The 72,089-nt window shown below is 38.9% G+C and overlaps 5 protein-coding genes across 5 annotated transcripts; 3 read left to right on the forward strand and 2 right to left on the reverse strand.

Annotated features, from left to right (window-relative positions):
• On the reverse strand, window positions 13,040-15,531 carry LOC109230585 (peroxidase 9-like). The gene is made up of 4 exons (XM_019396055.1): window positions 15,226-15,531; window positions 14,435-14,626; window positions 13,814-13,979; window positions 13,040-13,650 (listed from the first exon to the last, which is right to left on the reverse strand). Exons 1-4 carry the CDS (start codon window positions 15,466-15,468, stop codon window positions 13,238-13,240), a joined length of 1,014 nt encoding a protein of 337 aa, XP_019251600.1. The 5' UTR covers window positions 15,469-15,531; the 3' UTR covers window positions 13,040-13,237.
• LOC109229497 (GTPase HflX-like) lies at window positions 16,653-23,876 on the reverse strand. Its single transcript, XM_019394957.1, has 13 exons — window positions 23,402-23,876; window positions 22,362-22,504; window positions 21,853-21,969; window positions 21,482-21,596; window positions 21,268-21,405; window positions 20,330-20,425; window positions 20,133-20,246; window positions 19,858-19,926; window positions 19,656-19,726; window positions 19,483-19,576; window positions 18,814-18,942; window positions 18,602-18,691; window positions 16,653-17,230 (listed from the first exon to the last, which is right to left on the reverse strand). Exons 1-13 carry the CDS (start codon window positions 23,771-23,773, stop codon window positions 17,138-17,140), a joined length of 1,641 nt encoding a protein of 546 aa, XP_019250502.1. The 5' UTR covers window positions 23,774-23,876; the 3' UTR covers window positions 16,653-17,137.
• LOC109230276 (glucose-induced degradation protein 8 homolog) lies at window positions 35,706-36,630 on the forward strand (the record flags this gene model as incomplete). The annotated part of the gene is made up of 4 exons (XM_019395792.1): window positions 35,706-35,855; window positions 35,938-36,049; window positions 36,138-36,229; window positions 36,514-36,630. Coding segments are annotated over 4 exons (399 nt in total), but the record flags the coding sequence as incomplete, so codon positions are not given.
• LOC109230277 (probable GTP-binding protein OBGC2) lies at window positions 38,605-46,295 on the forward strand. Its single transcript, XM_019395793.1, has 9 exons — window positions 38,605-38,792; window positions 39,360-39,824; window positions 40,171-40,261; window positions 41,064-41,141; window positions 42,667-42,867; window positions 42,994-43,101; window positions 43,682-43,756; window positions 43,901-44,121; window positions 45,671-46,295. The coding sequence occupies exons 1-9, from the start codon at window positions 38,674-38,676 to the stop codon at window positions 45,732-45,734; spliced, it is 1,422 nt and encodes a 473-aa protein (XP_019251338.1). The 5' UTR covers window positions 38,605-38,673; the 3' UTR covers window positions 45,735-46,295.
• Window positions 48,242-49,310, forward strand: LOC109230586 (dehydration-responsive element-binding protein 2D-like). Its single transcript, XM_019396056.1, has one exon. It carries the CDS (start codon window positions 48,429-48,431, stop codon window positions 49,164-49,166), a length of 738 nt encoding a protein of 245 aa, XP_019251601.1. The 5' UTR covers window positions 48,242-48,428; the 3' UTR covers window positions 49,167-49,310.

Raw genomic sequence — 72,089 nt, forward strand, 5'->3', positions numbered from 1 at the left:
AGAAAATCTAGAAATTGGTATTTTTAGATTTTGACCACGAATTTGGGCATAGAATTGAAAATAAATTATATATTTAAGTTCGTGATGTTATGGGTAATGTTTATCTTCAAAAAATTTCGAATTCCGGGCATGTGGGCACGAGGGTTGATTTTATTGACTTTTCGAGCGGAGTTGGAAATTATTGTAAATTGGATTATAATAGGTATTGGAGTATATATTTATGGATTTGCACATTTATTGACTAATTTTGGAGCGTTGGGCATTGGTTTGAGTTATTGGAAAGGCTTGGGAGCCGGCTATGAAACTTCGGAGCGAGGTAAGTCTCTTTTCTAATCTTGTAAGAGGGAATTAACACCATAGGTGAATTGAGTTAATATGTGCTTCTATTCGTGAGGGCTATGTACATACGAGATGACGAGAATCCGACGTAGCTACTAATTATGCCAATGTCTAGGTAGTTTTAGGTTTACGCCATGCCTTGTTGATACCGTTATTTGATTATGCTTATTATTTGCCTTGAAAAGAATTGAGATTGAGTATGTGTGAGGCCCCGTAAAATTTTTGGCTCAAAACCTAGTATCTTGTGGTGTCGACTCCGAATATGTGTTAGGAACGCGGTTCGGACCCTTGGTATTGATCGAAGCTTGCAAAAATCAAAAGAATCAATTTTTCCAGAAAATGCCATTCTGCGGCCCAGAATGCGGTCGCAGATCCAGTATGCGGACCGCATTCCTACCGCAGAGTGAAACAGAAGAGTTGTCAAAACTAATGTTAAAAATGCGGTCTATTATGCGATCGCATAACCAATATGCGGACCGCATAATCGTCGCATAAGTTCCTCAAGGATTTGTGAAGGTCAGTTCTGCGGTGCACAATGCGACCGCATAACAGGAATGCGGACCACATTCCTGTCGCAGACCCAAACAGAATCATCAGAGTTTTGGGGGCGATTCTGCGGACCGCATTTCAGAATTTTATACCCGACCCCTTTTAATAAAACACCCCCAGCCCCTCATTTTTAACGATCTTCTGCACAAAATAAGAGGGAGGAAGAGAGGGTCTTGAGAGAGAAAGTCATCTTCTCCAAAATTTGATTATTCAAAACCATCCGGGCCGGGAAATTTCAAGCTTATCTTCATCCCCCTTTTCTTACAGGTAGCATCCCTAACCCTTTTCACTGAATTTCTGGTTTAAACTAAGGGGGGGAGTCTCATGCATTGGTTTTTGAAAATAGTGGTTGAACTCATACATGCATGTCATTCTATAACCTAAAACCTAGTGAGAGTAATTGGATAGGAGTAAAAGATGGGTTGGTAACCTAAATAAGTTTGAGTAGAAATTGTGAACTTCTTTTCTAAGTCATACGCGTTAACTTGTGCACTAGATTGACGTTGCTAGACCATTTGGTAAATTGGAAATAGAAGTTAAAAGGGAATTCGGCTCCAGTTATGTAAGGCTAACTTTGAACTTGTAAAATCGCCTTGTTTGGGTGTTTGAGTGCTTGGTATGTGATTTCTACGTGAATTGTTGGTGAAATTCCTGTGATTGGTATGGTTGAGTGATTGTGGTTGTGCCTTCGCTATATTGATGCAAGTAATTAGAAATAAACCAAGTTTGCGATTGTGAATGTGCTATGTGGTAAGAACTGTGAAACAAGTAATGGAAGCAAATGGGAATTGATGTGATCGAAATAACCGTGGTAGTAACATATGTGGTTTGTCGTGGAAAATTATCGTTGTGACCTATCAATGCATATGTGTAGTGGAATACATGGAAATGGTATTGATGGCTATGGAAGTTCATGTAAATTGTTGTTGTTGTTTCTTGAGGATTGTTGTTGTTATTCTTTGTGAATTGTTGTTGTTGTTGTGTTGTTTGTGAATTGTGATTGTTCAGTGGGATTGGGTTGCGCGCCGCAACACGAAGAAATAAGGTGTGGGTTGTGGTGATAAGGGTGGCCGAGGTAATAAGGGTGGCCGAGGTAATAAGGTTGGAAAGCGATCGAAATCGCTATTGAAATGAACTATGAACAAATTGTGAAATTATTAATGTGGAAACGTGGAAGGGGAAACAGGAGAGATTGTAAACTTGTTGGTTTGATTGCTCTTTTTTTGTGGATTTGATTGTTATTTCCATTTCAATTACATGCTTGTTTATGGAGGAGAGATTGTATACCTGTTGGCTTAATTGTTCCTTGCTTGTGGATTTGATTGTCGCTTTTATTACTGCTACTTACTTGCTTATGGTTCGAGTTTACTTGGAGCAAAGTTTGTTCATACGTACCAGTACAATTCAAATGTACTGACGTCCCTTTTGCCGGGGGCGCTACATTCGTGTTATGATTGTAGGTGGATCCGTAGCAGGTACTCCAGTCCACCGATCGTAGCTCCCCTTCGTCATCCATCAGCTTTTTGGTGAGCCCCTTTCCTCTCGGGGCCCTGCGTGGTTCAGGCCACATCGTTTCCGGAGTTTTAGTTGATTTTGTGTAAGGTATAGCCGGATCCTTGTTACCGGCAAATACTGTATTATCCTGTTGTACTATTAGAGGCTCCGTAGACAGTAGATGTGGGTTAGAAACTTGTGTAGATCCGTGTTTTCATACATTGGTAACGAGTTGGTGATTTCATTACTATTATGTAAGTTTGTATGTGTTTTGTAAATTAAAAAGTGTTCTTAATTAATTATTTGGCAAATTCTTGGAATAATTGAGTAAGGAAACAGGGGGTAACATGTGGGTTAGGAAAGGCATCTAGGTTCGCTTGGCTGGGGCTACCCGGTCGGGCGCCGGTCATGTCCCTCGAATTTGGGGCGTGACAGTATGCTTATTAAATGCCTTGAAAAGAGTTGAAATTGAGAATTTCGAGACTTGAAAGTTTTCATTTGAATTTCGTATTTTTGAAAAATAATTGAAGAATATTATAATAACTTAAGAAATCTATGTGCAAATGCGTCACAAATATATTCCGCGAGCGGGGTAAATTTTCACTACTCTCATGGGAGCGGGCCGTTCGCCTCGGCAGGTTAATAGATGCATCTGTGGTTCGTGTCGTTCGACCCTCGGCAGTGCACAGTTTATATTTATATGTTGGATCGGACCGTACGACCTCGGCATGACTTGCGCAAGATAACTCTTTGGAACTAATAATAATTGACATTGCTTTATTGGCTTGGAATATGAATTGTTAAATGATGAAAAATAAATTTGGGAATTTCTATTAGTAAAGAGAATTGTTGATTATTTTTGATTATTAGATTTTCAGCTATGTTATGTATTCCATGCTTAAATATAATATCGGCATTTTACTGTTAGCCCATAGTAAGTGTCGAAGTCGATCCCTCGTCACTACTTCTTCGAGGTTAGACTGGATACTTACTGGGTATGCGTTGATTTACGTACTCATACTACACTTGCTGCATATTTTTGTGCAGGTGCATATATATCTAGTGGCCTTCTAGGTGCAGAGGTGTGGTTGATGTGGGGACTTAGGTGAGTTGCATCTTATGTTACGATCTGCAGCCAGCAGAGTCTCCTTTAGATTCATATATACATTTCCTGTCTAATTTGTAATCTGGACAGATACTGTATTTTATTTCACTCCCTAGTTGATGCTCATGTACTTGTGACACCGGATTTTGGGGGAATTCATGGGTTATTCAGTATTATATTTATAAAAATATTATCATTTACTCTGTGAATTTTATCACTTATCATTTAATTGAGGGAAATTATGATTTTAAAAATACTAAAATGAGAACCAAGTTAATTATTTATTTTTGGCTTGCCTGACAGCAGTATTAGGCGCCATCACGACCTTTGATGGATTTTAAAACGTGACAATATAAATTCGGGAGTATGAACTTCTGTGTATGCCTCGTTATCAAACACATGTACTTACGAGATTATGCCAATATGAAGGAAGGGCTTAGCCTTAACATGCCTTATCACAATCCTTCCAATCACCAAGTTGAACTCTCCTCTTTGCACCTTAATCTTATTTGTTGGATAACTCAGCTCCTATCTTGGTTCTTCAAACTCTAGGTTTTACCTTTAATTAGAACTTGAAAGGGAGAGAAAATCACTTAGGGTTTGTGGGTAATTTTTGGGAGGATTTTTGCAGGGATTATGTCTGGTTATTATGCCCTATTATCAGTCTAATATATGAAGAAAATAGGCCTTTAAAGGACTCTATAGACGACCTTAACTGGCCTATTTTTGTGCTCTCATTTAAGCAAGTATGTGACACATCTACTTGTCACTTAGTTGTCTGCGCAGTCTGGCAAAAAGGCTCATATATCTCTACTCCGATGTCATATTGACAAACGGTTTGATGCATTAGAGAATAGACTCATAGATCTTAAATTTGATTACTCTAAGTATATCAGAAGAAACTCGCAGTTACATTTGATCCAAATTTTTAGTAAAATTTATGAACGTAACTTGTGATGACTTTCATTGACTTTTGTTCCACAACTCGCTTGACTTCAAAACATAACACACGACTATCATACAACTAATATAAATCATAACATAATCTCCTTATCATGTTAGGCACCCTAGTCTCACCCCAAAATTACATGTTATAACATTCCCAACTTGTCGACTTTCGACAAAACATTATTTTCTTCAATTCCTTTAGCTTCTGAACGTTCCAACCCTCTTTGTACTTGTTGTTCATGATCTTCAATATTTGTAACCTCCGAGGTAACATGATTAACTTACTTTATATACTTTCAAATATTATCTCATATTTGGTCCTACATTAGTTTGCTTACGACGCACTTTTACGTACGAAAATATAAGGTGTAATAATTATTAGTAACTTTAAACATTTTATATGGTTTTTATAGAGGGATAATTTTACAAAGAACGTTCTGCTACAAATATTGTTGTTGTTGTTATAGGTAAAAAGCTCTTATACAAAGGCAAAATATAGCTTAAAAAATCCGAGAAAAACTTAATTTTTATAGTGAATGACTATTATACAAGGATGCTATTATAGAGAGGTCTGACTTTAACTCAACTTGGAAAAGTTGCAATAGCAATAATTTCCAAACATAATTAATTTGTACTAATAAGATACAAAATCACGTTAATTCTTAATTTTAAATTTTATTTATCTAACATTCTATAATTATATAACAATATATTGAGACGAAATATTTTAAGTAATAAATCTAGTTATGACATAAAAGAATATCACACCCACACAATGTCAAGAAACTACTTTATATATATTTAACATTTTGTTTTGTTTTTCTTTTATGAAAAAAAAAACTTTTTAATATCATCAATATAACAAGACGAATCCATTAGAAAAAGTATAGAAAATAAAATATATTTAGAAAAGCCTCTTATTTGAGTCCAAAATATGAGTATTTCTTCTTTATATCTCACATATTGAATTGCATTGTTGATCTGTTTGTGGTTAAATCAAAGATACACATATCAAAAATTGAGTTGCTAAAAATCTACAATTAAGAAACCAATTGATTAAAAGTTATATCTAGATCCACCTATTTAACATAAAAACACATACCTAACGACATAGAATCCACAACTCTCACCACATCTCCTATAATCGTATAAAAACAATGCTATAACTAGAATTGATAATGTTCACTCGAGCAAGCGAACCTTGGGGTCAAGTCCAAGATGTAGAAGAGGAATTGTCGTAGAGAAGCTATAAACTTGATGCGTTCTTCTACCGAAATTTGCTTGATCAATTGCCATAATGTCTCAAAAACCTTATCCATCCACATCCTAAAACTAGTCCCACGCCTTTGGATTCCGAAATGCGGAATAGGAATTGTAATAGAGAGGCTATGAATTTGATCAGGTCCTCAAGTGAAACTAACTTGATCAATCGCCAATATGGACCAAATACCTTGTCTATCCATGCCCTTAAACCAATTCCACGCTTTCGGATTCTTTGCAATTTCGGGCGTCTCTTTGATACATTCATATAAATATCATAAATGACACAACACAGAGCTTAGCAGTAAATATAGCACTCAATTGCTTCTTCGTTTTGTCCTTTTGATTGTAGTGGGAGCTATACATAACTCCTCCTTCTACCACAACATTGAATAGATGTATTACTTCAATAACAATGTTTACCTCTGCGCTCAAGCCACGAGAGAGAAATTGCTAATAAAAATGTAAAATTGATAATCAAAAGTGTTATAACAAAAACTGTCATTTTTTGTAGAGAATAAAATTTGAAATTGTTTGTAGAGAATGAAAGAGGATGAAGGTTGAAGAAGGTTCAGTAGGAGTAGAGTATGGAGTTTGAAATCAATGAAATGTGAAGAGGTGAAGTGGGGAAGAAGGCCCAACAAAAAAATTCAAGGGAAAAATTTGTTACGGGAGATTATGAGTTATAGTAATTGCACTTAACTCCCTTTACTTGTTAGTAATTGGCATGTTAGAATACTTGGTGCTTGTTTTTGGAACCTACTAGAATAAATATCACTACTCGAAATAGAGCACATGCCTCCCAATTATAAATGACTTCTATAGCATATACACATACGAATTTCACAAATAAACAATCAATGTATATTTTTAGTAATAATAATTCAAGTTATTTCGATGAAATGAGATATACTTCTTTAACGGCCATTTGTTGCTTTAACGCCTAAATTGCCGAATTGTTTAAATTTGTTGTCTAAAAACTAAGGTCATATGTGCACCAAAAATGTCACGTGAACTTAGTTATGGAGTATATCAAACCTAAACAATCTGAATTCAACGAGTGGATAAATTGAACTTGTCATGAACATGCATAGTAAAATAATTAATTTGAGCTTAAAATATGAGCTTATTGTCGTGACATGCATAATATGAAATACCATTAACATTCAACATATATTTGGACTGGTGCCAAATATTTAAGCTTAAGCAAAGGCGGGGCCAGGATTTGAAGGAGAATTTTATTGATTATTGGGTTTGTAATTAATTATTTTAACATATTTAATAAATTTTCTAATACAAATACAAAGTTTAAGTAAAAATTATTGAATTCTTCCAAACCTGACTATATTACCTCAGCTCCTGAGCTTAAGATGTTGCTCTAGTGCCATGTAATCTTAGTTTTTCTATTTTATTGATGCCAAATGAGCATGGTAGGGTCAGACATACACATGCATGACAAATTAATTTGGTCGTAAGGACCTAACTTACCAAAAGCTTGTTTAATTATGAGGGTCACAACACAATCCCTCCAACTCAAGTTTGGAGAGGTGAGTGGCGTGTTATATGGTCAAAACTGGTAAACTTATAGTATCAAATACTACTGTACTTAGATAGATAATGGTGGTCAAGTTTGAAAAGTTAACATGGTTTCTTCATGTAACGAGTACTCATGATTTAACCCCTTTAAAGTTATTGAATTAAGATTAGTTAAAGTAACGGGTTAAATCATCTATTAAGGTATGCTTATCACCTTATAGACTCCCTATCTTGGACTAATGAGTCTGATACTCAAAGGAATTTCAATTTGATTAGCTTCAAGTACCCAAGAAGATAAAATTATTTTTCTTAACTTTGTATTGATCATGGTAGAATTCCTACAAATCACTACCTAAGCTCTATCAGTTGATTTGCAAGAATGGCCCTCGAAGTAGGGGATCTTAAACTTTTGACCTGGTTGCCCAATGGACAGAAATTCAAGTTTAACAAGTGTTGCATTTCGTTTTTTCCATGGGCAACACTTATAAATTTTCACCTTAGCTTATAGGTTTGCCCATGGGACAAGCGGGGGTCAATAAATCAAGATCATCTATTTTCAAGGTTATTAGGTGTAATCCAAGCTTTCTCTATGTTATATCTGATAATATACATGTATCTTTTACCATGTTAGCCTAGGAATTGTTGTATATTATCCTTCTAAATAAGGATATTCTTGTCTCTTATACTTATGTACTGCTTTATAAATACAATGACAATCCTAAAAATTACTATGGGGCATTATTATATCATGATATCAGAAGCCTAAAGATCCTACCCTAACCTTACCTAGCACCGACTGTCGATGAAATTCATGGCTGAAGCATCTCTTGCATTCTCCACGTTTTTCCTTCCCTGTTGCTTCATTGTCTTCTATTTGCAATCAAACAGCTTAGTTAATTAATCCTTTCCACTTTTACTTTATAGATTTTTTGTACTCTTTTAACTTTCTTGTGTGTCCAACATTACATACCATAATTCTTAACCTTTTGACTTTTTTCTTTAAACCATTAGATACAGAATTGTTCTTCACCTTTTCTTTTCCCCTCCAGTCGATTCTCATATTTTTTTTTAAAAAAAAAAAGGGAATCCCATCTCTCGTTCTTAGTTCTTTCAATTTCGTTTCTTGCTACATATTCTTTTGTTATTAATATGACCGGAACTGCTTTTTCTGTGCATATTAAGGATATGTTCCTGAAGTTTTACATCAAACTAATTATCTTAAATGGGTACATCTCATTCAACCTGTTATTGAGATGTATGATTTATTTGGAGACATTGATGGTTCTAAATCACCTCCTCCTAAATTTAATATTTCTTCAAGGTACTTCCAAGTCAGTTAACCCTGACTTTGTTACGTGGAGAAAGTAAGACCGCCTTCTTCTTACTTGAATTTAGGCAACAATTCACAGTGACCTTATTCCTCTATTATATCATTGTTCTACAGTTGCAGATGCTTGGATCGCATTAAAAAATCATTTTATCCATGTGAGAGAAATGTAGTACAAGCATCAATTGCATACTATTAAAAAGGGAGATCTCTCTACAGATGCTTATATGTTTAAGATTCAGGAATTGGTTGACTGCCTCCACTCTGTTGGTCGTAGTGTTAATGACTCTGAGTTGGTTCGATGTGCTCTGAATGGACTTCTGTTGTCTTATGACTCTTTTGTGATCATGGTCTCGTGCATGCGTCATGTTCCTCGATTTTCTGAGTTCTGGACGATGCTTCTTACTCATGAGGCTCGTACTTTGCCTTCTCCTAATCTAGTATCACCTACTACGGTATTGATTGCTACCGTAGTTGATCATATTTCCTCTACTTCCTCTGGATATCATGGACGTGGTCATGGTCATGGTCGCGGTCGTGGAGGTGGCCATGGTCGTAGCCGAGGTCGTGCTCAAAAGTATGGTCGTGGAAATATTTCACAGTTTTATTATGGCCCGTCACCTTCCCTAGTTTCTCGTGGTGGTCCTTTCCAGTATTCTACCTCTTGTCGTGGTATCTTGGCTCCCTCACCTTATCACTTGCTTGCATTTGTGGCTCCTACTCCCACTTCTATACTGTGATTTGTCAGATTTGTGATTTTTCTGGTCATACGGCACTTGCTTGTCCTCAGTGCCATAACCATGCTTATATTGCTCCTAGTCTTCAGACGAATATGGCAGCACTCTTATTGCAGTCCCCTCCAGACAAGAATTGATACTTGAATTTTGGTGCAACCACATACATGACTAATGATTTGGGTAATCTCTCTTTCTTTTCTCCTGTTTCAAATGATTCCATCGTGGTTGGTAATGGTACTCGTATTCTCGTTAACGGTATTGGTTCTTCTTCTCTTCTACTCCTTCTTGCTCGTTTACTTTGTCCCCTGTTTTATATGTTCCACATCTTTATAAGAATCTATTATCTGTTTATCAATTTACCAAAGAAAATAATTGTGGTATTAACTTCCTTCCTTGGGGTTTTGATATTAAGGATTTGGCAACTGGGAAAGTTCCGCATCACTCCCGTGGCCTCTCTATCCTTTTCAGTCTTCCTCTGCATTGTCATCGTCTGCCCAGCCATCAACCTTTGCTGCTCTACATGACTCTAGTTCTATTTGGCATGCGCGTTTGGGGTATCCAAGTCATGTTGTCTTAGATTTACTTGGATCTAGAAAGTTATTTTCATTGTCTAGGCCTTTTTCTAATTCCTTTTTTTTAGTTCTTGTTTAAGTTCTAAACATTTGGCTTTGCCGTTTTCTTTAAGTACTTCAACTACTTCTTATGTTTTAGAGTTAATTCATTCTGATCTTTGGCAGTACCATGTGCCCTCAGTTAGTAGTTATCATTATTATATTTTTTTTATTGATAATTTCACTCGTTACACATGAATTTATCCTCTTTGTTATAAAAGTGATGTCATATCTTGTTTTACCCATTTTAAAGAAAATCAATTTGGTGAGACTATTAAGACATTTCGTTCAGATGGCGGGGGCGAGTATCAAAATTCTTCCTTTATCTCTTTTCTCCGCTCGCATGGCATTAATCATCAATTATTTTGTCCTCACACACCTCAGCAAAATGGAGTAGCTGAGCGTAAGCACTGTCGTATCACAAATGTTTCTCGCACTATACTTTTTTATGCTCATGCCCCTCTTTCTTTATGGGTTGAAGCTTTTCTTACTGTTGTTCATCTTATTAATCGTCTTCCTTCTTCTTGCCTAGCTAAGCTCTCTCCCTATGAGAACCTATTTGGGGTTCCACCTGACTATACCATTTTAAAACCTTTTGGGTGTCTTTGTTATCCTAATTTGCGTCCTTATCATTCTCACAAACTTGACTCTCCTTCTTCTCCATGCGTTTTTTAGGGTATAGTTCTAGTCACAAGGGATGTTGGTGTCTACGTCTTGATACTAACCGTGTCTATATTAGTCGCTCTATTCGCTTTATTGAGCATATTTTCCATATGCAAATTTATCTGATTTTCTACCTCCTCGTCCTTTTGTGCCCCGTGTTCTCCTCTCTATACCTGCTGCGTTACCTAGTCCTACGCCTGCTGCACCCGAGTCTACTAGTTCTGTGACCCCCTCTTCTTCTATTGAATCTCCTAGTTGATTTTACCTTCCTCCTAGCTCCTTAGACTCCTCTTCCTTGTTGTTGTCTAGTACTGATTCATGTCCTATATCCACCTCCACTATTGAGCCATCACCTTCAATCTCTGATTTTACTCATCCAATAATTGCTCGATCTAAGTGTGGTATGGTTAAACCAAATCCGAAGTATGCTCTTAATTCTATGTCTTTGACTAATTTTCCTGTTGAGCCTACTTTTTTCAGCTCTGCAGCTAAGGATATTAGATGGCGGAGTGTTATGGCAGAAGAGTTCAATGCCCTTCTTGCAAACCAGATATGGTCTCTTGTTCCTCGTTCATCTGGTGTTAGTGTTGTTGTCTGCAAATGGGTCTATCGAGTTAAGAAGAAGTCTGATGGCTCTCTTGATCGTTGTAAGGCGAGATTGGTAGCCAAGGCCTATACTCAAGAACCTGGTGTGGATTATGGCAAGACCTTTAGTCCTGTTGTTCGTCCCACTATTATACACCTAGTACTCTCTATTGCTATTTCTCGTGGTTGGTCTATTCATCGGTTAGATGTAAAAAATGCATTTCTTAATGGTTATTTGCATGAGGCTGTCTATATGGAGCAGCCGCAGGGGTTTATTGATTCTGTCCGACCAGACTATGTTTGCAAACTACATAAGACATTATATGGTCTCAAGCAGGCGCCTCGTGCATGGTTTAGTCGGTTTGGTTCCTTTCTATTATCACATGGGTTTCAGAATAGCCGTGCAGATTCATCTATGTTTGTTTATTCATATGGTGGTCAATATCTTTTCTTGCTATTATATGTGGATGATATCGTACTGACAGGCTCCGATCCTTAGCTTAATATCTTGGTTTTCTAAATTACTTAACTCTGAGTTTTCTATTCCTGATCTTGGTGATCTTCATTATTTTTTGGGTATTCAGGTTACTCGGTTGGTGAATGGTTTGCATCTCTCTCAGAGTAAGTATGCTTGATATATTCTTGACGTGCTGGTTTGTTACAGTCCAAGCCTGTCTCCACTCCATCTTCTTCTCGATCTGCCACTATTGAGGACTATGATGTTGTTGATGGCACTTTATACCGCAGTCTAGTGGGTGCTTTACAGCATTTGACTCTGACTCGACCAAACATTGTCTTTGCGGTAAATACAGCTAGTCAACACTTACATGCTCCTACTTCCACTCACCTTGCTGTTATTAAACGCATTTTGCATTATATTGCCGGTACTCTCGATTTTGGGTTGTTGTTGAAACCAGTTACTACTTATTCTCTTACTGCATATTCGGATTCTGATTGGGCTGGTTGTCCTGACTCGTCAGTCTACCACTGGATCTCTGGTTTTTTTTTGGTTCAAATCTCATTTCTTGGTCTTCTAAGAAGCAACATACTGTCTCTCGCTCTAGTATTGAGGCGGAGTATCGTGCCATGGCTCACACTGTGGCTGAGGTATTATGGATTCAACAGCTGCTACGGGACTTGCATATTTTTCTCTCTGATGCGCCACTCATCTTTTGTGATAGTGTAAGTGCCTTATATCTTACGATGAATCCTATATATCATTCCTGTACAAAGCATCTTGCAGTTGATTTTCACTTTGTATGGGAACGTGTAGCCTCTTGATCTATTCTTGTTCTCTATCTTCCAACGGAGCGCCAACTAGTTGACATTCTTACCAAGGGCCTATCCTCTCATCGATTTAAGACTCTTCGAGACAATCTCGCATGTTCCCACACTCGATTGAGGGGGCATGATAATACACATGTATCTTTTACCATGTTAGCCTAGGAATTGTTGTATATTACCCTTCTAAATAAGGGTATTCTTGTCTCTTACACTTATGTACTGCTTTATAAATACAATGACAACCCCAAACATTACTATGGGGCATTATTATATCAATATCATTGTGCCCCTCATGAACATTTGCAACCATTGGGGGCATTACTATGGGCATTACTATGGGGCATTATTATATCGAAAGAATGAGAAAAGATAATAAGACCAGAAATTAGATCCTTGTTTTGAAAGAATGAGAAATGATAATAAGCGATCGATTATTTTTATTAAGATCAAGATGTATGAATTTAAATACACATTTGAATATTAAACTATTGGATTTGGATCTAAAAATGTATAATTAAGATCGTTTGATGCCTTAGATGTGAACATTCTTTTTCTTTATAACAATACAAAATTCATAAATATGGAAATAAACCACTTTTACAGATCGAACAGCCAAACCTTTATTCAATAGTGGAAAAAAGATTACATTTGGAAAAGGGGAACACAGTGTTTGCCCCTTTCATAGAGTAGCTTACAAATTCATAATTCATACTAACCAAAGCTTTATTCAAAAGAAAACTCAGGAATCAAACATGATCATGCAATTATTCATAAATACAGAGTAGTAAATACTAATTTTTTAGTTAACTATGCGACAATTCTTCCTAATTTCACCCTTCAATTCATTCAGAGTATTAATATTCCCCATTTTCACCATAGACTTTGCAAATTGTTGGAAGAAAAGTCCCTCATTTTCAGCATAATTCTTCACCAATTCCGTAGTCTTTTGTACATTTCCAGTGAAAAGTACTTCATCTGAGTTCAAAAGACCTTTGCCATTTAACAAGTGCTTGAAATATGAATTATCAAATTTGACAGGGGAAGCAACATCTAGAGGAGAAATGTTATTGTCTCCACCCTTTGTTGGACAAATTGATTTTAAACCATAGTAGTAATTTCTCTCTAGAGTTGCATCTGGCAAATTGTCACCATTTTGATTGTATAGCCTTTGCCTAAATGACACACATCTTGCCATTCCTATGGTATGCCCTCCTGTAAAATATCAAGTTAAAAAAACTCATAGTCATACGTTGATGAGTTAATTTCACGTTTGGTTATTAAATTGTAGTACTCACTATACCATATAGTTACAACACAATTTTTTGTTTCGTTAAAATAACTGAACTTTATTAACTGTAATAGTAAAGTAGCTTACCAGAAAGAGAAACAAGGTCTTCTTCCTTAAGGCCTTGATTGTTGAAAAGATTTATGAGGTTTTGGATTGTTGAGTTTGGTCCAGGGATGTCAACATTTGCTCTGTTGAAGTCTGCTATCTTTGCGTCCTTTCTTCCTAGTGGCACTTCCCAAAATGGTCCACCGCTCTACTCCACCATATTAAGCATCATTTTTATTAGCAAAAAAAACTTGCCCTTTTGGGGAAATTTTTTTTTTTTTTTTTTGAAAATTTTGGAAAAAAAGTGGTCGAATCCACCTTTTGATTTTTGTCCAAAAACTTATAAAAATTCATGGACAAACAAATTTTTGAAGAAAAAAAATCGTAAAAAAGGAAGAAAAAAATTATGAACAAACGGGTCCTTAATCTACTAATAGTATGAGAAATCTTTGTAAAACCTTTGCTCTAGGATTAAAAAAGAAGATAGCAGTAATTAGGAGCAAAGCATATCTATTGGAGGGATTCAATTGAATTCTTTTGTAGAAAAAATGTGCAAGTTCAAATACCAAGTATAGCATTCATGTATTCTTTTAAATTTTTTTATTTAAAATTTTTGGTCACTGACAGTAATATACGTGTATTGTTTGAAGTTTAGGTGCTTACTAGGAGGACAGCATCACGAGCAACAAGGGCTAGAATGTCAGCACAGGAAACAGTGTGAGGACAAACATGTTCCAGTTTATCTTTAATCTCGTCAATCACTTCAAATCCCTTAGCAGAATTCTTGTTTGGTGTAGCATCCTTTTCACTTTTGAATTCATTATTCCCATCCAATAATATGGATGCATCACATCCCTATAGCAGAAGAAAAAAAATTTACTAACATCTATAATTAATGTTGTAACGTAACACATGTAACAACATTTAATTGTCTATAGTAAGTCTAATTTAGTAATTAAGAAAATAAAGCAAATAATTCTTGTCAAAACATATGCTTTATTTGTACATCGGCTCTTCAGTAAGTCTGATTATCCCTGCCTTTGTTTATGTCTCAGGTTGGAACAAATTACTATAATTCATCCCGGCCTATGGATTAGTCGACATTTTTCACAAATTTTACTAACGGAAGCTCTTATTTTCATTTTTCTCATTCTTTACCTTAATTCTGAATCAATTTCTTGAAAGAAAATAAATTTCTTGAAAATTTTCATCGGTTCAAATCTGATAAGGGGCTTTGTAAAACTCCAATCTAGTATTCATATTTGAGGTGAGAATTGTATTTTTATTTGTAATAAAAGAAGTAACTATACAAAAATTGAAATTCAAAAATGAAATAGAAAAAATACAAAATCAAAAGATCAATATCACTAATTCTGCTACTATATCGAGTTAAAACACAGTAATCATGGAAAAATTCTTTATACTTAACGCGACTAAAATCGAAAAGTTAATACCTGAACAAAGCAGTCATGAAAGTGAAGTCTAAGCAGAGAAGCAGCCATTCTTGAATCTTTAGCAATGGCCTCTTCTAAAACAGACTTGACAATTTCATCTGCTTGAGGACATGTGAATTGGTAGAATTGTGGATAAAGATTAGCATAGTCACCACCAAAATGGGAAGTAGAAGCTGAAAAGGCTTGAAATATAGATAGAAAGAACATTATTACAAGGATCAAACCAAGTCCAAAAGAAGCCATTAGTGATATCGAGAAACTAAGAAATTAATTCTTGTTTGATGAATTGAACTTGCTCTGTGTTTATTTGACAAATGCATGGAAATATTTATAGTAAGTTAGATGCTTTTGATAGCAAAACCATGATATAGTCAACTCGTTCGACGTACTTTAAAGAAATGTCTTTTTTAAGTGTTTTTGCTTTCAGTTCTATCTGCTCCCAGGGGCGATCCAGTGTAATATTACCGGGTTCAACTGAATCCAGTATTTTCAACGCGTAGGGTAAATTTATGTGTAAAAATCTACTATAATTACAATAAATACTAGGTTTGTACCCATAATTTTAAGAATACAACGGGTTCAATTTCAAGAACCTTAAAGATTGAACCCACAAAATTTAAATCCTGAATCCGCCTATGTCTGCTCCAATGAACAAAATAAGAAAAAATACGTCAACCATGTTTGGAGTTTGAACAAGTTTTGAACTTTTCTTGTCCTGGCTGTTTCTTCAAAATGTTGCAAGATTACTTCGAGCTTGTAAAGAAGAAAGAGTTAACGAATTTGGATAAATATTATAGGTTCTTGTCAATCCACTCACATCGCTTTATTCTTCAAATAACTAATTACTTAATGCTTTGGTCTATTTGGAAATCCCAACTCCAAATCACTACATGAATCTCCTTTCCAAATTGAGTTATTACATAAAGTAACGGCTTGTTTACTGATTCAAATAGTAATCCTCAACCATATTTGACGTAGTTGATATTGCTCCACGCCACCCAAAAATAAAGCAACTAGATGTTAAAAATGATTCGAGCTTTTGTATAAACATGCACAGCGATCAATTATTTTAATAAATTACGCTACAATTTCAAACAAGTTGGGGACAAAGATATAAGTAATCATTGAACATATCGCTTCATTTATGCTCATCTCATACTAACATTATACAAACAAAACAAAAAAAAAAAAAAAAAAAAATCTAACATATCTCTGAAATATATAGGACGTTAAGTGAAAACTGTGAAATTTCTCTCAAGGTCCAATTTACTTAATTGAGTCCAGTAATGTTACAGAGAGGGCATTGCAAATTGGCAAAGCAGATGACGCTTTTGATGGCCTTTTATGATTAGGTGATTCTGTATAAAGATGATTTTCTCTTAAGTTATCAGTTAACAGTCTATTAGCTCATGAAATTAATTAATTGCTACATGTAAAGTTTTGCTATGTTCTGAATATAATCAATAACCAATCCTACAGTTTATAAAGAAAAACAAGGTCAAACTGCACGCATACGCGATCAACTTTTTAGGAATAGTTGGTCAATTTGTACAACGGGGAGAAGGAACCTTCTTCGAAAGCAGTTACATGGGAGTCTGTGATGATATATTTCTATGTACAGAAGCAGCAGTTAGTGAGACCAGAACACAGAATGTACACCGGTCTAGCATAAATTCCTTTGAACAAGATTGCAGTTATTTCCTCAGTCAACGGACTGCTGATGCGAGGAGATAGATGACTTCTAATAATTCCTGTTTAGTGCTGAGCTGTTATGCATATTTTTCAGAAGCCACAATCTGGAGACCCTTGCGCTGGAGTTTCAATACAATCTACATAAGCTTTAATTTATGCTGGCCATACTCGTGCGCTTGTTTAACCCTTCAAGAATATGTATTTTGGGGACATGAAGCAATTATGATACACACATTTGTCTCATTGGAGTTAGAAGCCTTGCAAATCGGAGGGGAACATGTGCTCTCACCAGAGTTCCTTTCTCAGTGTATTCCTATAAAATCAAAAAGAATAAAGGATGAAAATTCTGTCTTTAATCTTTATAATCTGGGATAGTAGGCAACATTAGTAACCATTTTGTCGAAGTACTCTACACATTACTTGTATCAGTTTCTCATGTAGTTCATGGCTATTGGAGACAATAACCAGAACCCTAGAGCTTATACTGTAGAACAAATTGTCTCATATATTCCATTTTGCCATCCAATTGTATGTCAGGTCAGTAATAGCTGTTATTTGAAGATTTATGCCCATTGGAAGAAAAGGAGCTCGACCCATATCAGGTGTGCATAAAAACTGGGAACTCAGTACATTCAGATTCCAAAACATTAAATGAAAGATGTTGCAAGTGGAAGGGGAGGGGTAAGGAAAAGGAATTCCTAACTGAATGGAAGTGCAAACAAGTTCTCCTAGCAGTTTAGCATAATCTCAGATTCAGACTACAACAACATACCCACAAGTGGGGTCTGGGGAGGGTATTGTGTACGCAGACCTTACCCTACCTTGTGAAAGTAGAGAGCTGTTCCCAAAAGTGGAAGTCTTTACAAGTAACTAACAAACATCAGTATCATTAATAAATTAATTCATTCCCTATCTTGTCTTTGTATCTTCAAAAATTTACTGGCTTTTCAATATCAGAAATCACATGCAAACTCAACTGATACCTCACCCGAGGTTCCTAAAAGCACTATGGAGGGAGTGTTGTGGTGATACAACAACCTTGCCACAATCCCAAGGTAGCTTTATGGTGATAATATCAAAAAAGAAAACCAATTACTTCAAGAACAATGGCATTTTCAAACTTAAGCATAACAGTGTTGTCAAAGGTGAGAAGCTCTAAAAAACTCTCCAGGTCTAATAGGGCTTTAAGCGCAAAGCGCAACTGAAGTGCGGGCTTTTGTAAAAAAGGCACAATGAAGGAAAAAAATAAAAATGTAATGTAATTCAACAAAAAAGAAACAAACTCATTTATAAGGTTTCCTCAACAACTAATGCACTTATTTGCAGATTATATTTTGTTTTTTAGTACCCTCGATTCAAGATTGAACTCATGGACAAAGAGGCGCACCCTATAGTGCCCTGCCTCTTCACTGAAGCGCAGCTCCATGAGCTTTTCTGAGCTTCAATGCTTAAGCGCGCCTTAAATGAGCCTTTGACAACATTAAGCATAAGTGACTAGAATCTACATTGAGAACAGCTTTAGGGCTGGGGGAGGTCATCACTTTACCTTACCTTAAAGTTTAGAGAAGTAAAAAAAACAAGCAGAATGTGTCTGTGCATGTGGGATGAGTGAATGGTTAAATGCAATGGGAAAAGACAAATGGAAATGACTAGTACTTTAAATTACTAATAATATGAGGCTTACAGTTCTCTCAACCATTCCAACATGATGTATGGTACTGAGGAGTTCCCCTTTATCGAATGGAATCAAAGCTTCCACCCATACCATTGTATCCTGCCAAAATTGAAAAGCTCTATCCATCACAATCAAGCCCTATCTGAAAATATAGATTTTCCCTAGCTAGGCAGCAAAGTATATGCCTTTTTCTTTTTGAGAAAATAAAACAAGTCATACACCTTTAGTCTATTCTGGATTTCGTTGCAGAATTCATCCAAACCTTCACCAGTTAAAGCAGAAACGCAGACCACATCGTTTTTTGTCTTGGCTTCCAACTTGATTTTCTCAGGGTCCCTAGCTTTATCAACCTGTCAAAAGATGGTTAGACGATTATGTTGTAATTTCAGCTTCAGAAGTCAGGATGATCACATAACCAGCAATCTTTATCAGCAAGCGGATAGCTATTGTGTTAAATGGAAAGGAAGGGAAGAGGATACCAGTTTCAGTTTATGCACACAAGATGCTCATCTATTACATTCAGACCTAGAACATCTAGTTTAGCTAGGAAAAGCTGTCTTTTCTCAACGTGCACTGAGGTCAGTTAGGAAAGGACAAAAAGGTATATGCTATAGGAAGAAAAAAATTTAAAACAATAAACAACACATCTTGTACAGTAAGCATCACTAAACAACAGCCGACACTGGACAGACAATAAACCGTCAACATTTAACATTATCAGGGAATTGTAGAAACAGAAAGGATTGCAGGATTCAACACAAGAATCAAGCAAAAAGATTGGCTGGATGAAGAACAAGTCAGTCAACAACAAGATGGCTTTGGATAAAGGAAGTAGAGTGCTCACTGCAAATACAACAGTATTCAAACTAAATGACATGCAACACTAATACCTTGTTCCACACCATCAACTTCGGAATTGATACTGCATCCAGTTCTGAGAGAACTTTCTCCACAGCTTCTATCTGTAGCTCTGCTAGTGGATGACTAAACAAGATGACAAAGATGATAAGAGCTTATGTTGATGTGTATTAAAAACTCACTACATCAGATAGATCAACTTTGCCTGATGTCCACCACATGCACTAAAATTGAAGACTCTGTGATTTCTTCGAGTGTTGCCCTAAAGGCTGCAACCTATTGGAAGAAGAATAGAATAAAAGACCAATTCCATTATATCAAAACTTTTTTTGTAAGCCAACGTTGAAACTTGTCTTCAACGGGAATATATGAAAGACGAGCTATCTGTTCAAAGTTGCTAGGGTTACCAGAGTTGTTGGTAATTTTTGGATGAAGCCAACAGTATCTGTAAGCAGAAACTCCTTTCCATTCTTCATCTGGCTCAGAAGAGTTTACAACAAGCACAAAACATTACAACCGTCGAGATAACTAAATATACTGATTATGCCGAAAAAATCCAGATGCACATAATTTTCAGCCAACGAGAAATTTATGTGCTTTAAACGGGTACCAAATATAAGGAAACATGTGCAAGCAATGAGTTGAGCTGTCTTGAGGATTAATCATCAGTCATTATCCTCACCTGCACCCTTCTTGTAGTAGGATCAAGTGTTGCGAATAATCGGTCTTCTGCAAGAACATCGGCCCCAGTCAACCGGTTAAGAAGTGTACTTTTGCCAGCATTTGTGTATCCAACCTAAAGCAATAAGCACTTTATATATCAATTATCATTCTCTTCAGCATGGCGTACAAACATTCTACGGGAAACACATTCTGTACCAAAGATACAACAGGGACAGGTACAGAGACACGACGGTTCCTGTACTGTTTTCGATGCTTCCGAACAGATTCTAACTCTTTCTTGAGTACACCAATCTGCAAAAGAATATAGTAATATCTGAAGTTAGTGATGAAAAGGTGTAAAAGTAACCGAAAAAGAAATGTATCAAATATTTACACATTATTTAACACGAAAGAAAGAGTAGAGAAATACAGAAACAATATGGAATATAAAAATATGATAAAAGAGGGCTATAAATAAAAAGAAAAAGCAGGTTCATCCACCAATACGAGTCAGGAGCGCTGGCAGAGAGGAAATATGATCATGATTGATGGATGCACTCCACTAACTTTTTCATTTTACTCATAAAAGCAAGGTCATCTCCAAGAGACCACATGCAACTAAGCCAAGGACTTTCACTAGTCATAGAGTCTCATTAACATTTGGCAGTGGTCAGATAAGCAACAAGCAGAAGAAAAGCAATACCGAGAGTTCAGTTCAGCATTAACACACATGTTTTACATTGACAGGGGTAGAAGACAGTATAGAACTGTGTCTCAATTGAAGTTTCAGCAGTGCATCTGTGAATTTTAGTATCTCTCCAAAAAATTTGGTGAGGTGGTGCTTGCGGGAAGCATTTTGCTGTTAAAATTTGGAGAAAGCCGAAAACATGCATAAAGGCCACTAGAAATATCACTAAAAGTAACCTATTGATAGCTATCATAAGCACAAAAAAAAGATTTGAGAACCAATGATCAAAATATAACTCTCCATATAACCAATCTCTACAATTGTGCGGAAAATTAATGAGAGATTTGACAAATCAGCAATTTGCAAATTGATAAATATAGAGGGTTAATATCTAACTCTAGTTCAGTGTGAAGTTACTCACTAATACAGATGTACACGATTTATGATCATAAGAGAAATTGCTTACCTGAGTACGTAAAATTCTCTTGTCTACTTCAATTTGTTTTCCACCCATACCCTTGACCTGTCCTCCAGCTTGACGCTCAAGGTGAGTCCACATACGGGTTAGCCGTGGTAATTGGTATTCCATTTGTGCCAATGATACCTGAAAGAATTCATCTGCTAATGCAAAAGTGCAAACATTTTCAGGATGCAATACCGAAAAATAAAAGTGGACTTGCCTGTAAAGACGCTTCACGGGTTGCCGCTCGCTGGTTGAAAATATCCAGGATGAGAGCAGTGCGATCACACACTCTGACATCCCCACCAAAAGCCTTTTCCAGATTACGCAATTGTCTAAAAAGAGCACCATAAAACAGTCAGCATATGGATAACCAAAAGTTGAATTTACACCTTTTTTCAAGTATAGAATCAGATGAAGCACGAACAATTTTAAAAAAATCAAGTAGCCAGTGGAAATGAAAATCTACAAAAACTGAAAGCATTGCAGGGATAAAATATACTTTAAATTAATCTAACAAAACAAAATTCCAGAATATAACAGTATTGTCCTTGTAAGAATAGAAATGGGCAAAAATTTGCTGAGAACTACCCTGGAGAAAGTTCATCATCAAATATCACGGTCTCAACATCAAATGCACGAATCGCAGTTTTGATCTCTGCAACCTTTCCGGATCCTATGTAAGTCCTCGGATTAGGAGAAGATAGCCTAGAAGAAAAGAAAGATTAAGTTGCATATATGTAACATAAATTCGAGAGAAATTCAACAAGAAACAAAAATCATGTTATCTCTTCAATTTAGACAGCATCATCGCATTAACTGTAAGAAAATAAATAAATGAGATAATTTGAAAGACATGTTGCAATGATTATACAACCTACGTCCCATGTCATAATCAAGGTAATCATATTTTTGTGATAACTCCAAGTTTAACAGCTCTAAAATGACAAGTCTATGCAGTTAAAGTGAGCTCTACGATTAGTGGACCTATAAACTATTCACACCTTAATCTACGTATTACACTGACCAGGAACTTATGAAGCTAAGGTTATACAAAAAATTGCCTGTGTATCAGAAATGACTATATTACCAACACTTACTTCTGATATGTAGAATCAACAACCAGTAGTCCAGCAGTATCAGCCAGCTGGGCCAATTCCTTGAGTGATTCCTCTATACCAAATGAATCTTCTGTATCACCTCTGCATGAAACACCCACTAGGTAGGCTTTCTCTTCAAAAACCTGAAGTTTTAACCATCAGCCGAAAATTGAGATAAAGAATAGAAAGGTGGTGCACAACAAAATTCGGTTGTCATTGCTAAAACTGCCTTTTGTTATGGAAAATCAACAAAAAGAAAGAAAAAAAAGTCATTTGCCAAATCGGGAAGGCAATGTAATGAATCTTTTACATCAGTAGTGTAAACCTATTTTAGCAGGTTATTTACCATTTATTATACAATGCTACTAAATAGACTTACTAGTAATTACCTTTTAAATGACCTGATTGTGTAAATATTTATACAATGTGTACATAGAACTTGAACTCTATTGAAAACTTATCTATGCCAATAAATACATGACATGTATCATTCCTTCCATGTAACCTTTTATCATTATACCTGGTTAATTTTGCACAAAAAGTAAAAATTATGTACAAATAAAAATTAAAATCCATTGATGCTTATTCACTTGCTTTACCACATAAAACGAGTAGCATCCGTTTGCATGGGAGTTACGGGTTCGGCCGAATTTAGTAACTTTAGTCCAAACCTTTTATTTGGCTTATGAAATTCATTGAATATGTACTAATTATTGATTTAGAACCCAGTAACTTAAAAGGATTAGAACTCCAAACCCATAACCTTCAAATCCTGGCTCCGCCTCTGTCCGTTTGTAAAAGTTATTATAACAAACTTCAAATGGAGTATTAAAATAAAACACTTTAAAACTCATTTATTCGAACGAAAAAAAAAAACATAACTCACCTTGTTAATGTTCTTCCTAGAGTTAATTTATACTAAACTTGATGTATACACCAGGTGTTTGATAAAAAATATTATATCTGATATTCTCACTGAACTCAACTTCTAAATACAAAACAGGGGATAATAGAATTTCAAAAAAAATAAATTAACTAACCTCTTTTCCGTTAAGTAACTTGAATCTACTAGAATTTTCATCTAGCTCATCCACTTGTTGGTCCTTGTTCTCACTCTTTTTAATCCAACTTTGAGCTTTATCTTCATCCACAACACTAGCAGCATCTTCATTTTCTACTTCATGAAGCTCAGTCTCCAGTAGTGTTTCCTCTTCAATTACGGGATTACGCAGCGAAAAGCTGTCGTCCGGCGATAGCACTCCGATTTCTTCTCCGACGGCCTTAATGAAACTGTAATTGGTTTGCCTTAGCTTAGTGAATGAAACGGGTCGGGTACGGGTTGGACTCCATCGCAAATCGGAGTCCGGGAATAGAATGGATGGTTTCAAATTGGAGCAGAAGCATAAACTCATGATCAGAGTGAGCGACTGGAAAGTTGAGCTCAAGTTCGGAGTTCCGTTGGAAAATGGTTTTTTTGTGGATATTAGGCGTATTCTACTTTCAACACAAATATCTTAAGTCCTGTATTTTTGTTCGACTAAAACCCCATGTATTTTATTTTCATCAGATATTATTAATATGACGAATTTCTTTTTTTATAATATTGGCAGAAATTGTTGTTATATATTTGACCAATAATGTCGAGTTAATTCCTTCATTTTAGAGAAACTTCTACAGATACTCTAGCGTAGTTCATACCATAAGTTTCAAAACAATTATAGCGCGGGCGGAGCCAGCCTTTGACTACAGTTTCGGCCGAACCCAGTAGCTTTAGTCCAAATTTTATATTTGTCTTTAAGAAATTCATCGGATATGCACATATCATAAAGTTAGAACCCAGTAACTTAAAAGAACTAGAATCATGAACCCATAAATTTCAAATTTTGGCTCTGCCTTTGAATTTATAGCCACATAAAATCATGATTTGTTTAGGACTACAAATTTTTTAGTCTTAGAGCCCGTTTGGCTTAGTTGATTTAGAGTAGTTGATAAGCATTAGGTGCTGAAAAGCACTTTTAAGTGCTGAAACTGATTTAAAAAATAAGCAGTTATGTGTTTGGATAAAAGTGCTGAAATTAAAAATAAGCAGCTGAAGAACTACAAAGAGTTTTGTTTTAAAAAGAAGTATTTTAGAGATAGAATAGTAAATATTTTGGTCAAATCTAAAGTACTTATAAGCTGAACTTTGATAAGTCGGGGGAAACCAACTTATGATTTTTGGCTTATAAGCATCTTTAATTTTACCAAACGCGTAGATAAGTCAAAAAGTGCTTATAAGCCAGTTTGACCGGCTTATAAACTTAGCCAAACACCCTCTTAATTGAAGAACTGAAGATGTATACGTCAAACCGCACAACTAATAGCATAGTATAGAAAGAATCATGTATGAATACAAGATTTATGATGTCTAAACCTTTGTTTTGATAACAGAAACTTAATACTATAATCTTGTGAATAACAAACCTTTAGTTGATATGTTTTTCTTAATATCACTGATGTAAAGTAAACTTAAAATAGTAATTTTAGTATTTATCATCACGGACCTTACAAATATGCACTTTACCGCACCGTAAACTGCTCTGTCATAATTCCAACTCAAAGATCGGGAAATTCAAAATACAAATCAGTTAATCAGCATTAACAATTAGAAACTATTTTTTCTTATGCGTGAAATAGGAGGACATCTAATTATTTGTGTTTATATATACTGTCAAAACTTGAAAAAGTATAAATAAGAAAAATTAAGATATTGTCATATTGATGATTATTGATGTGCGTTATCCTGCATTTTGTCTACTTTATCACGAGAATTTTCAGTTTATCCCTTCAACTTTATGGGGAGTCTAAATTATACCCCTTTATTTTGCATAAACATTTCAAAACTAATGAATTAAAGGATTCTACTCCAGTAATAAATCAAAGTTGGACGATCAAACTATCAATAAAATGGATTAAGTGGAAGCTTTTAATCTAGCACCATCTTGAATTGAGCGAATTATTACACTTGACTAATTCTACGTTTGAAACGATCTCTTCTTGGTATACGGTCGAAATCGAGCCCATCTATTACATGACAGATCGGGCTTAAAACGTAATGAATTGAAGGTCGACCCCAGGTTCCATCGAACCAGGATACGAGGTTGGAACACCCGTCTTCAAGATTATCGAGTCCATGACCCCGGAATCGGCCCCGACTCCGAATGTGCTCAAGGAAACATTGTCGGACCAGATAACAGAAGGCCGAAATATCCGTAACTAGTCGGATATCACGGCGGGAATCTCGGCATTATCAATGAGAAACTGGTTAATTAGTAAATCATGAGATTTTTTACCTTTTATAGAATTGTACCTAAAGTAGGATTCCCCTACTATATATATATGGTCTGATTATTTGTAAAAGACATTATAACACACATCCCAAACCATTATAATATAATTTTCTTCTTGCAAGCCACTGTTCTTCTGTATCTAATATCATTTGAATTACATCCAGTTCAAGTGATACTTACTTTTCAAGGCTATAACCGTTCAACTCATACGATTTGAATTTACTTTATTATTGTTCGCTTATTTATACTTCAATTTCTCGCTTTGTGTCAAATTAATCCCCGTTTTGTTAAAACCACTTATAAATTCAATTGTTATCCAATTTTGAGGGTAAACAGTTTGGCGCCCACCGTGGAGCTAAGGATAATAGTGGTTATTTGACACAAATTTTCATAACATACTCTATTTTACACTTGTTCTTTGAAGTGCCTCTCATTTCAGGCTTAAGCTCAAAATGTCAAACTCACAATTAGTACCTCTACCTGCTGACAATGAGTCCAGTCACAACAGTGAAAACAATAACATCGCATCCTGTAATGAGGTACCGCTCGTTGATCCCATCAGAATTCCAAACATGTGGATATCGACATAAGCCTCCCTTCTGACCCCGAGAATAGCATCTGTGGTAGAGCCCGATTGATAGCACAGAATACCCAAAACAATGGAGGATACGAGATCAATCTTCGGATGATCTTCGAAATGTTACAGGCTCAATTGGCGGCGATAGCTTAGTTACAAAACCAGAGCCGCATACCGAGCAGAATCGAGCTCATTCCATCTCGAGAGATCACCCGCAGGGAGAAACCTGTCGCGGAGAGGTCCAGGGGGAATGAGTCGGGTAATAAACCCGAAATCATAAAAATGCTCGAGGAGCTGATAAAACGAATAGAATCAGAGGAGAAGAAAGTCGAAGCAAACAAAAAAAAGGTGGAAACCTATAATTCCAGGGTCGACCAGATCCCGGGAGCCGCCGATATTGAAAGGCTTGGATTCCAAGAAATTTGTACAGAAACCGTTCCCTCCGAGTGCAGCTCCAAAGCCGATCCCTAAATTATTCTGCATGCTCGATATTCCTAAGTACAACGGAACGACTGATCCAAACTAGCATGTCACTCATACACATGCGCCATCAAAGGAAATGACTTGGAGGATGATGAGATCGAGTCTGTCTTACTGAAGATATTCGGAGAAACCTTGTCAAAGGGAGCTATGATATGGTATCACAACTTGCCCCCTAATTCTATTGACTCATTTGCTATGCTTGCAGACTCTTTTGTGAAAGCACATGCTGGCGCTATCAAGGTCGAAACCAGGAAGTCGGACCTCTTCAAAGTAAGGTAAAAGGATAATGAAATGCTCAGAGAGTTCGTATCTTGGTTTCAAATGGAACGGATGGACTTGCCACCGGTCGCTGACGATTGGGTTGTTCAAGCTTTGACCCAAGGACTCAATGTTCAAAGTTCGTTGGCTTCACAGTGGTTGAAGAAGAATCCGATAGATTGTCCGACTGTTACTTGGGCTGATGTGCATCACCGATATCAATCAAAGATCAGAGTCGAAGATGATCAATTAGGGGCTCTTTCCGGGTCCGTTTACCTTGTTAAAACCATCGACAGAGTCAAGAGAGATATTCATCGTGAGCCAAGGCTGAACAGGGATCGGTATCAGCCGTACAATGAAGATCGAAGAAGCAGTGGGTCCGGACGGGGTTCTATGCTAAATGAAAGAAGAAATGACCGAGGCCATAGCAGCCGGGGACTCATAAGCAAGAACAGTTTCGACAGGCCTATCGGACCTAAGAAAACACCGAGGTTATCAGAATATAACTTTAACGTTGATGTTGCTGCCATCGTATCGGCTATCGGACACATCAAAGATACCAAATAGCCTCGGCCTCTACAATCCGACCCAGCCCAAAGGGATCCAAACCAGATATGCAAATATCATGGCACTCACGGCCACAAAATAGAGGATTACCGACAACTGAGGGAAGAGGTAGCCCGGTTATTCAACAACGGGCATCTTGGAGAATTCCCGAGTGATCGAGCCAAGAATCATTTAAGAAATAAGGACTCCAATAAACAAACCGAGCAAGAAGAACCTCAACACGTCATTCATATGATCGTCAGAGGGGTCGATATTCCTCAAGGTCCGATGTTAAAGCGCACCAAAGTATCCATCACAAGGGGAAAAACAGACTCGAGATTACATACCAAAAGGGACTTTATCTTTTAGCGACGAGGACCTAGAAGGAATCGTGCAGCCCTACAACGATGCACTGATATTATCTGTACTCATGGATAAATCTCGAGTTAAACGTGTGTTAATTGATCCAGGTAGCTCGACCAACATAATTCGATCGAGGGTCGTAGAACAACTCGGCCTACAAGACCAAATCGTGCATGCAGCCTGAGTGCTAAACGGATTCAACATGGAATGTGAAACTACTAAGGGAGAAATAACATTACCAGTAAACGTCGTCAGGACCATCCAGGAAAACCAAGTTTTATGTGATTGAGGGGTACATGAGGTACAACGCCCTGTTCGGGAGGCCATGGATTCACAACATGAGGTCAGTGCCCTCGACTCTTTACCAAGCGTTAAAATTACCGGTGCTATGAGGGATTAAAACGACCTACGGGGAACAACCGACCGCAAAAGAAACATTTGTAGTCGAAGAAGTAATTCTAGTATCAACACTGGCGACATCAAAGGGACCGAGTTCGGATACAAAGCAGGAAGCTAAATAGCAATTATCGACACCAGCCACGACCCAATCGGATAAACAGGGGACTGATGAAGACGATGATTACGGGGTTCCCAGATCTTTTATAGTCCCCGATAATTCCGATGCTACAAAATTAGCGGTCGAAGACCTGGAAAAAGTCACATTGATCGAACATCTACCCGATCGAAAGGTATACCTGGGCACGGGGTTAACCCCCGAGCTAAGGAAAAAACTCATTCAATTTCTTATAGCTAACATAGATTGTTTTTCTTGGTCCCATCTTGATATGGCAGGGATCCCGTCGGAGATTACCTCTCACAAGCTAAGCATGCACCCGAAATTCCACATGGTCAAACAGAAGAGGAGACCCCAGTCTGAGATAAAACATGCTTTCATCAAGGATGAGGTAACTAAACTCCTTAACATAGGGTCCACTCGGGATGTTAAATACCCGGAATGGTTAGCAAACGTAGTGGTAGTCCCCAAAAATGGGAACAAACTGAGAATGTGTGTAGATTATAAAGATTTAAATAAGGCATGTCCCAAGGACTCTTTCCCTTTGCCCAACATCGATCGCATGATCGATGCCACAGCTGACCACGAGATCCTTAGTTTTCTCGATGACTACTACGGGTACAACCAAATACAGATGAACCCGGATAATTAGGAAAAGGCCTCCTTCATCACTAAGTATGGCACATATTGCTATAACGTGATACCATTTGGTTTAAAAATGCTAGTGCCACTTACCAATGCCTAGTGAACCGGATGTTTGAAGAACAAATAGAAAAATTCATGGAAGTTTACATTGACTATGTTGGTTAATTCCCTGCGAGCGGATGACCATTTAAAGCATTTGCAGGAAACTTTGAAGAAGTACAACATGAAGCTAAATCCGGAGAAATGTGCATTCGGAGTCGAATTAGGTAAATGTCTCGGGTTCATGGTATCCAACCGAGAAATCGAGATCAACCCCGACAAGATCAAAGCTATCAAGGATATAACGGTAGTGGACAATGTGAAGGTTGTACAAAGGCTAACCGGGCCCATTGATGCCCTGGGGTGATTCATCTCGAGGTCCTCCAATAAAAAAAAACCAATATTTCTTGTTACTGAAGAAGAAAAACAACTTCATATGGATGGAATGCCAACGGGCGTTGGAAGAATTCAAGTGATATCTATCGAGCCCGCTATTGATTCACACACTGAAGGCAGACGAACTACTATACCTATACTTGGCAGTATCAAAGATAGCGGTAAGTGGAGTCCTTGTTCAGTAAGAGCAAGGCACGCAATTTCTAATATATTATATTAGCAAGACCCTGGGTGAGGCCGAAACTAGGTACCCTCACCTAGAAATTGACGTTCGCTTTCCTAAGTGCCTCTAGGAAACTGAAACCATATTTTTAGTGCCATCCTATATTTGTTGTGACAACTTACCTATTGCAAAATATAATTCATAAACCCGAACTCTCGGGACGGTTGGCCAAATGGGCCGTGGAAATCAGCGGGTACGATATTGAGTATCGACCCCGGACGACCTTAAATCTCAAATTTTGGCAAATTTTGTGGCTGACTTTACGCTGGACCTAATACCCGAGGTCGAAAGAGAGTTGTTGGTAAACTCGGGGACATCCTTGGGAATCCGGACCCTTTTCATGGACGGCGCCTCGAACACAAAAGGGTTCGGACTTGGCATTGTATTGAAGCCACCCACGGGCAATGTAGTTAGACAATCTATTAGAACTATAAAATTGAATAACAATGAGGCTGAATATGAGTCCGTGATTGTAGGTCTCGAACTAGCCAAAATCTTGGGGTGAAGGCGCTCGAAGCTAAGTGCGACCCCCTCCTTGTGGTGAACCAAGTTAATGGGACATTCAAAGTCAAAGAATAATGAATGCAAAGATACCTAGATAAGTTGCAGGTAACATTACATCGATTCAAAGAGTGGACTTTGCAATACATACCTCGGGATCGGAATAGCGAGGCCAATGCCCTTGCGAACTTAGGGTCGTCGGTCAAAGATGAAGAGCTCAACTTAGGGGCAGTCGTACTACTCATGAGATCGATAATGGAAGAAGGTCATGCCAAAATAAACTCTACAAGCTTGACTTGGGATTGGAGAAACAAATATATAAAATATTTAAAGTCCGGGAAACTGCCCTCAGATCCAAAAGAATCGAGGACTCTGCACGCAAAGGCAGCCCGATTCAGCTTGTCCGAAGATAGAACCTTGTTCAAAAGAATGTTCGATGGCCCACTAGCAATATGTCTAGGACCAGGAGATACCAAGTATTTTCTAAGGGAAGTCCATAAGGGCACATGCGGAAATCATTCAGGCTCCGAATCGATGGTTTGAAATGTAATCAGAGCCGGCTATTACTGGATCGATATGGAAAAAGACGAGAAGGAGTTCGTGCAAAAATGTCATGAATGCCAAAGACATGATCCGATGATTCACTAACCCGGTGAGCTTCTGCACTCGGTCTTGTCACCATGTCCATTCATGAAGTGGGAGATGGACATCGTTGGCCCTCTCCTATTGTCACCCGGTAAGGCTCAATTCATATTGGTTATACTGACTATTTTTCTAAGTGGGTTGAAGCCCAGGCATACAAGAAGGTCAGGGAGAAGGAAGTCATCGGCTTTCATTTGAGACCACATTATATGTCGGTTCGCAATGGCATTCGAAATCATGTGCGACAACGGGAAACAATTTATCAGCAACAAAGTGACCAAATTTCTCGAAGACCATAAGATCAAAAGGATCCTGTCAACATCCTATCACCCTAGTATGAATGGACAAGTAGAATCGACCAACAAAATCATACTCCAAAACCTCAAAAAGAGGTTAACTGAAGCCAAAGGAAAATAGAAGGAAATCCTTCCCTAAGTCCTATGGGCATACCGTACGACCTCGAAGTCTAGTACCAGGGCTACCCCGTTCTCGTTGGTTTACGGTGCTGAAGCTCTAATATCAGTCGAGGTCGGTGAACCAAGCATCCGATTCTGATATGCTACCAAGGAATCGAATGAGGCCATAAACACGAGCCTAGAGCTATTAGATGAAAGGCGCAAAGCTGCCCTCATCTGGTATAGCACCCATAAACAACGGATCGAAAGGTATTACAATCGAAGGGCCAACCTTCGACACTTCAATCTCGGGTACTTAGTACTAAGGAAGATCACACTAAACACCCGGAACACGAAAGAAGGGAATTTGGGGCCGAACTAGGAAGGACCGAACCAAATTCTCGAGGTTGCCGAAAAAGGATCATACAAACTCGGGGCAATGAACGGTGAAAGGCTATCGAATAACTAGAACCTAACTCACTTGAAGCGATACTACTGCTAAGGTACGACCCCATTCATTTTCTTTTTACTTATTTTTGAATTAACAATTGCAGGTAACCAACAAGAAGCGGTACAAATTTTAGGTCTGAAAGTACGCGTTGCACTCTTTTTTCTTGAACCTATTTTGTCCCAAATGGATTTTCCAGCAAGGTTTTTAATGAGGCAATAGTGGATCGTGCTAATTTATAATAGAAGGTCGGCCATGAATCGGTGTTAAGGATCGCATCAACAGTATCCGAGGCTTCTCTCTATGATCAACCTCGAATACTGGAGGGCATTACCCTTGGATATTGACTTTAGCAAGCAAAGAACTTCGTGATGGAAGGGTCTCGATAGGTAGGATTTATTGTAAGGGCCAAATGGGCAAACGAACCATGCCCATATAGATTGCTCGACCCCTAGCACAAAGCATGTACACAAGTATAACTATTTTACACAAGAATAAAAATAAGTCTCTCCCTTGCGGATAAATATTTTGTCATTTTAAAAAAAAATCTTGCATTTCTCAAGAAATTTCCTACATCCGATCCCCTAAAGGTATCGAGCCCAAGGGCCACCTTAATCCGAGTTCGAACAATCACTCTCACACGGGGATTACCGTCTGAAAACAAACTTGGATGGTCCGGGCTATCGGAGCTCGGGGGCATAAGACCTATCAGGCAACGCCCGAATCTTAAAGGCCACGGCCATCCCCACTCGGGGACTGTTATCTGATGTTGCCCAAACTCATACCACAATTATAGGTAGTGAGGCGGGCGAAGCAATAATAAAACCCAAAGTGAGTCGGGGTCGAATCCTTAGGGAGTTAGAAATAGGATTAGGTATACACCTAGTGTAATTGTATATAGTGCCTCAATTTGCATTTCCACATTCTTGTAGGTTATTTCTATTTCTACCCAATCTATTGATTGCAATTGATAAACTAGAAGATAATATTTTTGGTTTTGGTTATTTTTCAAGTGATAAAGGATCTAGGCTCGTGACTTCCACCTAAGTGGTTACCTAACGGGTTGTGAATTCTAAGGGAAGTTTGATTAGTCGGGGTCGTAATATAGAAATCACACACAATTACCACTCTATACCTCTCGGTAGTTTGAGTGATTTTGCCCAATTTGGCTTTCTCAAGTCCAAATGGGTATTGCTCAAATCAAGTGATATATGCTCAAGTCGGGTCATACTATCTCTAGATTTGACCCTTTAATTGGGGCTATCAATTTCTTGAATTCACCCCAATTCCTTGTTAGCCAAGTTTTTCTAGACTTAGTCTCTCTTTCTCAAGTAGAGACTAAGTCAAATAAGCATGAATCAACATTTGCAACCATTAATTTTAGAATTCAAGCATAAACAAGGCTAAATATCACTTATCCAATCACAAACAAGCCCTAAAATCAAATTCCAGACAACCCCAGCACAGTTCCTAGCACGTTCGAGGACGAACGTATGTTTAAGTGGGAGATGAAGTAACGACCCGACCGGTCGTTTTGAGCCCTAGCGCGCCATTCAGCAGTTCGAGGCCATGAGCAGCTTCAATTCAGGCATTTTAACTTGTACGCATGGTCGGAATTAAATTCCGGGAAGTTCGGAGTTGACTTGGAGAGGAAATTCTCATTTCGGAAGCTTTAAGTTGAGAGAATTGACTAGGATTGGATTTCAGAGTAAACGACCTCGGAATCGGGACTGAAGGTTCCGGCAGGTTCGTATGGTAATTTCGGACTTGGGCGTATGCCCGGATCGGGTTTTGGGTGACCCGGGAGCGTTTTGGCGCCTATTGTGGAAGTTAGCATTTTGGAAGAAATTTCATAAGTTTGGGTTGAAGTGCATTTCAGTGTTATCGATATCCGTTTGGGAATCCGAGTCTGGGAGTAGCTCCGTATGGTGATTCTGGAGTTGGGAGCGCGATTGGAAGTGAATTCGGATGTCCGTGGAGCATTTTGGAGCCATTTGGCTAAGGATAGAAATTTGAAGGTTTTTGAGAGGTTTGATCGGAGGTGGACTTTTTGATATCGGGGTCGGAATCCGATTCCGAAAGTTGGAGTAGGTCCATAATGTCGAATATGACTTGTGTTCGAAATTTGAAGTCAATCGGACGTGATTCGATAGGTTTAAACATCGAAAGTAGAAGTTTGAAATTCTAAAATTCATAAAGCTTGGATTGGAGGTCGATTCTTGGTTTTAGCATTGTTTGATATGATTTGAGGCCTCGAGCAAGTCCGTAATGTGTTTTGGGACTGGTTGGTATGATTGGTTGGGGTCCCGGGGGCCTCGGGTGGATTTCGGGTGGTTAACGGATCGAAAATGGAATTTTGAGAAGTGCTGAAGTTGCTGCTTCTGTCATAACCGCATCTGCGGTTGGTGGACTGCAGGTGCGAGACTGCAGAAGCGGTCCATCTATCGCAGAAGCGGCCCAAGGCCAGGCAGCCCAAGATCGCAGATGCGGCCCTAAATCCGCAGAAGTGGAACCGCAGAAGCGGTGGGCCTGTCCGCAGAAGCGGTCTTCTTTCTGCAGAAGCGCTGGTCGCAGGTGCGGCCCAGGACCGCACATGCGGAAATCGCAGGAGGCAGTGGCCTTCATTTATTCGGGCTCTAGGCCATTTTTGTTCATTTTCACTCATTTCTTGGGCGATTTTTGAGGTCTTGGAGAGGTGATTCCGCCTAGCATTTGTGAGGTAAGTTATTTATAATTAATGTGAGTTTAATACCTGAGTTTTGGGTAGATTAACACATAAAAATTTGTGAAAATCATGGGAATAGAGTAAAACCTAGGGTTTTGTTAAAAACAAGATTCAACCACGAAATTTGTTGTAGAATGAAGTAAAAATCGTATATTCTTGATCCTTAGGTTATAAAGAACAACTTCTTTCGAAAAAAATTTAGGAATCCGGGCACGTGGGCCCGGGGTCGGATCTTAGGAAAATTGTGTTTAAGCGTGGGAAATTGCTTAAATAGTTAGAATATGATCTTGTAAGCTTATATTGACTAGTTCCTACCACGTTTATCTAGTTTCGAATCGTTCGGCTCCAATTTGAGGGTTCGGGCTCATTCTTGGTATTGGAAGTGCACATTGGAGCGTGGTGAGTCTCCTTTCTAACCTTGTAAGAGGGAATTTTTCCCATAGGTGAAATAATTGGTTATGTGCTCCTATTTGTGGGGGCTACGTACGCACGAGGTGATGAGAGTCAGTGCGTAGCTACTAATATGTGTAAGTCCGGGTAGTCTAGGACCCAAAAGTATGCTATACTTGGAATATTTGCAATCTTATTGACAGTTGAATTTCTTAAATCCTATTGAATTGGTAAATGAATTTCTAAGAGGATTGAACTTTATTCCTTAAATCATTAAAGAGAATTGGCTTCTAATGGGATAAATGTTCCCCGTAAAATTTCTAATTTGCTGTTTGAGCATGTATTTCTATGTGTACCTGCGTCGTATGTATGGTACGCGAGCAGGGTGATTGTTTATTTAAGAGGATTTTTTTTTTAAGAGAAGCCCTAATTATGAAATGAGCCCTAATGAGCAGAATGAATGTATAGAACTCAGATAACCAACCCAACTAGCTTGGGGATTGAGACGTAGTGTTGTTGTATTCACCTTCAATGCATTGGAACAACAGATGGTTTTACCTATTTCAATAAAGAAGGGGCAGATTTGAAAATGGTTAACAAGGGGCTGTTTTATTTCCTTTTCCTCTTTATAATTCAGTTTATCCAGTCCGCGGTAAGCATTGGCATGCTGTAAGATGAAGTCCTTTGGATTCTGGTTTTCCACTTATTAATTTTAGTCTTTTAGACGTATTTGATTGATAGTCCTAACCATCGAGTTATCTCCAGGGATTTATCATTCGGCACTAGAGGGGAATGTACTGAAGGCCATTGAACTTACAGAACAGCTCGCTCCTGACTTATTGGAAAAAATAAGGATCTGCATTTTGATCTCTTGAGGCCAATGACTTCTTTGGCAGAGATGAAGTTACATTTTCTGACAATTTTTTACTATCTTCCTGTGGCAGCACAGAAGCTCTGGAATTTGCACAGACGAAGTTGGCTCCTTTTGGAAAGGTGCAGAAATATGTTGAAAAACTTGAAGTACGTTTCTTCCCTAGCGAATCTCTCAGATATTCTCTTCTAATTACCTTGAACTTGTCTAAGTATTGGAATTTTGTGGCAGGACTTCATGGCTTTATTAGCTTACAATGAGCCAGAAAAGTCGCCCATGTTTCATCTATTAAGCTGGGAGTACAGGCAGCAAGTTTCCGATAGTTTGAATAGAGCAATACTTGGTGTGTTTTAACGGGTCTTTCTTGGTGTTATGATTTCTTATGGCTGCTTTCTGTCCTCTCACTCATTTTCTCTGTCTTGCTCTGGCAGCAAATTCCAACCTCCCCAGCTATTCTGCAGTTGAAAGGTTGATACAGCAGACAACTGTTGTAAGACAATGCTTAAGTCAAGAATCCAGTAAGGTTTGATCCTAGAACTTTATTTCGTGATCTGTTGCTTAGCATTCTGCAGACAGGGAGTATAGAGGAGTGAAAATAAGTGTTAAAAAGCGAAAATTTTGACACTTCTTGGTCAGTCTTTATCCGTTGTGCCTTCTCTTTTGGTTACACCATTTCTTTGTTATTCTTGGTCGTGCTACTTCGGCTAAATCATTTTTTTCCACAAGGACTATCTAATTAGCAGTTCCAAGATTCTTAATGTCTGATCGAGTTGCTATACTAACTTTTGATGACCGTCATGTTTGCAGGAAGGGCATCCACCATTTTCTTTGAAAGACTTTATGAAGAGCTAGGTGAGCCAATTTAGGAACATGTTTCCACTAATCACAGGAGCAATTACTGCATCTTGAATTCCACTGACAGCTAGATTCGCATTGTCTGTTTTCAGAAAGCAAAAAATGGAATGGCTGATCAGATCATGGATTCTGTGACATTTTTCAGACCTCATGAGTCAGCCTCAGGGCAACTGTGAGACATTCCAGTTGTAGCGATTTGTTTATACTTAAAAGGCAAATGTCATAAACGAATGCGTTAGTCAAATGCTCTGTTTACATGAAAATTCTTATGCACTCGACATTAGAAGAAGATTAGATCAGGGAGAAAATGTTCTAAAAAGATGGTGATGTAAATAATTGACCTGTAAGTGGATTTTCTTAAATTTAAGAAAAAATTAAAAGAAGATAAATGGAGTTTTTTCCCAGTTGGATAGGATATAAGTTTACACACTCTATCATACAACTTGAGCCAACCAAAACAAGTTGTTTCTCGTTAGTAAACCAAAGTGATACTAACTCTTGACCATCAAATAATCCCAACGAGATTCACATTGTGGCTAACTGGTGGTTTGCTGTCTCCACGACTTTCCATTTTTTCGTGCTGCTCCTCAAGGTTTCATCTCCGATCTCTCTTTTTTGGACAAGATTTCGTTACTTTCCATGAGTAACAACATTATTGAGTTCATTATTCCAATGATTTCTCAATTATTTGAAATTATATAATAAAGTTATATTTTATTTGCTTATAACAAAAATCAGTTAATTATTGTTAAAGCACTCAAACGTTCACTCAACTATTTCCGTAGCACTCAAAACTTTCGGTGGCAGAATACCCATATAAATTTTTCCATAGCACTCTATAAATTTTTAATGCTTTTCGATAATATTATTTTTCTCATTTTTACTCTTTATTATAGATTTACGTATAGAATAAATAAATTTTTATTTATGAAGTATAAAATAAAAGTTTTCATGCATATATGATGGAACAAAAATATTGAGCAAAGTTTTCGAGCATATATAATATATATTATAACTATATCTTTATATTAATTAATTATTTTTTGGAATTACATGCATGGAATATATACTTTAAGAGATTTTATTCTCTTTCACTTTCAATCGTGTAAATGACTTGTAAGTTTTATTGTTATTATCAAGATTATACGAACGAATTATTCTAATTAATTTTTTTTACTGTGCTCATTTATTTTATTCATCAATTTCAGGTACTTAAACTCTTATTTTATAATTTAAATATAATTTTTAATATAATAATTTTAAAAAATTACTCATCACAGTAAGGTACATGCGTAACACGCATACGTTAAGACTAGTTAAACAGTAATTTATATGGAAGGGGTGAAGGGATTGAGTTAGTTTCAGTGGGAGAAATTCATAAATAGCCAGATTTACAAGTGGTCATTCAAAAATAGCCACAGTTTCAAAAGTAATCGAAATTTAGCCAATTTTTATTTAAAGATAAATCTGAACGAAAACACTGTTTAAAATACGAAAAAAAAATACTCCAGTATAATATACTGGAAATCCAGCATAAGTATATTAGAACTCCAGTATATTATATTGGAGCTCCAGTGTATTATATCGGTCCAGCAAAATATATGAGAGATTGGAGCTCCAATCTACAATATATTATACTGGAACTTTCCGCATGTTGGAGTTCCAGTATAATATGCTGGAAGTTCATATGCTAGTGCACCGATCTCCACTATATTATGCTGAAACTTTCTGTGTTGCAGCAAAATAGTGGTTATTTTTTAATAACTTTACAAACGCTGACTATTTTTGAATGACCAATCCGAAAACTGGCTAGCCCGTGCTATTTTAACAGTTTCAGTATCATTTGATAAACTAGGCCGAATTTTCTATAATATATCAACAGTCCATATTATAATATATCCAGTCCAATATTTTAAAGGAAGCTGCATTAATCCCAAACAATATTTTCTGACTAAATTACAAACTATATTTATGTTTTTCTTTTTTAAATTACTGAGTAGTTACGGAAAGGAAAAAAGAAAAAGTAGAAGCTCACGAAAATAAAAAGCGGAAGTTAATCCTCTTTCTTCTATCCTCTCTATATTCTGGCGCCCAACACATTTTACCACTACTATGGCGTCTATGCTCTCTCACTCTTCTTCTTCTTCCTTTCTGAACCTTAACTTTACCAATGATTTATCGCTCTCCTTTTCTGCTACCTTCTCCCCTCCCTTGCCACAATTCCCAAAAAGGTATTATTTTTAGCTTTATCTTGGACTGTTCCACATTTGATAATTTTGATTTTAAAAAAACTGTAATATAAATGTTGCTTGTTTAAAAGACTACGACTTGGGCAGTGTAATTGTACTAAGTTTATGCTTCATTTCAGTTAACATATGAGAATAATTTTCCAGCTTTTATCTTTTGTATAATTTAAGGATTTGCAGCTTTTGTACTCTTGGTGTAATCCTGTAACTTCAAGCTGAATCATGATGTAAAGAATACCTTTGAGAATTTTTATAATTCCCTCCATATTTAAAGGGAATATTTTGTCCTTTTTTTTTTTTGCTGTACATATTAGCACCTTCTTTGTGCAAATAAGTGAAATTCTTGTCAAAAAAAGTAAAAATTATGCTTCAATTTTGTTAATTTATACCGTGAAATTCTGCTGAGGTATGAATATTCTGTTTGACTATTCGCGATTATGGATCGATATCATGGATTTGATTGTTTCTGTCGTTTGCTTTGGTTAGCTTGTATTCCAATACATTCTTTTTGTGTTCTTGTTGCTATAATGTGTATTGGTCCTTTCTCTACAGTGCTTCTAAAAAATGGAACAATAACGAAAATTATAGAAGCTATACTGTAAAGTGTGCACTTGCAAAAGCCAGAACGCCTCCTTCGCCCGCTTCTGATGCATTCATAAGGGAACCCCACAAATACTTTGATGAGGTGGTTATCACAGTTCGTGCTGGAGATGGAGGGCATGGTGCCGTTCTTAGTATGCCCAACGTTAAAGCTCCATCTAAGTCACAAGGAAAATTTGACAGAGAAAAGACTAAGAGAAAACCCTCTTATAAAAGGGACTTTGATGGCTCATTAATCCTTCCAATGGGGGGACATGGTGGCGACGTTGTCATTTATGCAGATGAGAGCAAAGATACACTGTTGGAGTTTCACAACAAGAGCAAGCACAAGGCGAAGCGTGGGGGAAATGTTGATGCCATGGGTGTGTTAACATCTTACCTGCAAAATGGACTTGCTGCACCACATTGCGAATTCCTGTTCCACTAGGTTTGTTCTTTCTCGAGCTCTCTAGTGTAATAGCTCTAGTATGCATGGGAAACTCCAGCGACAATTAGACTTATGGATNTCGAATTTGGCTTTCAGTTAATGTCGCGTGTTTATTTCGTCTGAAATAAACATGTAACATTAGCTAACAGTCAATCGAGCATTTGATTCTCCAAACAGACTTGATTTCGAAACACCCTAGATTAACGATTTGACAAATTCCAGAGATATTCGACGGAAACCAAGTGGAAATTTGGGATGAGGGAAGAGAGGGGATGATTTGGTGCTAATTTGGCTGACTTTGGATGAGTTACCGTTTTGGTCGGATTTTCGATTGAGGATTCGAGAAGTTTGGCTAGGATTTGGGGGAAGCGGTTTTGGGGGTTGGAAAGAGGAAGACGAGAGGAATAAGGGGTGTATTTTTGGAGTGGTTTGGAGCTTCGCCGCCGCCGGCGGCGATTTCCGGCCGGTGGCGGACGGTGGAAGGCGGCGGAAGGGGACGGTCTCTAGTGTTTTGGAGGAGATAGACGAGAGGGGGGGTGGGGTGCATTCAGACATATATATATATTAAAAGCTGTGGACTTCCCATCCGTTAGATCAACAATCATAGACGGCTGAGATTAATTGGAGGCGAAACGACGTCGTTTCATAGGGGAGGGGTCTGGACCGGGTATTGGGATGGGTCTTGGGCTCAATAGGCGGGTCTGAGGGGGTTTTGATTTGGGCCAAGCCAATTTTGGCCCAATTTAGTCTTCTTTAACAAGCCCCACTTCCTTTTATTTTAATTGTCCCCCTTTTTCATTTTTGTTTTGCTTTCATTTTTGTATTTTATATTTTTTCTGATTTTATAAAATGCTAAAACAAAACAAAGACCTAATTAAACTATTTAAACTCCTAAAATTATTTAAAATTTTATTTAAAGATAAATGCAACAATTAACAATTGAAAGTGCAAAGAAACTATTTTTTGCAATTTTCTTTAAATTTTGTTCTAAAACTAATTAATACCTAATTAATACCAAAATTGTGAAATTAAATCCCTAAATGCAAGTGCATATTTTTTGTATTTTCATATGAATAAAAATGCAACCAATTAACACAAGAATTTAACAAAATTCACGAAATTTGTAAAAATAATAAAGAAATCAATTATTCGAAACTTTTGGAAATAATTTGCTTAGGGCAAAAATCACGTGCTCACAGCATGTATTGATTTGTCTCACTTTCTCGCAGGTTTTAGCTATTGGCCAGCCTGGAGAGGAAGTTAGCCTGCAGTTGATACTGAGAGTTGTTGCTGATGTGGGTCTTGTTGTGAGTATCATTTTTAAACTTGAAACTTTTTGTGATTTGCAGATATGTGCATAAGCTTTATTAGCATTCTGATATCCATGATTCACTTGACATGTACTAATATATGCTGGTATACTCTGATGCATATTTAAATTGAAATTTCCTTTCAACCATTTGCACATTTAGCTAGGTCGTTTAGTCAATTAGTCAGCAAAATCTCCTATAACTTGGTTCTTCACATTGTAAAATGAAATTATGTACCTTCTGAATGTTGTATGGCAGAATTTGAACTGCTGTCAGTCAAAATTGGCTTCTTTGTTGTAAGGAAGGGATTTTATGTTTGTGGCATATCTTTTAGAAACTTTTAAATAATTGTTGAGAGCACCTAAGGGTATAGCCTAGCTATCGATGAAGTGGAATGAAAACCATAAAAGGCCATGGTTCAAATCCCTGCACAGGTAGAAAATGCTAAATGATATCCGGTACCTGTTCTGGTGGGAGGTAGCAGGTACCCAACGGCATAGTCGAGGTGCCGCAAGTTAGCTCGGACACCCATCACTATCGAAAAGAAATCTTGAGAAAAAAAGAGAGTAATTCTAGAACCTGTATCCCCTTAATCAATTTAAGCATTCGTTATTGCTATTTGTGAACCTATATTCATGGATAGTGAAATGATCTCTGAAACAGAGGCTATAAGAAAAACACTCATTTTGCTTTTTAGCTCTTACCTGTTTGACCTTCTTCATTTCTTTAATTACGCGTGTCTGTTTTGTTAAGTGCGAGGATGGCATGATGCTAGTTTTTTCGGTGACTTTTTAGCCTTTAGATCCCCAACAACATATATTGTCATTGGGACGAGTACAAATAAGTAACAACATGTAATATGTGGATTATGAAGGAAAGCCTTGACGCAATGGTAAAAGTTGCCGCCGTATGACCAGGAGATCATGGTTCAAGCGGTGGAAACAGCCTCTTGCAGAAATACAAAGGCTGCATTCATAAGACCCAATGTGGTCCGGCTCTTTCCCAGACCAGTGCATAGCCGGAGCTTAGTGCATCGAGCTACCTTTTTTTTTTAATTTTTTTTTTCTATGTAATATGTGGATTATAATGGTCGGTCGTAGAATTTGTCTGTTGTGATAGATCTACCGATTGGTTCATCACATTAAATGATCACGTACAGATGCAATTCTGTCTATTATTCTTCAGTTATCTTTAGGCTCTTTGAGTTTTATTTTGAGAATGGTAAAATTTTATAACATAAGCGCACAGTTTGTGCCAAAATACACGCAAATCAGTTCCTTTAAATCATTGTAGGAAGCTGAGAAAGTCTAACATCCTATTAACATCATCTAGTCTACACCAAAAAGCCAAAAAAGATATACATCTATATTTCAATGTATGTATGCTTTCATATTTGCTTTCAGAACATCGTTGATTCCTTTCCTTCCAAATCTCCCACAATGTGCAAGAAGGAATGGTCTCCCAGATTCTTCTTTCTCCTTCCAATACCCTTCTTTGACTTTGCTCTTTCAATTTTCCTCAGGGACTTCCAAATGCTGGAAAATCGACCCTATTGGCTGCCATTACACATGCAAAGCCCGATATTGCTGATTATCCATTCACAACGTTGATGCCAAACCTTGGACGTCTTGATGGCGACCCAAGTTTAGGGGCAGACAAATATTCATCTGAAGCAACTCTAGCGGACCTGCCTGGTCTCATAGAAGGTGCACATTTGGGGAAGGTACTTGTACCATATTCAGTTGTCACTTTAATAATTTGAGGTCTCAAACCTTGTGGTTGTCTCTTTTACTTATTTTGCTCTCAAAAATGAAATTTAGCTATGCATGTTGTCCTAATTATCTTTCAGGGTCTAGGGCGTAATTTTTTGAGGCACTTGAGGAGAACAAGATTGTTGGTCCATGTTGTTGATGTGGCTTCCGAGGACCCAGTCAGTGATTACAGAACTGTGAAAGAAGTAAGTCTAACCCCAATCACTGAACATATTTTTTTTGCTCGAGATAGTTATAACACCTTAATTGCTTCTTAACAGAAGAAAATGAGTCTGGAATCACACAGTTGTAAGGTTCATCTTCATTGACCCGGTTTGGTCTGACAAGAAAATAATAACTTTTAAGGATCTCTTAATTTGACCAGTTTACCACAAATGCATCTAAAGGTTAAAGCAACTCTTGATTACTATGTAGTATTATGGCTTCCGAAGATCATAGGTGGGACGATTGAAAGATCAACTTACCTAATGCACACCTTTTTCCTACTTATTTCCTCAGAATTGTTTCACCATGCAAATTCCTTCATCTTCATTTTTGGATTGCAACATGATTTTTGTAGTTTTGTAGTTTGCCTAGTTGTTATAGTATAATTTTGCTGGAGAAATAGTTGTTTCAAAGCTACTTCTGTTGTAGCAAACATTACTTACTATGCTAATCCAGTCTCTCTGTTTTATGGTTAACACTCCAAATGCCGGAGGACTATCTATACCCTGGTGTCTTCTTTCCTTAACATTCTGCTGAGGAAAGAGACCTCTGATTTTGCAGGAACTGCGCATGTACAATCCTGAGTACCTTGATAGACCGTACCTTGTGGTGCTAAACAAGATTGACAAACCTGAGGTATGCGGCTCTTATCATCTCTGTTCTGCTGTCAGGTTCTGATCATCTTGCTTTTTCACCTGCAAAAATGTTGTATCTTAATATGCATCTAGTTGAGGATCATCAAGTTGGTTACGTATGAAGGATATGATTATGCTTTGACAGGCAATAGACAGGCTTCCTACCTTGACTGAAGAAATATGGAGAATTGGGTGTGAAAGAATATCTTCCGAGCCCGACACAAGCTCTGGAACTGTGGCTGAATCCTTTTCTGTTGACGGGAGCCAAAACAGTGAGATTTCTTCTGGGTTATCTGCTAAGGATCAGAAGGTTAAAGAACTTGAAGAGTATCTACGCCCTCTTGCTGTTGTGGGTGTTAGTGTACTGTAAGTTCCCCTGTTATCTCTCCTCTTCCAGGTTTACCATACTTGATGACCTCAATGTTATAGTGTTTCTATACAGCAGGCTTTCCTTGAGTAACAAATTATTTCAGTCAACTTCTATGCTGCATCAGTGAATTGCAATAGGTGGTATTGTTTCTCGTGCTGTATGTTAAGCTGTTTTTAAGTACCTTTTGGTCAGTAGCGGTTTTCAGAAATTCAAGCCTCAAAGATCATGCACTCTCAGTATGAATTTTAGGCGGTGTGACTGGTGTCTTTTCTACTTGGGTTTTAACTTTAAAAGGAATGTTGATAGAGAGCTCACCTAAACCCGTCCACCAAATTTTGAGGTTTTCCTGTTTAAATGTATGAAGTAGTCTTTACCAACATATCCTGGTAAGAATTGTCTTTTCTGTTGATAAAGATCTTTGTAAAGAGCCCATATGATAACTTTAGTTTTCCTGTTTATTTTTATGAAGTAGTTTTTCTTGCTAAGAGTTAAAATCTAGCTTATCAACCCGTTTGGAAACTGTTAAAGCTGTTCTCAAACTCTCTCATGTTTTTCCTTGAAATTTTATGAGATAATACGTATTAGGAATCTTACATCTAGAAACGCAGATTTGTGCTGCTTATTTCTGGTGTTTCTTCTTAACACAGAGAAAGATGTTTTTGATATGCCCTGTGACTTTTCTCAATCCTGGTTGAGACGTGAATAAATGGTCTTCATGTTGCTAACTGAAAGATATTCTTTTTAGTTTTTACATTTGCAAAGGAAGAAACGAATTTCTGCAGTTCCTTAAAGAGCTTGGTAGCTCAGTTGTCAAAGCTAGTAACACATATAGAATTCATGGAGTAACGGTAAAGCTTTCGCTTCTTTCCTAATACTTATAAACCCCTTGCATAATATGTAACTAGGAAAAGTGTATGAATCTTATATGCCCTACTATAAACCCCTGGAATAAGGTGTAACTAGAATGGTCTGTAACAGACACGCAGATGTCCCTTCATTTTGGAAATTTAGACATGAGTGTGTGATTTTTGGCCGGTAAAATAAGTTTCTTCCTCCAAATTATCTGGCAGGCACTTAATTCCAAGATATATCTGATGTTGCTGTCATAGGAGAAGTATTTAGGAAGACACTAATATGACCCTCCAGTTTGGAACTTTAGATATCCCTATATACCTTTCTGTGTTTAAGAGAAGTCTTGATTGTCCAAATAATATGTCAGCTTCATTATTTCCATTTATATGGTTGATGCTGTCATATCTGTAATTATGTCATGTCACAACCAAGTTTTCAGGAATTAAGCTACTCCATAACACAGAAGAAAAAGAAGGAAAAAAAAAAAAAAAGACACTTCATTGTTATATTTTATTTTGTGCTCATCACATGTACTTTGCATATTTTATGGATCCCATATTTGATAAATAAATTATGTTATTCTCCAAGATATAAGAACGGCGCTGGTTTCAGCCAAACCTCTTCACCCTATATATAGTTACATGTTACTTTGGGTGGCAAACAATGAAAGTTCTCTTATGTCGTTGCTTGTAGAAAAGGGATTAAAGTCAATGAGATGTTGAAAGAGATACGGACGGCGCTTTGCAAATCCCTATGATGCAGCCTTTGCTACTGTCAAAATATTTTGTCAGGATTGATGAAGTTTTAAACCGTTAAAATGATTGACTGCCTTGACATATCATATGCTGTTGTTGCCTGGGTTTTGGATGCATTAAGGACTATAGAGGCAAAATTTGTCAGCCTAGTCTTCAAGTTATCAAAGATTATATTACTTTACGTCCATACTGCAGTCTTTGGGATCTGTACCTCGGCCATCTCATGCTGGAAATTAGCGGCTGTGTGTGTGTGTGTGAATATTCTTTGAGATCCACCTTGATCCTTGCCGCTCATTTGTTCAGTTTAATATTCAAACACCTCCAGCTCCTGGGGCAAGAAGCTGTCCGCTATGACATTTTTTCTCTAATGTATTAAAGAAAAAAGGTTAAAGAAACGCATAGTTTATGTTTTATATTCTCTCGCTAGTTATATTGGTGTATGCATGTTTCATCTTGTAAAATTAGGTGTATGAAAAGCCTCAAATCCAGGAAATACTTTGTACGATGTCAACTATTTTATATGCAAGAGCATAACACATTACGTCTTAACAATTTAGTTTGATGAAATTTTGGTCTAAGTTAATTGATGCCAACTTTGTTAGGGATTGAAGCGTAAATGATCACGACATGACGCTATAGCTTTCATTTTTTTTTTTCTCAAAAAGGAAAAAAGAAACTTATTTTTTAGCTTGTGCTGTCGTAAGCATGACACATTAAACTTTTATGACGCGTTACACGCGTCACATTTTTGTTTTTTTCCTCTTCGGATGTCTTTATAGCCATTTAAGGCTGCTTTTGTGAATAGTGTTCACATGCATTCTCTTACACGACGTGAATCCGAATTAGTTGTTCTAACTATTTTATATGCAAGAGCATGACACACTTATGTCTCAAAAATTTAATTTGATGAAAGTTTGGTCTCAGTTAATTTATGCTAACTTTGTTAGGGATTGAAACGTAACTGATCAGGACATGATGCGTAGCTGTCGTGGGCATGACGCCTAAAACTTTTTTTTTTAAATGACGCGTTACAAGACATGTTTTTTTTGTCTTTTTCTCTCTTCGGATGATCTTTATAGCCATTAAGGCTCCTTTCTTGAATAGTGTTCACATGCATTGTTCTTATACGATGCGAATCCGAATTAGTCAGGTGAATATGAATACTTTATCATATACTATAAAGATGGTTTTCCTAGTATGACCAGTGGCAAATAATCTCATACTACTCCATTTTCCATGATTCACTCTCTTTTATATTGGGAAGAGGAGCCTAACCCCCCCCCCCTCCCCCAACTGCTAGTCCCTGGGGGTGGGGGTGGACAATAGTACGAGATTTTGTACTTAGCGACAGGAAGGTTCCGACAGGAGGACATATTTTCCACGGACTCACAAGACTCGTGTGAATGAAAAGAAACTCTTTGGAAAACTGCATTTACTATACCCAGAGACTCAGTTTGTTAATTCTTCAAATCAATCTAATCTTCTCTATTTGGCTTATTCATTAGTTTTCCTCTTTTCTACTTTGCCATGAATACCACAAATGAATCTGGACTAACTTCCAATTTTACACAACTGTTATCCATCAGACTTTAAACAGCCACGTATATTAAAGCTACCTCTTCTTAATTGTCTATATCTCCTCTGCTATGTTTTTGGAGTGATTCCGTACTTATCCACACTCAATTTTTTCCCGGGACTGATGTAAGGATTTACTTCATCCTATTTTTTAATTTGGTTTTCTACATGCCAGTTTCAAAACAAGGAAAAAAACTCACTTTTTCCAAAAAAAACATGACAGTACATTTTTATAAATTTCTTTAATTTTGAACTTCTTAATTTTTTTAATTAAAAAAAGGCAGTTCAATGCACTAAGCTCCCCGCTATGCGCAGGATCTGGCAAAGGGCCGGATCATAAGGGTCTATTGTATGCAGCAGTGGTGAAGCTAGGAGTTTCGTTTATGGTGTTTAAACTTGAAATAAGTAAAAAAATCCTCGATAAAGGGTGTTCAATATATGTTAGTATATATCTAATGTTTTGCCTATATATACAATGTAATTTTTCGACGAAGAATGGTCAATTGATTTCACCCTTAGGGCTATGTACCTTCGCCTGTAGTACGCAGCCTTACCCTGCATTTCTGCAAGAGGCTGTTTCCCTCAACTTCTTATTTTTACAACTACAAAAATATCATGGCATGTCTAATACCATAAATTTTAATAGTAATATTTTTGGTATGCAGCAAAATTCGTTTTTTTTTTTCTTCTTATACTCTGTGTTCACTTAAGCACAGTCTACTCATACACTATTAATATGAAACGCAGGTTGAAATGGGAAAACTTTAAAAGGAAAAAGAATAAGAAGAAGAAAACCTAAAACAGCATTCTGAGGTGTAACACTCTTGTCTTCGACAACTTTGCTTCAGAACAAAAAAACGCATAAGCATTTGTATTAACTAGAGACACAAAACATGATCTTCTTTAAAAAAAAAAATACAAACATGATCAAAAGTTTCACTTGACAAGTATCAACAAGCTAACCATGTAAACAGACACGTATCTTAGACTTGTTTCCTCCATTAAAGCGCAACCCATTTTCACCTTTCCTCAACTATAAATACTCTCATCTAAAACCAATCTCCATCTATACAAAAACTCATTTTCTCTTCTGAAAAACTCAGTCCTCATTTTGCCCAACAATGTCATCAACTTACTCTGTTGAAAGAAAAACCAAAAAAATAACTCAAGCTACTTCAAGAAAAGGCTGTATGAGAGGTAAAGGTGGGCCTGAAAATGCTAGCTGCACTTATAAAGGTGTGCGCCAGCGTACTTGGGGGAAATGGGTTGCGGAAATCCGCGAGCCCAATCGCGGAGCCCGCTTGTGGCTCGGCACTTTTGAGAATTCTTATGACGCGGCCGTGGCATACGATGCCGCGGCCCGTAAACTCTACGGAGCCGATGCGAAACTCAACTTACCTCATCTCTACAACAAACAGGCCCAGGCCCAGAATTCTAGGCCCAATACCATGGGCCTAGACAATGCTGGAGGCCCAGTTTCAGCTCCTCCGACATGCAATCCAGCTGCTTTTTACAATGTGGCATCACCATCAACTTGGAGTATGGGAAATGATCACACATCTTTCTTTTTCAACAATTATTTTGGTAACAACAGTTTTTCTACTGCGGATCAAACTTCATTTCAGTTTCTGGACATTAATCAAACAGCTGAAGAGTTTGATGAAAACAATATTAATCAGAATGAAGGAATAGGTGGAGAAATGTGGAGAGATTTGAATATGAATTTGCCAGAAATTGATGATTCTTCAATATGGGAGGAAGCAAAAGCATCAACTTCATTTCAAGAAGCAGTGAGTGATCCAGGAATATATGCATGCAACTTGGATGATGGGATTAATTATCCTCCATGGTGTGGTTAATTAATTACTTAATTATTATTTTGTTGTTGTTTAATTAGCTCTTTTTATATGGTAAAGAAAGAAAAAAACATGCATGCGTGTAAACTTGTAAAGGTATAATTAGCATGTATAGAGCTAATGTGTACTATGGTGTGTTGATAGAGTATATGGAATGCAAAATGTTCAGTTATTGTATTAAACAAAAAATTAACAAAAAAATAAATAAAAAATTATAGCTCTATATATATATAAGAGTCTATAAACTTAGTAGTTTGCCATTATATCTTTTTCTTCATCCTTTTTCTTGGAATATTTGGCTCAAGCATGTGCTAATTAAGCACATTCTTTCATAAAATATTAATCATAGAAAAACCTTTATGAAAGTATTAACATCCACAAAGCTAATATGTGGAATGTTATTACCAAATATATATATGTGTGCATGTCTATGTTGAAAAACAAATTGATATCTGCTTAGTTACTTGAGAATTTTTTTTCAGTCTAACTTTTGGGTGAGATTAAAAGTCTAGAAATTGACATGCATGCGCTAGCTAGCTGTGTTTTATAAAAGCCTCCATGTCAGAATGTCACTATTTAAGGTTTTGACTATTTCTTTTTCTCTTTTTCTCTTTTTCTTTTCCCTTTTTTTTCTACTTATGGGGTGGGTTCGGGAACATATGAATAATCACATTGATTATTTACGTACTACGTAGTAAAGGTACTACTTAGTTACGTAAAAATGGTATAAATATCGAAGACTAATGCAAATCGACTTCTTATTTGTTATGTCATTTATACAATTCCTTTTCTTATTTCTAACACAGTAAATGCTTTCTAATAAATGTATCTTCTGAAATGTACTACGGCTTCATGCCCAGAATCCGATAGTGGAACTGGAATTGCCTTCTCTATCCACTGGTACTCCTCCTTCAGATGGCCTGCTTTCTGCACCTATTTCATTGCCTTCCATCAGCCGGTTTCACCTTCCGTTGTTGATTCCTCTTCCGGGACTCCTACTTCAGGCTCCCCTTTATGATGGTATTTCACCTTGATCTTGTTCATTAGAACTTTGACAACCACCACCATCACTACCTCCTCCTCCTCCTTCTTCTTCTTCTTTCTTTCTTCTTCTTCTTCTTCTTCAATTTCAACGGAACCACCATCTCTCCTCCTCCTCCACCTCCTCCTCCTCCTCCTCCTCCTCCTTCTCCTTCTTCTTCTTCTTCTTCAATTTCAACGGAACCACCATCTCTCCTCCTCCTCCTCCTCCTCCTTCTTCTTCAGATTTGACCGCAACTACCATCTCTCCTCCTCCTCCTCATCATCATTCATTAGATCCAATTTCCATAGTCGTTATCATAGCCGCCACTGCTATCACCTGCTCCTATTTTAGATTCAGCCACAACCACCATCACCATCATTTCCTTCTCCAAAATCTCCTATTACCAACTAGCACCTCTTCCTCATTTTCATTCTTCAGATTCGTCCACCACCACATCGTCTTTGTTTTTCTTGATATCCGACCGCCACCATTAGTGCTTCCTCCTCATTCACTACTTAAAAACAGGGCAAAAATCGACCAATGATGGTCAATAATTGGTAAATCGATAGAAAACCGACCGATTCATGATGGTCGGTAGACCCAACCGATCGACTTCGGTTAGTCTAAATTCCATAATCGGCCAAAAAAGAATAACCGACCGTCTTTGGCCAATTTTTAAAAATTATGTAATTAAAATGCACCATTTGGAAACTAAACTGGGATCTATGTCGTGGAAAGATACTATTCGACCACTAGACTATTAGCGCCTTTTGGTTTAAGACTTTTTTTTATTTTATTTATATTATTTAATTATATTTTTGCGCAAAATAACTGACCAATTTTGGTCTTTAAAAAAAACCGACCGAAATCGGTAGGTTTTTTAAAATGACCGACCGAAATAAATGATCGATTTTGTTCAATTTTTTGAATAATAATTTTAATTTATTTTAAATAAAAAACTAACCAACGTTGGTCGGTTTCTTAAAAAATATATTTCATGTGGCACAAAAATAATTTTCCGCATTTGGTGCCCAAGAAATTCCCTGCGTTTCGTTAAAAAAAACTATAAAAGAAAATATATTTTAAACCGACCGACGTATGTCTGTTTTTCGGTCGGTTGACTATGGTTTGTTTTGGCTGAATTTTTAGTTGTGCTTATTCTTTTGACACGGACACTATCACCAACTTTCCCCTTCATTAATGTAGGTTTGATCGATACAAATCATACTTTTGCTCCTTTTTTCATTCACCTACCGTTTACTCATTTAGTACGTCATTTATACCATTTGTTTTTCTCGCTTCTAATATAAGTGTTTCCTATAATTTTTAATTTTCTACCCTTTTAACTCTTTATTCAGGATTCAAGGGATGCTAATAAGGAAAACAAGTCAATATAAACTCATAATGACTTTGTTATTTATTTACATATTTTTATTATTTTTTAATATGAACTTGATAACGACTGAGCAGAATGTAATATACGTGCAACTTACGTGTCAATGAGTCGTAGATAAATTTAGAAACTAATTTGCTTCCTTTTCCTTTATTACATATCATCAATTTACTTTCCAAAAAGGGTTAAAAAATACATTTTACATGCATTAATCTTTGGTTCGTAAAGTTTATTGTATATCATTATACTGTTTAATGCACGTGCAACATATGTGCGACATACGTGTCAACCATTATAACATAACTTAGGGCATCATTTGTGTTGGCATCTTTTTCATTTCTTGTTCTAGTATTTATTGTATAATTATTTCTTCTGACAAACATATTTTCTTGCTCAATAGCAGTTGGAATAATAAATTGCATTCTCTATATAAATATTCTCGATCTCTATAACGTCATTCAGAATAGATATTCAATTTTCTCTCCTATTAAGTATAAATGGTAACTTACGACTTAGGTAAATTGAGAAACTCTATTAATCTCATATTCTTGATATACAGTGAGTTTTCAAAAAGACAAATTCATTATCGATTTTATTATGGACAAATTTTTAAATCAGAACAAGTGAAGTCTATTACACAATCTTTATAAAATCTTCTAAGATATTCCACATGGCAGTTTTTATGACATAAAAATCAACAATTGCGTAAGTTAGAGTTAAAATTATACTTTTACTTACTAAAAATGTAAAATTCTTGCCATAATCAACCAGTTTTCACCATGTTTCTTCTTCTTCTTCTTCTTTCGCCACCACGTCCTCTGTCTCCTCTTTCTTCAAATCTGGTCAAAATCACTGTCACTACTACTTTTTGCTTCTTTAGATCCAACCATCACCACCAGCCCTCCTTCATCCTCCTCCTCCTCCTCCTCATCGTTCATTAGATCTATCTTCTATTGTCGGTTCGTTGCTGCTGCCGTTACCATTACCGCCTCCTCTTTTTTTCCCAGATTCAGCTATAACAACTAGTGTGATGACCCAAAAGGTCATCACTTATTTTAAAATAAAATTCTGCATTTCGAGGCCTTAAAAACCTCTGTTAGCATCACTTTGATTTGTGTGCGCAATCCGAGCGCGTAACCGGAAAGCTAATATATGAAAATCTGTGAAAAATGATAAATTTTGGCTATTAAATAAATTAAGTTGACTTCGGTCAATATTTTAGGTAAACGGACCCAAACCCATAATTTAACGGTCCCAGAGGGTCCGTAGAAAAATATGGGACTTGGGCATATGCCCGGAAACGAATTCCGAGGTCCCAAGTCCGAGAAATAAATTTTTAAAAGAAATTATTTTCTGAAAAATATAAAGGTTTTTGAAAATGAAATATTATATGAAAACTATGGTATCGGGCCCGTATTATGGTTTCGGAGCCCGATACAGGTTCAATATGATTTATATGTGTTGTCGGTAAAGTTTGGTAAGAAACGGAATCCATTTGACGTGATTCGGACCTTAAATATAAAATTTGATGTTTAAAGAAGTTTTGAGAAGTTTCATTGATTTTGAGGTTTAATTCGATGTTCATGATGTTATTTTGGTGATTTGATTACATGAATAAGTCCGTAGGATTTTTTGAGGTTGTGTGTATATTTGGTTTGGAGCCCCAAGGGCTCGGGTGAGTTTTGGATAGGCCACAGAGTATATTTTGGACCTGGAAATATCGCAGGTTTCAGCTGATGTGCACAGGTCTGCAGGCTTTGCAAATGCGAGACCTCCATCACAAATGCGAACAAAGACCTGGGCAGGCCTGATTGCAAATGCGACCACTTGGCTCGCAAATGCGGAAGGCCCCAGTCGCAAATACGACACCTGCTGCGCAAATGCGGAGTTTCTCATTTGATGCCTGAGGTCGCAAATGCGACCCTATTTCCTCAATTCCCATCTCGCAATTGCGAGCATCCTTTTGCATTTCCCAACATAGCAGAGGTCGGGTTCGCAATTCCCACATATGTGACCTGCAACTTTTATACTTAGCCGAAATCAACCATTTTTCACATCTTTTCAAAACACAAACTCCCGAGGGCAATTTTTCAAGAACAACTCTTCTTCCAAATCGATTGTAAGTCAATTTTAACTCGTTTCCTAACATCTTTTAACATGATTTCAACTCAAAATCAATGATTTTCATGGGGAAAATTGGGTGTTTTGGGTAGAACCTAGATTTTTCGAAAATTGGGGATTTGGACCTCGATTTGAGGTCCGATTTCAAAACAAATTATATATTTGGGTTTACGGGGGAATGAGTAATTGGGTTTTGGTTCGAACCTCGGGTTTTGACCATGTGGGCCCGTGAGCGATGTTTGACTTTTTGGGCAAAACATTAGAAAACTCATCTTCATGCATTCGAATTGATTCATTTAGTGTTTATTGATGTAATTAAGAAGCATGTGACTAGATACGAGTAAATTGGTGGTGGAATCAAGGGATAAAGCTATAATTGAAACGTGAATTGTGTTCGTGGCGTCGAGGTAAATGTTTGGTCTAACCTTAGCTTGAGGGATTAGGAGTCGAGTCCTATTTGATATGTGGTAATTGTTGAGTACGACGTATAGGCATGGTGACGAGTATCTATACGTTGGTGTCTAGCATGCCCGTGAGTCTTACATTGTGATTATCATGACTTCGTTGTATCTTTCATGTCTTGGTGATGGTTTCTATTTGTTGTGTAAAGTTTGTGGAAGAAATTGTGACCTATGAACATTGAGGAGCGTTTCCTCAAGTTGTATAACGAATTGTGAAGGTATAAGTGATAATTGAACCTTTAGAGCATTGGCTCGAGTTGTGAAGTGAATTGTAAAGTAAAAGTGAGAAAGAGAAGAGATCATTATGTTGCCCCCCCCTTGCCGGGCTATTGTTGCTTTAATTGTTATCTCCCTTGCCGGGATTTAGTTGTTGTTTTGATGTTGTCCCTTGCCGGTACTTGTTGTTGAATTATTGTTCCCTTGTCGGGATTATTATTGCAATTTCATTTGTTTTTCCTTGTCCTATTGTTTGTTATTGCTGTTTGAATGAGGAAGAGAGTTAAAGCACGAAGGGTGATGACGTGCATTATTTTTGTGAGGAAAGTGTGTAAAGCACGGGGGTGATGCCGTGTATGATATGTGAGGAAAGAGTGTAAAGCACGAAGGGTGATGCTGTGCCGCACGATGTACCATTCCGTGCCGATTATATTGATTATATGGTGAGGAAAGAGAGTAAAAGCACGAAGGGTGATGCCGTGCATATTTTCATTACTTGATTGCTTTGGTGAGGACGAGAGTAAAAGTACGAAGGGTGATGTCGTGCATTTATTGATTTCTAAATCTTTGTTGATGTCTGAGATATATTGCTTCTTTTATTTACTTGTTGCATTTCTATTCGAAATTGATATCTCCCCCGCAGCATGCTCCCCTCTCATATTTGACTGTTTATTTCTGTACTTCTTTTCCGCTGTATATATTTGAATTGCACAGGTTTATTTGGTAGTTGGGTCCTAGCCTCGTCACTGCTTCGCCGTGGTTAGGCTAGACACTTACCAGCACATGGGGTCGGTTGTGCTGATACTACACTCTGCACTATGTGCAGATCCCGGAGCAGCTCTTGGACCGTAGTTTGGAGACTACTTTCAGTCCACGCGGAGATCCAAGGTAGAGTGGAGAGGGACTCCTGGTCATTCTACCCATAGTGTTATCTCTTATGTGAAGGCTCGGCGTATGGTCGAGAAGGGGTGTTTGGCCTATTTGGCATATGTTCGTAATTCTAGTGCCGAGGTTTCTTCTATTGATTCTGTGCCCGTTGTTCGTGAGTTTCCTGAGGTATTCCCTTCAGACCTGCCGGGTATGCCATCCGACAGGGATATTGACTTTTGCATTGATTTGGCTCCGGGCACTCAGCCCATTTCTGTCACGACCCCAGTTCGCCCTCCGTGAACATGTCGTGACGGCACCTAGTCCCTACAACTAGGTAAGCCTAACAATGCAGAAAATTAAATAACTTGCGGAAATAAAGAATTGAAAATCAACAGCTAAGAGAAAACTGAATATAAATGCCACTCGGCATATACAACTCAACATCACCAACATCTAAAACAATATCCCAAAACTCGGAAACTCACGGGCAACACAGGCTAATGGAACGTAATATACTGCTCTAACTCCAGAATGTCTAAACAATTGAAGGAGAAGAAAGCTAAATACTAAAGATAGAATAAAGAGGGAGACTCTTCGGTCTGCGGACGCGGCAGATCTACCTCGAAGTCTCCGTAGCTCTCCCCGCCTCACGGATAGTGCGCCTGAGTGGAGGTACCTGGATCTGCACATGAAAAACATGCGCAGAAGAGGCATGAGTACACCACAACGGTACTCAGTAAGTGCCAAGCCTAACCTCGGTCGGGTAGTGACGAGGAAGGTCAGGGCCCTACTAAGATAAAACATAATGAATAATAAGATAACAGAAATATTTTTAAATAAAGTCTACAGCGAGAATCTAAACAGGATAAATAAGTGAAAGCAGTAATAGAAAGCAGAAAACAAGACAAATCAAGGGAATACTGCTCACAACATAGATAATAACCGGGGATCCCTTGGTATCCTCATCTTATACACGAGGGATCTCTTGATATCCCGAGGATCTCTTGGTATCCTCAATATACATATAACATCGATGCTAGGGATCTCTTGGTATCCCACACTCTCAATCCAGAACATAACACGTGCAGGGGATCTCCCGGGATGCCGTCCCGTAGTCCCAAATTTAAACATACAATAACAACTCAAAGCATCAGAATAAATTCTAAAGTCAGAACAAGTAATAATAAATTATAGTCTAATATGCTTCACGGAATACAAATATTACAGTTTAAACAGATAAGCAAGTAAGTCAACTAAACATGCTTCTCTAAGCTAACACAGGTTAAACTTATAATTTAAAATAAACAAGTAAGCATGAAACTCAATTTAAATACTTCAAGTAGAAACGGATTTTCAACAATTAGCTCAAGTACGCGCTCGTCACCTCAAGTACGAGGCATTCAAATATCAAACATCATGTCCTAAGGGGAAAGGTCCCCCATACAAAGTTAGACAAGCCACTTACCTCGAACCGGCACAAAACTCAACTAGAAACCACGCCTTTGCCACGAGTATCCGACTCCAAATGGCTCAAATCTATTCAATTCAATTACATATTGTAAATAACTTCTCAAACAATTGATTCCACAATTTAATTCAAAGTTAAGACGCAAAATTATGCAAAATGTACCAAAATGCCCCTCGGGCCAACGTCTCGGAATCGGATAAATTTTATATTTTCAGAACCCTTGTACTCTCACGAGTCTAACCATATAAAAATCTCCCAAATCGGATATCAAAATCCTGCTCAAAACTCAGAATTTCGGCCTAAGAAGTTTCTTCCAAATTTTTCCCAATTTTGATCCTCAATTCGAATTTAAATGATGGATTTAACTATATATTGATGGAATATAACTAAAAAGGATTAAGAAAACGTTACCCAATGATCTTCTCTTCAAAACCGACTCAGAATCGCCCTCTCCCGAGCTCCAAATTGATTTTTTCCAACTTTTGAAACTAAGCCCTCAAATTTGGTATGTCTGCACAGTGGTTTCCGCTTCTGCGGTCAAGGGACCGCTTATGCAGAACGTAAGCCGCTTTTGCGACTTCCACTAAAGACCCAGCTTCCGCTTCTGCGGACCAATAACTGCTTCTGCGGTTCCGCTTCTGCGGGTCTCAGACCGCTTCTGCGGTCTCTGAAAGAACGAGCACAAACCGCTTCTGCGGCCTTTTAGCCACTTATGCGGCTCCGCTTTTGTGATTCCCAAGTCGCTGAAGCAAAAATACCAGAATCAGAAATGTTTAGTTGCTGCAACACTTTTCAACACCAAAAATGCCCCGTTGAGCATCCGAATCACACCCGAGGCCCCCGGGACCTCAACCAAACCTACGGACACGTCCCATAACATCATTCAAACTTGAACCACTCCTTAAACCACCTAAAACAACGCCGAAAACTCGAATTAAACAAGGATTTGAGCCTAAGAACTTCAAATTTCATCAAAACACGCTTTCGATCAAAAACCTAACCAAAACACGTCCGAATGACCTGAAATTTTGCACACACATACCAAATGACATGACGGAGCTACTGCAACTTCAGGAATTCCATTCCGACCCTCGGATCAAAAACTCACTATCGGACCGAAAACTTCAAAAATTCAAACTTCGGCATTTCAAGCCTAAATGAGCTACGGACTTCCAAAATACATTCCGAACACGCTCCCAACCCCGAAATCATCTAACTGAGCTAACAGAACCATCAGATTTCCATTCCGAGGTCGTCTTCACACTGTTCCGACTACGGACCACTTTCCAACACTTAAGCTCTCATTTAGGACTAAGTGTCCCAAAACTCTTCGAAACTCAACACCGAACGTCCCGTCAAACCAAAATAGCAGAAATGAACATAGAGGAAGCAGTTAATAGGCGATCGGGGCGAAAATTCTAAAAACGACCGGCCGGGTCGTCACATCCTCCTACACTTAAACATTCGTTCGTCCTCGAACGAGCATAGAGAACATACCCGAAGTAGTAAAAAGATGAGGGTATCGGCTGCGCATATCCCGCTCGGTCTCCCAAGTCGCCTCCTCGGCCGGCTGACCCCGCCACTGAATCTTTACTGAAGTGATGTTCTTTGACCTTAATTTTCTGACCTGCCTGTCCAATATAGCCACTGGCTCCTCAACATATGATAGATCATTGTCCAACTGGACTGAGCTGAAATCGAACACATGTGACGGGTCACCGTGATACCTTCAGAGCATCGAAATGTGAAATACCGGATGAACTCCTGCCAGGCTGGGAGGTAAGGCAAGCTCATAAGCAACCTCCCCAACTCGCCTAAAAATCTCAAAAGGGCCAATAAATCTCGGACTCAACTTCCCTTTCTTCCCAAACCTCATAACGCCTTTCATAGGCGAAACCCAAAGCAGAACTCGCTCTCCGACCATATATGCCACATCACGGACCTTCCTGTCCGCGTAGCTCTTCTGTCTGGACTGGGCCGTACGGAGTCTATCCTGAATCACCTTGACCTTTTCCAATGCATCCTGAACCAACTCTGTGCCCAATAGCCTGGCCTCACCCGGCTCAAACCAACCCACCGGAGATCTGCACCTCCTACTATATAAAGCCTCATATGGTGCCATCTGAATGCTGGACTGATAACTGTTGTTGTAAGCGAACTCCGCCAATGGCAGAACTGATCCCAAGACCCTCAAAACTCATTCACACACGCACGGAGCATATCCTCAAGAATCTGAATAGTGCGCTCGGACTGTCCGTCCGTCTGGGGGTGAAATGCTATGCTCATCGTCACCTGAGTACCCAACTCCTGCTGAATGGCTCTCTAGAACCGTGATGTGAACTGAGTAACTCTGTCCGAAATAATAGAAACTGGAATACCATGCGGATAATCTCCCGGATATATATCTCCGCCAACCGCTCCGATATAAGTAGTACATACAAGGATAAAATGAGTGGACTTGGTCAGTCGATCCACAATCACTCAAATGGCATCGAACTTCTTCGTAGTCCGAAGGAGACCAACTACAAAATCCATGGTGATCCTCTCCCATTTCCACTCTGGAATCTCTATTTGCTGAAGCAATCCACCTGGTCTCTGGTGCTCATATTTCACCTGCTGACAGTTGAGGCATCTAGCTACATATCCAACTATATCCTTCTCCATCCGCCTCCACCAATAGTACTGCCTCAAGTCCTGATACATCTTCGCGGCACCCGGATGGATGGAATACCGCGAACTATGAACCTATGCTAAAATAACTCCCGAAGCCCATCAATATTGGGCACACAAATCCGACCCTGCATCCTCAATACCCCGTCATCTCCAATGGTCACATCTATGGCATCGCCATGCTGAATCGTGTCCCCGAGGACAAGTAAATGAGGGTCATCATACTACCGCTCCCTGATACGATCGAACAATGAAGACCGAGAAACCACACAAGCTAGGACCCGACTGGGCTCCGAAAGATCCAATCTCACAAACTGACTGGCTAAGGCCTGAACATCCATCGCCATAGGCCTCTCTGAAGCTGGTAAATATGCCAAACTCCCCAAACTCTCCGCTTGGCGACTCAAGGCATCAGCTACCACATTGGCCTTGCCCGGGTGATAAAGAATAGTAATATCATAATCCTTCAGCAACTCTAACCACCTCCTCTGGCGCAAATTTAGATCCTTTTGCTTGAAGAAGTGCTGCAAACTCCGATAATCGGTATAAATATCACAAGGCACACTGTACAAATAATGACGCCAGATCTTCAAGGCATGAACAATAGCAGCTAACTCAAGATCGTGGACAGGGTAATTCTTCTCATGTATCTTCAACTGTCTGGGCGCGTAGGCAATCACCCTACCGTCCTGCATCAACACCGCTCCAAGGCCAACCCGTAAGGCATCACAATAAACTGTATAGGAACCCAAACCAGTAGGCAATATCAAAATAGGGGCTGTAGTCAAAGCTGTCTTGAGCTTCTGAAAGCTCGCCTCACACTCCTCTGTCCACTGAAATGGGGCACCCTTTTGGGTTAATCTAGTCATAGGGGCTGCGATCGATGAAAACCCCTCCACAAAACGACGGTAGTAACCCGCCAAGCCAAGGAAATTGCGAATCTCTGTAGCTGAGGAGGGCCTGGGCCAACTCTGTACGACCTCTACCTTCTTTGGATCCACCCGAATGCCCTCACTCGATACAACGTGGCCCAAGAATGCCACAGAACTCAACCAAAACTCACATTTTGAAAACTTTGCATATAACTTCTTCTCTCTCAGGGTCTGAAGCACGGTCTTCAGGTGCTGCTCATGATCTTCCCGACTCCGGGAGTATAAAAGAATATCATCTATGAAAACAATGACGAACGAGTCGAGATAGGGTCTGAACACACTATACATCAAATGCATAAAAGCTGCTGGGGCATTGGTCAGCCCAAATGACATAACAAGGAACTCGTAATGGCCATACGAGTCCTAAAAGCAGTCTTCGGGATATCCGGCTCCCAAATCTTCAACTGGTGATAACCTGAGCGCAAATCAATCTTAGAAAACACCTATGCACCCTGAAGCTGGTCAAATAGATCATCAATACGAGGCAAAGGATAACGGTTCTTCACTGTAACTTTGTTCAACTGGCGATAATCAATACACATACGCATAGAACCATTCTTTTTCTTCACAAACAAGACAGGAGCACCCCAGGGTGAAACACTGGGTCGAATAAAACCCTTATCAAGCAATTCCTGTAATTGATCCTTCAAATTCTTCAACTCAGGAGGAGCCATACGGTACGGAGGAATGGAAATGGGCTGAGTGCCCGGCAACAAATCAATGCCAAAATCAATGTCTCTATCGGGCGGCATGCCCGGGAGGTCAGCTGGAAACACATCGGGATAATCCCGTACCACTAGAACAGAATCAACAGAAGGGGTATCAACACTGACATCTCTCACATAGGCTAAATACGCTGCACACCCCTTCTTAACCATACACTGAGCTTTAAGGAAAGAGATAACTCTATTGGGAGTGTGATCTAAAGTACCACTCCACTCAATATGCGAAATACCTGGCATAGCCAGCATCACGGTCTTGGCGTGACAATCAAGAATAGCATAATGGGGCGACAAGCAGTCCATGCCCAAGATAATATCAAAATCCACCATACTGAGTAACAATAGATTTGCTCTGGTCTCAAAACCACGAATAGTAATTAAACACGACCGATAAACGCGGTCCACGACAAGAGAATCTCCCACAGGAGTAGAAACATAAACAGGAGAACTCAAAGAATCTCGGGCTACACCCAAATGCGGAGCAAAATAAGAAGACACATAAGAATAAGTGGAGACTGGATCGAATAGAACCGATGCATCTCTGTGACAAACCAGTATAATACCTGTGATGACAGAATCGGAGGCAACAGCCTCGTTACGAGCAGGAATGGCATAATATCTTGCCTGGCCTCGAGGGCGGCCTATACCTCCCTGACCTCCGCCCCTAGCTGGCTGGACAGATGGGGTAGTAGCTGGAGCTGTGATCATGGCCTGAGAACTCTGCTGAGCACGCTGTGGCTGAGAAGTCTGTGGAGGTGCACTCCTCCCAAGTCTAGGGCAATCCCTCACGACATGGCGGGTGTCACCACACTCAAAACAAGCTCTGCGAGGACATGGTGGCTATGACTGGATGGGGCCAAGTCTGCTGGACTGACCTCTAAAAGCACCCCACATAGGAGGCGCGCTAGAAATCGGAGGTGCATAGTAAGGCTCCTAGGGTCTAGGAGGAGCTGGAGCACTGCTGGCTGATGGAAGAGCTGAATGAATGGGGCGACCCATATAATCCCTACCATGGCGACCTGCTCTGGGGTACATGCACCAGAGTAGTGGACCGACTCCCGAGACCTCTTGGTCTCTCTCTCCTCTCGCTCCCTAGCGAGCATACCCTCGATCCTCCTAGCAATGCTCACAACCTGCTGATAAGGAATGTCCATCTCTAACTCTCGAGCCATGCTAGATCTGATGGGTGGAATAAGACCCTCAATGAACTGGTGAACCCTCTCGCGGACAGTAGTAACCAAGGCTGGTGCATGCCTAGCCAATCTGGTATAACGGATAGCATACTCTGAAACAGTCATAGCACCTTGGCGCAAATGCTCAAACTCTGCGCGCCATGCGTCCCTGAGACTCTGAGGGACAAACTCTCTCATGAACATATCCGAGAACTGGGTCCAAGTCAGTGATGCAGCCTCGACTGGGCTGTCTATCTCATAAGTGCACCACCAATCATAGGCGGCTCCCCGAAGCTGAAAAACAGTAAAAGAAACCCTGCTGGATCCGACTATACCCATAGTGCGAAGAATACGATGGCACTCCTCTAGAAATCCCAAGGCATCATCTGATGCTAGTCCACTAAAAATCGGAGGATCATACTTCTTGAATCTCTCAAGCCTCCGCTGCTCATCCTCAGAAGCAGTTGCCCCATCCTCGGGCTGAACTGGTACTGCAGGCTGTACAGGAATGATCTCTGGGACCTGCTCAACATGCACTCGCTGCTCAGGAGTGCGGGCGGCGGGAGTCTATGCTCCTCCCCCGGCCTAGGATGTGGCTGCAGCAAGGGAAGCAACCCTGCCTGAGCCAAGGTGGTGTACATGGACATGAACTGAGCTAACGTCTCTTGAAAGGCTGGAGTAGTAGTGGCTGTAGACGTGTCAGGTTCCTGAACTCCGGCTGGATCTACTGGCGGTACCTCAGCGGCAGCTCGCGCAGGTGCTCTGGCTGCACCACGTGCACGTCCACGGCCTCTGCCCCGGCCCCAGCCTCTGACGGCTGCAGCAGGGGGTGCGGGTGCCTGATCGTCCTGAGTAGCACGTGTCCTCACCATCTGTGAGAGAATAGAAGACAGAAGTTTAGAATTGATGTCAAAAACATCGCATGACAAGGAAATCAATGAAGTAAGATTTTTCTTAAACAATTACATAGCCTCTCGTAGATAAGTACAAACATCTCCGTACTGATCAGCGGACTCTAATAAACCGACTTGTGTTCCGTGACTCTTATGAACCTAGAGCTCTGATACCAACTTGTCACGACCCCAGTTCGCCCTCCGTGAACATATCGTGACGGCACCTAGTCCCTACGACTAGGTAAGCCTAACAATGCGGAAAATTAAATAACTTGCGGAAATAAAGAATAGAAAATCAACAGCTAAGAGAAAACTGAATATAAATGCCGCTCGGCTTATACAACTCAACATCACCAACATCTAAAACAATATCCCAAAACCCAGAAACTCACGGGAAACACAGGCTAATGGAACGTAATATACTGCTCTAACTCCAGAATGTCTAAACAACTGAAGGAGAAGAAAGTTAAATACTAAAGATAAAATAAACAGGGAGACTCTTCGGTCTACGGATGCGGCAGATCTACCTCGAAGTCTCCGTAGCTCTCCCCGCCTCACGGATAGTGCGCCTGAGTGGAGGTACCTGGATCTGCACATGAAAAACATGCGCAGAAGAGGCATGAGTACACCACAGCGGTACTCAGTAAGTGCCAAGCCTAACCTCGGTCGGGTAGTGACGAGGAAGGTCAGGGCCCTACTGAGATAAAACATAATGAATAACAAAATTACAGAAATATTTTTAAATAAAGACTACAACGAGAATCTAAACAAGAAAAATAAGTAAAAGCAGTAATAGAAAGCAGAAAATAAGACAAATCAAGGGAATACTGCTCACAACATGGATAATAACCGGGGATCTCTTGGTATCCTCATCCTATACACGAGGGATCTCTTGGTATCCCGAGGATCTCTTGGTATCCTCAATATACATATAACATCAGTGCTAGGGATCTCTTGGTATCCCGCACTCTCAGTCCAGAACATAACACGTGCAGGGGATCTCCCGGGATGCCGTCCCGTAGTCCCGAATTTAAACACACAATAACAACTCAAAGCATCAGAATAAATGCTAAAGTCAGAACAAGTAATAATAAATTCTAGCCTAATATGCTTCACGGAGTACAAATATTACAGTTTAAACAGATAAGCAAGTAAGTCAACTAAACATGCTTCTCTAAGCTAACACAGGTTAAACCTACAATTTAAAATAAATAAGTAAGCAGGAAACTCAATTTAAATACTTCAAGTAGAAACGGATTTTCAACAATTAGCTCAAGTACGCGCTCGTCACCTCACGTACGAGGCATTCAAATATCAAATATCATGTCCTAAGGGGAAAGGTCCCTCACACAAGGTTAGACAAGCCACTTACCTCGAACCGACACAAAACTCAACTAGAAACCACGCCTTTGCCATGAGTATCGGACTCCAAATGGCTCAAATCTATTCAATTCAATTACATATTGTGAATAACATCTCAAACAATTGATTCCACAATTTAATTCAAAGCTAAGACGCAAAATTATGCAAAATGACCAAAATGCCCCTTAGGCCAACATCTCGGAATCGGATAAATTTTACATTTTCAGAGCCCTCGTACTCTCACGAGTCTAACCATATAAAAATCTCCCAAATCGGATATCAAAATCTTGCTCAAAACTCAAAATTTCGGTATAAGAAGTTTCTTCCAAAATTTCCCCAATTTTGATCCTCAATTCGAATTTAAATGATGGATTTAACTATATATTGATGGAATATATCTAAAAAGGATTAAGAAAACGTTACCTAATGATCTTCTATTCAAAACCCACTCAGAATCGCCCTCTCCCGAGCTCCAAATTGATTTTTTTCAAACTTTTGAAACTAAGCCCTCGAATTTGGTATATCTGCACAGTGGTTTCCGCTTCTGCAGTCCCGCTTATGCGGAACGTAAGCCGCTTCTGCGACTTCCACTAAAGACTCAGCTTCTGCTTTTGCGGACCAATAACCGCTTCTGCGGCCTCTGAAGGAACGAGCACAAATCGCTTCTGCGGCCTTTTAGCCGCTTATGCGGCTCCGCTTCTGCGATTCCCAAGTCGCAGAAGCGAAAATACCAGAATCAGAAATGTTCAGCTGCTGCAACACTTTTTAACACCATAAAAGCCCCGTTGAGCATCTGAATCACACCCGAGGCCCCTGGGACCTCAACCAAACCTACGGACACGTCCCATTACATCATTCAAACTTGTACCAATCCTTAAACCACCTAAAACAACACCGGAAACTCGAATTAAACCAGGACTTGAGCATAAGAACTTCAAATTTCATCAAAACACGCTTTCGATCAAAAACCTAACCAAAATACGTCCGAATGACCTGAAATTTTGCACACATATCCCAAATGACATGAAGGAGATATTGCAACTTCCGGAATTCCATTCTGACCCTCGGATCAAAAACTCACTATCGGACCGGAAATTTCAAAAATTCAAACTTCGGTATTTCAAGCCTAAATGAGCTACGGACTTCCAAAAATACATTCCGAATACGCTACCAACCCCGAAATCATCTAACTGAGCTAACAGAACCATCGGATTTCCATTTCGAGGTCGTCTTCACACTGTTCCGACTACGGACCACTTTGCAACACTTAAGCTCTCATTTAGGGACTAAGTGTCCCAAAACTCTCCGAAACTCAACACTGAATGTCCCGGCAAACCAAAATAGTAGAAATGAACTTAGGGGAAGCAATTAATAGGGGATCAAGGTGAAAATTCTAAAAATGATCGGCCGGGTCATCACAATTTCTATCCTGCCGTATTGAATGGCTTCGCTGGAGTTGAAAGAGTTGAAGGAGCAGTTGCAAGACTTGCTTGAGAAGGGTTTCATTAGGCTGAGTGTTTTGCCTTGGGGTGCGCCGGTGTTGTTTGTTAAGAAGAAGGATGGATCGATGAGAATGTGTATTGATTACCGGTAGTTGAACAAGGTTACAATCAAGAATAAGTATCCATTTGTAACGACCCGACCGGTTGTTTTGAGCGTTAGCATGTCGTTCAGCAGTCTGAGGCCATGAGCAACTTCATTTCAGGTATTATGACTTGTACGCGTGGTCGGAATTGAATTTCGGGAAGTTCAGAGTTGATTTGGAAGGAGAATTCTCATTTCGGAAGCTTAAAGTTGAAAGAATTAACTAGGATTGGAATTTTGAGTAAACGACCTCGAAATCGGCATCTGAGGGTTCCAGCAGGTTTGTATGATGATTTCGGACTCGAGCGTATGCCCGGATCGGGTTTGGATGACCCGGGAGTGTTTTGGCGCCTATTGTGGAAGTTGGCATTTTGGAAGAAATTTCATAAGTTTGGCTTGAAGTGAATTTCAGTGTTACCGAAGTCCGTTTGGGAATCCGAGACTGGGAGTAGCTCCGTATGGTGATTCTGAAGTTGAGAGCGCGATCGGAAGTGAATTCGGAGGTCCGTAGGTCATTTTGGAGCCATTTGGCTAAAGATAGAAATTTGAAGGTTTTTGAGAAGTTTGAACGGAAGTGGACTTTTTGATATCGGGGTTGGAATCCGATTTCGAAAGCCAGAGTAGGTCCGTAATGTCAAATATTACTTGGGTGCAATATTTGAGGTCAATCGGACGTGATCTGATAGGTTTAAACATCGGAAGTGGAAGTTTCAAACTCCAAAGTTCATAAAGCTTGAATCGGGGTGTAATTCATGGTTTTAGCATTGTTTGATATGATTTGAGGCCTCGAGCAAGTCCGTAACGTATTTTGGGATTGGTTGGTAGGTTTGGTTGAGGTCCCGGGGGCCTCGGGTGGATTCCGGGTGATTAACGGATCGAAATTTGGAATTTAATATAGCTGAAGGGTCTGGTTGCTGGTATTTTCGCTTCTGCGGTGGGATAACCGCAGAAGCGGTCCCGCAGAAGCGAGTAAGGGAACCGCAGAAGCGGTTGGAGGTGAAGGGAGCCGGGACCGCAGATGCGGTCATATTTCCGCAGAAGCGGGACCGCACCTGCGGAAGGAGGAACGCAGAAGCGGAAAAAGGGCGGCTTAGGGAGGTCCGCAGAAGCGGCATTTCAACCGCACCTGCGGAACCGCAGAAGCGGTCATAGGACCGCAGGTGCTAAAATTGCTGAAGGCAGAAGGGTGTTTTAAAATCGGGATTTGAGTTCATTTCACCCATTTTTCTCTTGGTATGGGCGATTTTGGGGAGATTCAAGAGGGGATTTTCATCATCAACGTCAAGGTAAGTTATACCCACCTATTTTGAGTTAAATACATCAATTATATATGGATTTGAGCATGAAAATTGTAGAAAATTTTGGGGTTTGACGGAAGACCTAGAAAATTATTGTTCTTGGAATTTGACCATGATTTTGGGTATGGAATTTAGAGAAAATCATATATTTGAGTTCGTGAGTTTATGGGTAAACTTTATGTTCGGAAAAGTTTCGGATTCCGGGCACGTGGGCCCAAGGGTATTTTTGTCAACTTTTCGATCGGGATTAGGAATTGTTATAAATTGGATTATAATGAGTACCTTAGCATATATTAATGGTTTTTCATAATTATTGGCTAGTTTTGAATCGTTGTGCATCGATTCCAGTCTACTGAAGGGCGTGGAATGCCGGTTATGGACCTTCGGAGCGAGGTGAGTCTCCTTTCTAACCTTGCAAGAGGGAATTGTCCCCATAGGTGAGTTAATTGGTTATGTGCTCCTATTTGTGGGGGCTACGTACGCACGAGGTGACGAGAGTCCATGCGTAGCTACTATTATGCTGTTGTCCGGGTAGTCTAGGACCCAAAAGCATGCTATACTTGGAATACTTGAAATCTCATGGACAGTTGAACTGCTTAAATAACATTGAGTAGTAAATGAATTTCTAAAAAGGATTTAAACTTCATTTTCTTAAATTATTAAAAGTGAATTAGCTTTTCTTGAATAATTTTTCCATGTTGGCTTCTTGATTGACTGTCTATATGTGTTTATTTTTGGAGCGGGCCAAACGCCTCGGCAGATTAAATAGATGCATCTATGGTTCGCGCCGTTCGACCCTCGGCAGTGCACAGTTTATATTTCTGTTGGAGCGGCCCGTCGACCTCGGCATAATTTGCTCATGCTTGTATTGCTTGCCTTGAAACTTATTGAAGTTGTTGTTGCCTCTTCTGGCTTAAGAATATATGTATAAATGATGAAAAAGAGTGATTTTCTATAAAAGAAAGAATTGTTTATTTGCTTCAACCCATTGAATTATAATCATGTTTATAAAAGTCCACGGTTTAATTTATTATGGATAAATCATTATTGGACCATTAGTAAGTGTCAAAGTTGACCATCTCGTCTCTACTTCTTCGAGATTAGATGGGATACTCATTGGGTACACGTATTTTCATACTCATACTACACTTCTGTGCATTTTATTGCACATGCACATGCATCTCTAGTGGCCTACTGGGTGTAGCAACACAGATGATACTGGGACTAGGGAGTTGCATCATTCGAGGCGGCCCGCAGCTAGTATAGTCCCTTCCAGTGTATTGTATTTACTTTATGTCCACTGTATTCCGGACGAATGTTGTACTTTATTCGTTTTCTTTTATTTTATTCTTAGAAATTGCTCATGTATTTGTGACACCAGGTTCTGGGATGTATTTGGATTTATTCGGAAGAATATACGGAGTATTGTCTTAATTGTATAAAAGAAGTATATTTAAAATTATTAAAATAAGGATTTAATTAAGTATTTCACCTGGCTTGCCTGACAGCGGTGTCCGGCGCCACCACGACCCTTCGTGAATTTTGGGTCATGACAACATGGTATTAGAGCACTAGGTTCCCTTAGGTCTCACGAGTCATGAGCAAGTCTAGTAGAGTCTCGCGGATCCGTACGGAGACGTCTGTACTTATCTTCGGGAGGCTACATGGCTGTTAGGAGTACTTCCCTTCTTGATTCCTTATCGTGCGATTTGATTCCTGTGAGTCTTATGCCTTTGTTTCTTCCCTACTCAATCTTACGCGACGTGAATCGCTTGTTGTAAATTGAGAAATGCAGAATTGTAATGGTACTACAGATGTGGTGTGGTATGTTTCTCCCGGTATAGTTGATGGGACTATTATCATCGCCTTGTGGAAGGATATTCTATTGTTTCAACTCAGTAGTGGTATTCTTGAGAGCTCTGAGGCTAGGTGCAAGTTTCCATGACTGCTATGAACGATTGTTCCGCGGTATTTTCAAGATGGTAGGATGTTTACCTACGTGTCGAGGCAGTGAATAACTAGAAGGGAGGTTTACTCAGTGCATGATCTAGAGATTCGGTATTTTATTCCCGGAAGGGGAAATGCAATCGGGCTGAGAATGTTCAAGTTTGGGTGATGGGGTAACGAGACTTGGTATTTGCGAGGGTGGTGGAGTTTTCTTCTATGATGAGGTGTTGTTGTCCTTATTGAATATACTAAGTTCGCCGGTGTTATGATCTTCTACAATTCACCCTTGGAGCAGGATATTGCGAGGCAGTATTGAAGAAGCGTCGATCAGAGATCGCGGGGTGCGGTGGTTCAGAATGGAGTCGGTGTTTCTAATGTCGATGACTTGAGAAGGATGAACTTCAGAAAGGTATAAAGTAGTAGCGATTTGAGGGTTCAAGTGCTACGAAAATAGATTTTATCTAAGGCAATAATTGAGTAGCAAAGTATGAGGAAGGATATATGGGAAGTGTCAGGCGGTGTTTAAAAACTTCTAGGAGTCCAAGTATAAGAAGCGCATGTCGAGTAGTTGATTAAAGAAGCGAGTTTGCCCAAAGTAGGAGAGTGGCGGAGTTGCATATGGGCTTGGTGGTAGGATGACTACGCACTTTAAGGAGAGTTTGGAACGATTTGGGAATTTCAGAGGTTTGTGATTGGGGCCTACTTATATGCTGGATATTAGTTTACCTTCCATCTTTCTCGTATTTCCTATATTTTCTTATATTGCTGTTATTTTGCTATTTTAGGTTATTTTATGTTATGTTTTGTATTTTATGTTATTCTATTATGAGTCTATCGATAGTATTAATATATCGTCAATTGGTGCTTTCTTGAGCTGAGGGTCTCCTGGAAACAACCTCTCTGCCCCTCGGGGTAGGGGTAAGGTCTGCGTACATTCTTCCCTCCCCGGATCCCACTTGTGGGATTATGCTGGGTTGTTGTTATTGTTGTTGTGATTGGGGCCTACGGATTTAATTTGAAGTATGGGCCATTATGCGGCAGGAGATTTGATATAACAGGAAGGAGCTGCTCGAATGAAGAAGGATACAACATAACTTCGAATTGGAAGGTTGTTGCCGCACATTTAAGTGATTTCCACATGTGGGTTATTCCCGGTGAGCAGGTTAGCGGTCGCGTGGTTGGCGAAGCTTCTGCGAAGAATTCTATTGGTTATACAGCAAAGAGATCGGTCGTGCGAATGCGATTGATGATTGAGAGTATGAAAAAGGTGTTTTACAGAAGGATTCCGAGAATTCTGGCGGTTGATTGCACAAGGTTATGTCAATAAGAGATTAAGAATCCTGGTGGATTCCAGAGTTGTGTAATGGTGGCTTCAAGCTAAGTGGGAGAGTCCCACTGCTTATGATTAGGTTGTGTGGTTAACTACTTGTGCGGTTTCTGGTTATCAGCATGTTGATAGGTTATTTCAGCTACGGAAAAAGACCATAAGTGGTAATTTGAGCAAATGAATTGTTGGAGGCATGCTATGGTTGGCCTTATTGGCTCATGTTCGGACTTGGGAAAGGTTTCAGAAGTTATGCCTTATATGGATGCGGGCTTCAAGGGAAGTGAATCCGCCGGGCGCTTTGTCGAGAGGGTGTTCACGTGTTATAAGATTTAGGGAGTTGATTAAATTCGGGACCAAGTCAGAGTGGGTGGCTCTCAGTAACGGTCCTAGTGAATTCAAGAGGTAAAGTGTGGTGCCTAATGATGTCGAGCTTATAGGTACAATTAAGAATCAAGCTTTGTAGCAGCTTATAAAGGCACAAAGTGTTCTATGATGTTTTGACTTGCGGTGTAGCATTTGGAAGGTATGAAATGGTTCATAGGATTTGAGACAGCATGGTCTCGCGATTCAAGGTCACTCGGGGTGAGTGCGGTTGAAGTATGTTATGTATTGAATGGAGTTAGTATTATTTCTAAGGCAATCAGGGTAAATCGAAGGAAGATAGGTTGGTTAGCCATAGTTGACTTGACATATTGGTGGTAGCGATCAGCTCTTTCAGCGTGATCAAGTTATGCGTGTGAATTGTGGCGGTACGTGTGAGGCTTGTCGGCCGCCGTAGTTGATGTTATTCAGAAGAATTCTTTTGTTATGGCCTGTATGTGTAGGCGGATCCCGGAAGGGCATATTCTACGGTTATGAGAATTCGCCTGTGTATTGCTATAGTTCTCCTAAAGTGAATTAAATGAAAAGTTTTATATGATAAAGTGTTAGCCTATTAGTGGTTCCAGAGTTATGATGAAAATCGTGTTCTATCGTCTATTAACACGTTGGGTGCAGTGAGTGGTATGGAATTTGAAGTGAGGATCAATGTTGCAGTCCGGTGCGGACAAGGATGTCACGAGCTCGGATGAGCAGGAAAGGAGTTTCGATGTTTAAAGTGAGTTGGTATTGTCGTTAGTATCACCTGAGATCGGTGTTTTGTGAGAAAAAGGCTTTGCATCCTGGTTAGGGATTCTTGATCGCTTTTCAGCGTTAGTGTGACCGGTGGTTTGGATGTGAGGACCCGTTATATAATTCGGAAGGTTGTGGGAGCGTGTCCCACAGGAAGATTGTATAAGTGTGACATGTAGTCACTTGGTTGATTAAAGATTTAAACCAAGTATAAGGATTATGGTAATATCATTAATTTGAGAATTTATGCCCGGATGGCACTCTGTTTATTGGGTTATGGACTGTGGAGGTTCGCTCCGGTGATGAGTGTTGGTCTTATGTGTTATGAGGAAAGGGGAATTATTATGGATCTTGAA

The sequence above is a fragment of the Nicotiana attenuata genome, chromosome 7, assembly GCF_001879085.1.
Source record: "Nicotiana attenuata strain UT chromosome 7, NIATTr2, whole genome shotgun sequence".
Lineage (NCBI taxonomy): Eukaryota > Viridiplantae > Streptophyta > Magnoliopsida > Solanales > Solanaceae > Nicotiana > Nicotiana attenuata.

Excerpts from the sequence above, each read along its gene's own strand:
- LOC109230585 (XM_019396055.1), bottom strand. The coding sequence starts at position 15,468 with ATGGCTTCTTTTGGACTTGGTTTGATCCTTGTAATAATGTTCTTTCTA. Across the intron at positions 14,627-15,225 it reads TTCATGACTGCTTTGTTCAG|GGATGTGATGCATCCATATT; the intron begins GTATTAACTTTT and ends CTTCTGCTATAG. Across the intron at positions 13,651-13,813 it reads AGACCTTGTTTCTCTTTCTG|GAGGGCATACCATAGGAATG; the intron begins GTAAGCTACTTT and ends GATATTTTACAG.
- LOC109230586 (XM_019396056.1), top strand. The coding sequence starts at position 48,429 with ATGTCATCAACTTACTCTGTTGAAAGAAAAACCAAAAAAATAACTCAA.
- LOC109229497 (XM_019394957.1), bottom strand. The coding sequence starts at position 23,773 with ATGAGTTTATGCTTCTGCTCCAATTTGAAACCATCCATTCTATTCCCG. Across the intron at positions 19,927-20,132 it reads CTACTACAAGAAGGGTGCAG|ATGAAGAATGGAAAGGAGTT; the intron begins GTGAGGATAATG and ends CTTCTGAGCCAG. Across the intron at positions 19,727-19,857 it reads AAAAATTACCAACAACTCTG|GTTGCAGCCTTTAGGGCAAC; the intron begins GTAACCCTAGCA and ends TTCTTCCAATAG.
- LOC109230277 (XM_019395793.1), top strand. The coding sequence starts at position 38,674 with ATGGCGTCTATGCTCTCTCACTCTTCTTCTTCTTCCTTTCTGAACCTT. Across the intron at positions 38,793-39,359 it reads TTGCCACAATTCCCAAAAAG|TGCTTCTAAAAAATGGAACA; the intron begins GTATTATTTTTA and ends CTTTCTCTACAG. Across the intron at positions 42,868-42,993 it reads AAGGTGCACATTTGGGGAAG|GGTCTAGGGCGTAATTTTTT; the intron begins GTACTTGTACCA and ends ATTATCTTTCAG.